The sequence below is a fragment of the Lissotriton vulgaris genome, chromosome 8, assembly GCF_964263255.1.
Source record: "Lissotriton vulgaris chromosome 8, aLisVul1.2, whole genome shotgun sequence".
Lineage (NCBI taxonomy): Eukaryota > Metazoa > Chordata > Amphibia > Caudata > Salamandridae > Lissotriton > Lissotriton vulgaris.
In genome coordinates this window covers 1079357934-1079430022 of record NC_141696.1, presented here as the reverse complement: position 1 = coordinate 1079430022, position 72089 = coordinate 1079357934, and positions in this window count along the sequence as shown.

Genomic DNA, 72089 nt, shown 5'->3' with positions numbered 1-72089 from the left:
GTTACAAAGTTGTTCTGTACAATCTGTGTCTTCCCTTTGTTTATTGAGTAGCCTGACACTCTACCAAAATTTGCTGCTTCCTGCTCTATTTCTAATATTGCTTTTCCTGGGTTCGGTGTAATGATCGCTACGTCTTCTGTGTACGAGAATATCTTATGCTCCTGCCCGTGAAGTTTGACGGGAAGGATATTGATATTTTCCTGCGGCCTTCGCAACAAGGGGTCCAGGTATAGCGCGAAGAGAAGCGGCGAGGCCGGACAGCCCTGCCGTGTACCACGCCTTATCCTCACTGTGGAGGTATATCCTTTATTAATCCTTACTCTTGCCGTTGGTTCCGCATATAAAGCCTGAATAAATCCTGCACCAAAACCAAACCATTCCAAAACTTTCCACAGATAGCCCCAGGAGACCCTGTCAAAGGCCTTCTCTGCATCCAAGAATACAGCAGCGACAGGGTCTCCTGCAGCTCCTGCGGCGTCCAAGATGGTAACCATTTGTCTTGTCTGCTGCGTGGTCCCTTTCCCTGGAATAAATCCGTGCTGTGCCGTATTCACTAGGCTCTCGATTATCTTACTTAACCTCTGTGCCAACGCTTTAGAGTAGATTTTTGTATCCGCGTTCATAAGTGTTATCGGTCTGTAAGATCCTGGCTCCAAGGGCGGCTTGTTCTTTTTAAGAATTACAATGATATCTGCCCCTGCCGATGTCTGCAGGATAGTTTCTCCCATCTGTGCTTGTCTTAATGTCTCCAGCATATCTATCCCCAAGATATCCCAGAAGGTTTTATAGAATTCAGCTGGGATTTGGTCAGGATCTGTTGCTTTCCCTGAGGGGAGCTGATGTACTGCATTTTGAATTTCCTGCATTGTCAGTGGCCTCTCTAATGCCTCCTTTCTTTCATCTTTTAGCTTTGCATGTAGAATTCCTGACAAATATTCCTCTATTTCAACATCTCTATTCCTAAAGTCACAATCATACAGCAATGCGTAGAATTCCCTGAAAATTTCTCGTACCACCTCTACCTTATTTACGACCCTTCCCCTTTCATCGTTAATTTCTTTTATTTCTCCGGCTGCCATGTTTTGTCGAGTTCGAACTGCTAGAAGATGGCCTACTCTCTTGTTGAATTCATAGCATTTTTTTTTTTTTTATATTTATTAAGCGCTACATTTACCCGTAGGCGTCTTGGCACTGAAAAACCAGTTATTTGAGACTGACTATAGGCGTTGAAGTGATTATTGAGTGAACAGCCAAGTTTTCCAAAGTTTACGGAATTGAAGAAGAGTGGGACTTTGTCTGATGTTGAGTGGCAGGGTGTTCCATAGCTTGGGGGCAGCCACCAAGAAACGCCGATCGCCCCAGGTGACAGTTTTAGTACGGGGAGTGACTAGTTGATTAAGAGTGGCCGACCTTAAGGCCCTGGAGGGTTTGTGTTGTTGTAATTGATCTTTTAGAAAGTGGGGTCCTTGATTATTGAGTGCTTTGAATACAATGCAGAGGGATTTGAATTGGATTCTTTTTTGCACAGTGAGCCAGTGAAAGTCCTTTATGTTATTGGAGATGGATTCAAATTTTGTTTTGCCAGCGAGCAGGCGAGCTGCCGCGTTTTGGATAGTCTGCAGTTTGGTGATAACTCTGGATTGAGCGTTAAGGAAAAGACCATTGCAATAATCCAGGGAGGACAGGACAAGAGAGGTGACAAGTGTCTTGATCGCTGAATCAGGAAGAAAAGGGCGTATTTTCCTGATCATCTTGAGTTTCAAGTGTGCTGTGGAGACTGTTTTGTTGGCATGGTCCATAAAATTTAGGCCATCATCAAAGATGATGCCAAGGTTCCTGACTTTGGCAGTAGGAGTAGGAGGGGTGCCGAAGGTCTCTGGCCACCAGCTTGAGGGCCAAGCTGGCAGGAGTGTTCCGAAAATGAGTACCTCGGTTTTTTCAGAATTCAACTTTAGACAGTTGGTGGACATCCAATCTCCTATGTCTAGGAGCCCTTTCTTGAATTTTTCGGCTTGATCTCCGTCCCCTTTGATTGCCAACACTAGTTGGGTATCATCGGCGTAGGAGGTTAGGCTCATCCCGTGTGCTTTGATGGTTTTAGCAAGGTCCGACACATAGATATTGAACAGTGTCGGACTCAGGGATGAGCCTTGAGGAACGCCACAGGGAGCAGCGAGTTGGGTCGATTGATAGGGTCCTAGGATGACAGCCTGCGTTCTTTTGGCAAGGAAGGACGCAATTAGGTTTTTGGCAGTGTGGCAGATGCCAAATCCCTCGACACGGTCGACCAAGATGGTGTGGTCGACCGTGTCGAATGCTGCTGATAAGTCTAGCAAAACTAGGATGGCTGTGCCTCCTTGGTCCCTAATTACCCTGATGTCATCGGCAGCCTTGATCAGTGCTGTCTCTGTCCCATGGAATTTCCTAAATCCGAATTGCGTGTTATCCAAGAGATGATGTTTTTCTATGAATTCGGAAATCTGGGAATTCATGGTTTTTTCAATCACCTTCGCCATAAAAGGGAGGCTCGCGATGGGACGATAGTTTTTTAGCTCACTTTTATGAAGGGATGGTTTTTTTAACAGGGGTTTTAGTAACGTATTTTTAAGGGGATCTGGGTAATTACCAGATAGGAGAATAGAATTGCAGACTTGGGTGAGTACTGGTATTATAGCATCCATTACCGGCAGGAGTACTGAGAGTGGGCAAGGGTCTAGAGGTGATCCTGATTTGATGGAGGACAATGTGGTTTTTATTTGGTCTGGGGTGACTGGTTGGAAGCTGGGAAATATGTTTGCTGGGGGTGGGGTGGGGAGATTGACTATACTCGAGAGTGAGTTGGCCGCAAAAGCCTGGTAGATATTGTCTACTTTGGTGTAAAAAAAGGAAGCAAGAGAATCACATAAAAGTTGCGATGGAGGGGGAGTAAGGTCGGGAGAGTTACCTGATAGTGCTTTAGTGATTTGGAACAGTTGTCTGCTGGAATTTTTGGCTTTCTCGATTTGATCACTGTAATAGTCTTTTTTTGCTTTCGTTATCATGGCTTTGTAAAGAGCCAGGGCTTCCTTATAAATTGTTTTATTGGCTGTGTCATAGCCTTTTCTCCATTGTCGTTCCTTGTTACGATTAATTTGTTTTTGTGCCCTTATTTTCTCATTGTACCAGGGGGCAGTTGGTTTAGATCTGTTTCTAGACAGTTCTTTGGTAGGAGCTGACTGGTTTTCCCTTTTGGCTAAATAGTTACCTGCAGCTTTCCTTGCAATGTTCTCGCTAGCCTCTGATCTCTTTAGCTCTATGCTTAGTAAAATATCCTCCAAGGGCTCTTGACTAATAATGGCACAAATAAGTTGGTCTTCCAACTCTGACAGATCTGAGCCTTCTGACTAATGCTAGTTTCTCATTTTTACCCCTATGAAGTGTATAGCTTAGTGTTTCTCCCCGCACCCCAGCTTTGAAGGCATCCCAAACCATCCCAGCTGCAGCTGTTCCTCTATTAATTTCCCAAAACTGCCTGATCCAAACCCTCATCTTATTAACATAATCTTCTTCCCTTAATAACCCTCTCTCAAACGTCCAGTTGTACTATTTTCTATCTCCCCTAGTAGTCTGTGGAATAGTTAGTACAAGAGGGTTATGATCTGAAAGTACGCGGGGAAGCCTTTCAATCTGGGCACCAGCGACCAAGGAACTGGAGATAAAGAAATAGTCTATTCTAGCGATCCCCCTGAACCCCCCCGCCCGTCATACCCAAACTTGTCAGTCCATTACATTGAAATCCCCGCACCATATCACAGGTTTCGGCCAAAGAGTTAATTCCATATCTAGGAAATCAAACACTTCAGGTTCATCCTCGTTCAAACCATACACAGAAGAAATTGTGTAGCAGCCAGCGCCTGTTTCTCCTTCAATCAGGACCCATCTCCCCCCTTGATCCTCCTTCTTCTTCTTCACCCTCATTACTCCCCTTTTCGCTATTATAGCCACCCCTCTTGTCTTAGAGTCCTGCTGTGTATGTGCCAGGACCTTAAACCCAAGTTGTTCCAGGAGGTATTTATTCTTGCCCTCAATGTGTGTTTCCTGGAAGCATATCACATCTAACTTCAGGAACCTTAACATTGCCGCTACTTTCTGTCTTTTCCTTCCCTCGTTTAGCCCGCATATGGAGGCAATCTTTAACGCCATCTGTCATTTCCCTTATACGATAACCATCCCTTCCGCCCTCTTCTAGTGTGACTAATGTCAACATATATCCATGTATCTTCTTCTTTCGTGCTCTAGTTACCCACCTTCCATCACCGTCCCCTCATGCACCCCCCTCCTCCCCCCCACTCCACCCTACCCCTGCCTTCCCCACCCCCCCTGCTAAGGGCAAATAGGTCAAACATGACCTATGTGTGACTGCTCTCTGTTGCAGTGTCGCCTCCCCCTCCTTTCCCATCTCCTTGTGTTACAACAACAATCTTCTTCAAGGGTCTAGCCATAGATCATGAATAATTAACCTACCCCGAGTAGGTCCCTATGTTACTATATTACTATGTTACCTTGGCTAGCTCAGTTCCTCTGTTATTTCTACCCCTACAATTCACCGTGATTTCCGCTAGGAATTCACCTGTCTTAATTTCTGAGAAGAACATTCTGGTTAAGCCCCCCGTAATGACTTTCAGTTTCGCAGGGAACATTAGATACGCCTCAGAACCCTGTTGCTGAAAAGGCGTAATCAGTTGACTAAGTTTCCACCTCCTTTCAACTGTCACATGACAGAAGTCAGGTCTTGCGAAGAAAGTGGAACCATCATATGTTTTCCTGTTATCAGGCCTGGCCTTTTCCATTATTTCTTGCCTCGCAAGAAAGTTTCCTAGAAAGACTAGCATAGCCCTGGCAGGGTATCCTGATTACCGCCTCTTCTCTTTTTCTGCATAAGTGGGAATCTGTGGGCTCTCTGAACCTCAGTCTCCCATTGCCACTGTGCCTCTTGGAATACACTTTTCAACAATTTGACCACATACCCTCTTGGATCCTGCCCTTCCACCCCCTCATCCAGTCCAAGAAGTCTCACATTGTTGCGTCTCTGATGATTCTCAAAATATTCTAGCTTCCATTTTAGATCTTCCACAACCTTTCCCTGCTCCATTTTATGTGTCCGCCAGTCTGTAAACTCGTCCTCAAGCCTGCTAGTCCTTTCCTCTACTTGAACCACTCTCTCCTCTACTTCCTCATATTTTTTATTCATTTTCCTAATGCTTGCTTGAATTTTCTTTGTGTCTTGTCTGGCCCTCCGACTCTCTGTCCTGGCCTCGGCGTGCCTCTTTTTCAGCATGTTAAACATTACATCTAATGTTACGTCTGGCGTTGGGCAGCCCTCTTCGAGATAGTTTTCTTTGTAGACTCTGGTGGTACCACTATAGTCCCACAGTAGTTTCTTATTAGCACTGGATGATGAACCGCCCCTGTCCCGTCTAATTACTGATCTTCTTTTCTTCTGCGTGCCTTTGCTCTTGGAAGTGCTGGTATGGGTTTCCTCTGAGTCTGTTGATATCTCTGTAGTACTGCCTTCTCCCTGTATACTCAATTGGGATGAGTCAGAGCCTTCATTTAGTGAGTAAAACTTGTCCCCCTTTGGGGAGCGACCTCTCCCACCCTTGGCTCCCCCTCGCTCCTGCTGCGAGTCGTGGCTTGCTAAGCTTTTCAGACGGCCCCAGGTTGCGTCTTGTAATTGCCTCTGCTTACCCTCAGTGGGAAGTCCTTCTTCAACCTGTAAGAGGGCAGCCATCATTTGTGAGTTGTTGTACTTCTCCATGTCGCCCAAGCCCTCCAGAGCCACCTCTGAGCCCCCCCTGCACACCGCCGTTGCTGTTACCATGCCTCTACCTTTGGGAGCCGCTTCCGCGGGAGGCGTGTGCTCCGAGAGCTCCTGTTGCTGGGCAACCTCAGCGCTTGCGTCCTCGAGGCCGTCGGGTGGAACGCCAGCGTTTGCCGAGACAGACAGGCTCTTGATCGATGCCATTGTACCCCTGGTTGTTGTTTTGCCCACAAATGCTTCGGACATGGTAGGCTGCCTAAGATCTTTAGCTGCAGGGGGGTTTGGTTGATGTGAGCCCCTGGCCTCTTTTGATTGTGCGCCGCCGCCACCCTGTTGTAATCACCGCTGCTGCTGAGTTCTGGTCCCGGGCGTGCTCATGGATTTCGCCGCTTTTGATTCAGTTATCTTTTCCTTCTCTTTGCCGGTTATGTCAGCATTGTCAGTTTTCTTAGATTTCTGAACTTTCGAGGCAGTGCTGTTTGTTGGGGGTTGGGGAGTTGATCGTTTAGTTGTGGTTGAAGTCGGCACCTTCGGAATTGTCCCACAACGATGTGCCATCTTCAGTGATTCACGTAGATCGATATAAAATCTCTGCCAGTGCCTTCCAAATATCGCTAATGCTGTAAAAACGGATTCCAGTATTGCCTTCGCTGCTCGGGGCTCAGCGTCAGTGTATATTCCTTCCAGGTTCTTGGCTAGTCCTTGAAGAAGCAGCATATCCATTAATCCGCTGTCAGCATTCTTGGGTCAGTAGAGGGAGTAGGTGTGACTACCCTCTACAACAGCTCAGCGGCCATCTTGCCTCTGCCCCTGCACGACTGTCTCTAAGATTTTTTAAATGTTAATTCCAAACTATAACGTCTGTAAAACCTATGTTTTTTTGAATGAATATATATATTTTTTTTTTCACTGAAAAAAACATAGGTTTCAGGGACGTTAAAGTTAATATTAGTATAGTTAATATTAGCATGTAAAACACCTTAAAACCACAGATTTCAGGGACATTGTAGTTAGGAATTAGCATTTAAAAACCTTTGATATTCACAAAAAAAACACAATTTTAAGAGGTGTTATAGTTAGGCTGATATTTCAATTGTAAAATGCTATTTTTTAACTATAACGTCCCTGAAACCTGTGATTTTCTCAGTGAATTTCTATGTTTTTTTAAATGATAATACTAACTATTACATCCCTGAAACCTATGTTTATTCAGTGAATTTCTAAGGTTTTTTAAATGCTAATTTCTACCTATGCCTACATAGGTAAGACATGTTCAGAAAGAGGAAGAAAGGCATAGAAAGAAGCAAGAGAAGTGCAGAAAGAGGCAACTGAAGTCCAGGAAGAGGAAAAAAAGTGCAAAATGAAGCAACAGAAGTGCAGAAAGAAGCAACAGAGGTGCAGAAAGAGGCCTACTTCGACAGTACCTTTCCACAGAATAGGTAGCCTAATCACTAATCCTTCTCCCAAGATGTCCACCTTGCTTTTCTCTTGAACGTTCACTATTCATCGACTTTTCAGAATGTTAGGCAGACTAAATGTAAAACAGCAATCCTAACCATATCTGACCAAGTTTGTGAAGGTATGAATGTGTGTGTCTCTGATGTTACCTAGTGACATGTTACATAAAAATAAAAATACAGATACTTGAATACCTATTTTTCAAACTGCGTACTCTGTAAATGTGTGTACAAAAAGGTAGAAGCAAGAGAAGTGCAGAAAGAAGCAACAGAGGTGCAGAACGAGGGAAGAGCAGTGCAGAACGAGCCAAGAAAAGTGCAGAAAGAATAAAGAGAAATGCAGAAAGAGGCAAGAGAAGTGTTAAAAAGAGGCAAGAGAGGTACAGGAACAGGCAGGAGAGGTGCAGAAAGAGGAAAGAGAGGTGTAGAAAGAGGCAACAGAGGTGCACAAAGAGGGGAGAAGTGTGCAGAAAGAGGCAAGAGGGGTATAGAAAGAAGCAAGAAAGGTACGTACAGAAAGAAGCAAGAGAAGTGCAGAAAGAAACAACAGAGGTGCTGAAAGAGGGAATAGAAGTGCAAAAAGAAGAATCAGAAGTGTTAAAAAAGAGAAGTGCAGAAAGAGGGAATAGCAGTGTAGAAATAGGCAAGAGAGGTACAGAAAGAGGGAAGAGGGCTACAGAAAGAAGCAAGTGAGGTGCAGAAAGAAGCAACAGTGGTTCAGAAAGAGGCATGACAGGTACAGAAACAGGAAATAGGGGTGCAGAAAAATGCAAGAGAAGTGCAGAAAGAAGCAACAGAGGTGCAGAAGGAGGCAATAGAACTGCAGAGAGACACAAGAGTGTTACATAAACAGGAAAAAGAGGTGCAGAAAGAGAGAATAGGGGTGCAGACAGAGGCAACAGAGGGCCGAAAGAGGGAAGAGGGATGCAGAAAGAGATGAGAGAGGTGCAGAAATTTGAAAGAGAGATATAGAAATAAGCAAGAGCATTGCAGAAAGAACCAGCAGAGTTGCAGAAAGAGGCGAGAGGGGTGCAGAAAGAGGCAACAGAAGTGCAGAAAGAAGCAAAAGAGGTGCAGAAAGAGGAAAGAGAACTGCAGAAATAAGAAAGACAAGTACAGAAAGAGGCAAGAGGTGTACAAAGAGGGAAGAAGGGTGCAGAAAGAGGCAAGAAGGATAACGAAAGAAGCAAGATTGTTACTGAAAGAAGCAAGAGAAGTACAGAAAGAAGCAACGGAGGTGCAGAAAGTAGGAAGAGGGATGCAGAAAGAGGCAAGAGAAGTACAGTAAGAAGCAACAGAGGTGCGGAAAGAGGCAAAATGAGTGCAGAAAGAGGCAACTGAGAGGCAGAAACAGGCAGGAGAGTTGCAGAAAGAGGGAACAAGTGTGCAGAAAGAGGCAAGAGAGGTACAGAAAAGGGAAGAGGGGTACAGAAAGATGCAAGAGGGGTATAGAAAGAGGCAAGTGTGGAGCAGAAAAAGACAACAGTGGTACAAAAAGAGACACGAGAGGTGCAGAAACAGGCAAGAGAAGTGCAGAAACAGGCAAGAGAAGTGCTGAAAGAAGCAACAGAGGGGTAGAAAGAAGCAAGAGAAGAGATGAAAAAGACAAGAGAATTGCAAAAAGAAGCAAGAGAAGTGCAGAAAGAGGCAAGTGAGGTTCAGAAGGAGGCAAGTGAAGTGCAGAAAGAGGAAAGCGGTGCAGAAAGAGGCAACTGCGGTATAGAATTAGGCAAGAGGGTACAGAAAGAGGCAAGAGAAGTACAGAAAGAAGCAACAGAGGTGTAGAAGGAGGAAAGAGAACTGCAGAAAGAGGCAAGATAGTTGTGGATACAGGCAAGAGATGTGTAGAAAGAAAAAAGAGGGGTACAGAAAGAAGCAAGAGAGATGTGGAAAAAAGCAAGAGAAGTGCAGAAAGAACAAATGGAGGTGCAGGAAGAGGCAAGAGAAGTGCAGAAAACAGCAATAGAGGTGCAGAAAGAGGCAAGAGTACTGCAGAATGAAGCAAGAAACCTGCAGAAAGATGCAAAAGAGTTGCAGAAACAGGCAAAAGAGATGCAGAAAGAGAGAACAGGGGTGCAGACAGAGGCAAGAGAGGTGATATATATATTATCGCTGCATTGAAAGAGGCTTTTGGAGGTCCATACCTGTTTGGTTCCGCCGATTATTGACGGAACAGGAGTGTTTTTTCATATATATATATATATATATATATATATATATATATATATATATATATATATATATATATATATATATATATATATATATATATATATATATATACCAATAACATAAAATCAATTAAAAGAAACCATTCTACCAGAAGATAAAATATTAAACTATTTAAAAACCTTTAAACTTAAATGTATCATTCCAGTCTGTGCAACAGTAGGGAAAGTGTTAGATAGAGGATGGATAAAAATCACTATTCCCACTCCAGTGAGTGCAACATTAGGGAACATGTTGGATAGCGAGAGGTAACTATTACTATTCCTACTCCAGTTAGTGCAACAGTAGAGAAAGTGTTGGATAACGGAGGGGTAAAACGTACTATTCCCACTCCAGAGGGTGTAACAGTATGGACAGTGTTGTATAACAGAAGGGTAAAACTTACTATTCACACTCCAGTCAGTGCAACTGTAGGAAAAGTGTTGGATTGCATTGGGGTAAAATGTACTATTCCCACTCCAATGAATGCAACAATAGGGAAAGTGTTTGATAGCGGAGAGGTAAAACTTACTATCCCCACTCCAGTTAGTGCAACAGTGGGGAAAGTGTTGGATTGCTTGGGGGTAAAAATGACTATTTCCACTACAATGAGTGCAGCAGTAGGGAAAGTGTTGGATAAGTGAGTGGTAAAACGTACTATTCCCACTCCAGTAAGTACAACAGTAGGGCAAGTGTTCGACAGCAGAGGAGTAAAACTTAATATTCCCACTCCAATGAGTGCAACAGTAGGGAAAGTATAGGATAGCGGAGAGGTAAAACGTGCTATTCCCACTCCTGTCAGTGCAACTGTAGGGAAAGTGTTGGATTGCATAGGGGTAAAAATCACTATTCCCACTCCAATGAATGCAACAGTAGGGAAAGTGTTGGATAGCGGAGAGGTAAAACTTACTATTCCCACTCCAGTGAGTGCAATAGTAGGGAAAGTGTTGGATTGCGAAGGGGTAAAAATTACTATTCCCACTACAATTAGTGCAACAGTAGTGAAAGTGTTGGATAATGGAGGGGTAAAACTTACTATTCCCACTCCAGTGAGTACAACAGTATGGAAAGTGTTTGACAGCAGAGGGGTAAAACTTAATATTCCCACTCCAGTGAGTGTAACAGTAGGAAAAGAGTTTGATAGCAGAGGGGTAAACATTACTATTCCCACTCCAATGAGTGCATCAGTAGGGAAAATATTGGATAGCAGAGAGGTAAAACGTACTATATCCACTCCAGTCAGTGCAACAGTAGGGAAAGTGTTGGATTGCGTAGGGGTACAAGTTACTAGTTCCACTCCAATGAGTGAAACAGTAGGGAAAGTGTTGGATAGCGGAGGGGTAAAACTTACTATTCTCACTGCAGTGAGTGGACAGTAGGGAATATGTTGGATAGTGTCAGGATCAAATTTACTATTCCCACTCCAATCAATGCAACAGTAGGGAAAATGTTGAATTGTAAAGGGGTAGCAATTATAATTCTCACTCCAGTAAAGTCAAAAGTAAAAAAAAAAACATTCACAACATAAATATTTGAAAAACAAAACACATTTGAAAAAATATGAATATATTAAAAATAAAAATAAAAATATATGTACTATTACAATTTTTAAAAAGCATATGGTTAAAGGCATATGACAAATACCTACAAAAAATATATTAAATAAAATAAAAAAGAATTAGCAAACACATAAATATTTTTATTTAGAAATAATTTAGGATCAAAAACATTAATTATTACATAATTTATTTTTATTTCCTTTCCTATAACACCACAGAATTAACAACACACAACAACATGTTATGCAAAAAATTACTTAAATAATTAACATAATTAATTACCAATTGAAGAAATATTATGAAATAAAAAACAAATTAAAACTCATACAAATTAATAAACTTCCCACACTTTAAACCTATGATCCCCACAAACAACTGGTTAAATTTAACTAAAACATTTCATTCAAACAATTAAATCCTATTTTCAATTAGAAAACTAATAGTATATAAATCCTAATTATAAAGTAAGTAACATTTATTCAGTCCCCACCCTTTACCCCTAAAAAGGTAAAACCCAAAAACAAATATAAATAACTACCCAAATAAATATCAATTGATTAAATAACATTGATGAGCAGCCATTAATTAATAAACATAAATTACTTCCTACACTTTACCCCTATCAACCCCAAACAAAAAATAAATTACACAATTTCCATAAATAATATAAATTAACAACTAATTATTAGTTAATCAAAAATAAATTGCTTTCCACCATTTACCCCTATATACCCCACAACCTGCACCTAACAAAATGACACACTTATCATAGTTAAATAATATTAATTAACAGCCAATTAATAATTAATTACAAATACATCACTTCCTACAGTTATCACTATAAAATCTTAATTAGCTAAATGAAAAATAATAATTAATTAATCATTAATTAATATACTTCCCACCCTATAAACTCACAACCCGCTATGGAACTAAAAATGCAAAATGTAATTACAATAAAATAGATAACTGCTAAAAATGTAACCCATATATTAAAAAACATAAAAAATACTTATACATAAAAACATTCATCACATACATTTAAACTAAAATACAGAACACTAATTAAAAAATCAATATTTCAAAAAACTACATTTTTGCAAACAATATTAATGACTTCTATATTGCCCCATGGACTGTCCAGACAAGCATACATTTGTATACTCTTTACATGTATTCCAAGGGCAGCAATGGTCTCTAGAAATCTTGTCTGTTGTGAATAGAAAATTCACTGTAAACATTAAGAGGGCAGGCTTTATTGAAAGCACCGCCATTGTGTGATTGAAACACTACTATACACAATAAACCATTAGGAACATATTTATGGCCAAATCAAGCAGGGCAGTGCATTAAGGCACTTGCTGCACTGCACTGCATGACAGGGGAAGGGTTGGAATGCATTTTTAATGCAATTGTGTGCACTCCTGACTGTTCCTCTGCACTGGCGCCCTTTTGGCTACCTCGTGCCAACGCAGGCACCCTTGCACCATGGTTCAAGGATGCCTGCATTGTAAGGTGGATTGTTCTTGTGCAGGAGTGTGCATCACCTGGGACAAAAACAATCCTCTAAGGCTTGAAAAATGCAATACACATAGAAAGAGGAAAAATGAAGTGAAATAGAGATATTTCTCCTTGTTACGCCTCACCTGGGAGGCATATCTTTTTGGCACATTCCCAGGTTAATCACTTCTGGTAAATCTGGGAATGTGCCAAAAACTATGAGAGTTGCTTAGGAACACCCATGCAACACCCATGGAAATACATCTCTGGTACAAAGTGATGCCACCTAGCGATTTGCGCTGCATTGCGTTCTTTGAGATTTATGAAGCCACTCAGGGCCTGGCAAGGTGGCCTTGCATGGCTTCATAAATCTCATTTTGAAGTTTTGTCACTCTTGTGCCTCATCGTGTGATGCAAGAGTGATGCAAATGTGCTTCTAAATAGACCCCTTAGTTTTTATGTTCACACAAATTTTCGATTTGAGCTACAAGAAGTTGCAAACAATCACATTATTTTTTGTCACATACTACTGTAATTAGATCCAAGGTAAAAATATAAACATTTTAAAATGGCAGTGAAAGAGCTGTACCTAATTTTGAGGCAGGATACAAGAGCATGTGGGCAATTAATATTAATGGTGTGTGAAATTGGGAAGCCTAATGACTATATGTAGTTGTGCAAGGTGCGTACCTCTTCGTATAGAAAATACCAACATTGGGGGTTTTGGTACCACTCGGCAGACATCCACCATGTTCACTGCTCTCAGTCCCCACCTCTAACAGACATTTGACCCCTGTATAGTCCATCCAAAGTGAGTCAGCTAACTGCCTTCATTTATCCCAGCTGAGTTACCCCTTGCGCTATCCTCCATGGCAACATCTCACAGTTTGACCCATCTACACTCCCCAGAACCTCCTGTTGTTCAGTCAAACAGTGCAGCACTTTCATCACCATTTAGTGCTCCAGAATATCTATCCCGGAAGAATATGGGAGAATGGAAGGGTCATGTTAGGCAGACAGATCTCTTTTGGAGAAAATAAGGGAGGTTCAGCTACTACATTTAAGTTACAGTTTTCCAATTTTCTCCGGGTGAGAGGAGGAGAGTGGTGTGTGTGTGTCTTTCAGTCTTAGAAAAAAGTGCCTTTCAATATATATCAGAATAGATTTTAAGGAAACATTAGAGCACATTAAATACACATTGGCTAAATATAATCCCGAAAGGTAGGCTTAAATTGCTAAATACTGACATTGATAAGTATGAACAGATATAGTCAGTAAGTTCAACAGAAGTCCCTGTCACCAAGGAATCAAGGTTCGGGTTCTCAATTTCTGTTTCAAAAATCATTATTTTTAGGCGTTTTAGTTAAAAAATGCAACTCTCAGAATAAACTAAGTTGTTAGGTGAAAATGCAGAACAGGAGCAGTGCATCTTTGATGGGCTGAATCTGTATGAGACACTTATTAAAGATAACCTATATTCCCCTATAAATAAATATTAGACCAGACAGCCTTTGGGTGGTCCACCCAACCTTTTACCTACCTGCTCCACTTATCTGACCTACTTTTGGCCAATTTTAAAACTTCGTCCACTTTACCACTGCTAACCAGAGCTAAAGTGCTTGTACTCTCTCCCCTAAACATGATAATATTGTCTCATCCCCAACTGGCATATTTAATGTACTTATAAGTCCCTAATAAAGTGCACTACATGTGCTTAGGGCCTGTAAATGAAATGCTACTAGTGGGCCTGCAACACTTATTGTGCCATCCTCTTATGTTACCCTCTTATCATGGCTAAGGCCTGCCATTGTAGAGCCTGTGTACAGTTTACACTGCCATTTTGACCTGGCAAGATAAACATTTTGCGAGGCTCCAAACATATGGGTCACCCCTAAAGTTGCCCCTGGAGAACGTACAGGGCAGAGTGCAATATATTTAAAAGGTATACCATGTACTTTTAAGATTTACATGTCCTGGTAGTTAAAAACTCTGACATTCATTTTTCACTACTGCAAGGCCTATCTATCCCTTAGGATAACATTCGGATTGCCTTATGAGACTTTTTAAGTGTAATTCCCAATTGCAAAGAGATAGACTTTTCAAGTTTGGCATCTCTGGAATCACTATTTAAAATGACAACTTATGATGAAGTCGGATTTTGAATAGGAATACTGAAAATGCCACTTTTAGAAAGTTGGCATTGTATTACTATATCAATTTTGTGCCTGCTTTCGTTACTGTCGCTTGTCTCTGAAACACATCTGGGAAGGGTAACAGCTGGGCTTTCTGCATTCCCTCTAAACAGCCACACACAATTGGAGCTTTGGTGGTGTTTGATCGGCCATCCTGCCAGGATGGGAAGGTAGAGCTGGACCCAACCTCACTTATACCTGAAAAGACTGTGTCCTGTCCCTATACAAAGGGCTATATACCCTCCTGCAGTGAATATGGAACCAGGGCAGGAAGGGAGGACCTCTGTGCATGTCAAATTCCTGTCTTTGATGTCTCCCCAAGTTAGAAGGAATAACTGGGTATAAGTACTGGGCCTCAGACAGCACCACTTCAGTACACTTCTGGATCTGTGATGACTTTGCCAGGAAGAAGGACTGCAGAGTGCTGAAGGACTGCCACTCTACAGGACTGCTGCTTTGTTGTCTTCCTGACTTGCTGTGCTGCTCTGCTGCCTGCTGTTCCCTGCCTGGGTGAGAAGGACTTAACCTGCATCACTTGAACCAGAATGACTCCAAGGGATAGTTGGCTGGCCTCTGGATCTGAACGGGGCATACATTACTTCCAATTTACTTGCTTCTGCACCTGGACTCCGCCACCTGTGAGTTCGCCCTGACAAGTGGTGCCACCCCAACCATGGACACTCGATTGGGAGGCCTAAGGTGCTTGCTTCTGCAAGACCAAGGCACCTGCTACCAAAATGGTGCATTGGCACAGTTGCATGGATCAGACCCGACACACATACCCTGTTGCGTGGATCAAAACTGGTGCTTTGCTCCTGTTGTGTGGATCAGAACCGGCACATCACCTCTTCTGCGTTGATAAGCAGAGCTTATTGCCTTCCGAACTGCCACTGCACAAGGCTTCCACATCTCCTTTGATGGCATCTTCGAGGGTGACCCTGCATCTCCACAACACAGCTCTGCGTTCGTCTGAGCCAATACATCATTGCTGCTGTGCAGATCAGGAAGGCACATCGCCACCACTGCATGAGTCAACACCAATGCATCACTTTAGCTGCAGACTGCTTCTTCGATGTTGAAGAAGACAGGATTACAGTGCTTTTGTTCAGTGGGCATCACTGGTTTCCTGTATCCGACCCACCTTCCATCGTGGTCAGCCTGATCTTTTGCCTTCGTCCGAGTCAGGTGCAAGCAGATATACCAAGTAAGCACCTATTGCTCCTCAGCGCTAGTTCACAGTTTATTCTTTAAAAATTCATGTCTCAAGTTCTACTTATTGAATTTTTGACATTTTGATCTTGTTGTGTTTATTAAATCAAGTTCTATTTCTTTAAACTCGTGTGGAATCTTTTGCTGTTAGAAGTGTTTCACAAATACCTTGAACATTGTCTCTAAGTTAAGCCTGACTGCTCTGGTTAATTTAGGGTTTGCCTGCTTCTTACCCTGACTAGGATTGTGGTTGCTGCTAGACCAGTCTTCAAACCCCTGTAAACCTACAGCCCAATTTCTAACAATAAAGCAATAACTTTCAAGAATACTGCTGACCTTAGCTTCTACTCTACTTCCTATCTCCCTTCTAAACAAAAGGCAAGCTGCAAACAAGAAGTATAGGCTTTTCTTCTACTCTTCACTCTACATTACTGGAAAATCAATTAGATATTGTGCAGGCGAGTATCCCTCAAAGTGAATGATCTAAAAACTATAAACAACTTCTTATCCTACAGAAAGGATGATCACCCTAGTAGGATGCCCCAGAGCCTACAGGCAATCCAAGAATGCATTTATCCCTGAGGACATCTGTTAGACCTGGCACCCTTGGCATGGTTTTCTTTCTAACATTTTGCCTTAAGACCTCATGTTTTGCTGACTTTGTTTTTGCTGGCCTTAGGAATCTGCAAATTTCATTACTGCTAACCAGTGCTAAAGTGCTTGTACTCTCTCCTTAAAACATGGTAAGACTGGCTTATACCCAATTGATATATTTAATTGTCTTGTAAGTCCCTTGTAAAAAGGCACTGCCTGTATCAAGGGCCTATGAATTAAATGCTATTAGTGGGCCTGCAACACTGATTATGCCACACATCTTACGTAGCACCTTAAACACATCTCAGGCCTGCCATTGCAGCCTGTGTGTGCAGTTTTAAACTCCCATTTTAAACTGGCAAAATAAATATTTTGCCAGTCCCAAACCTTCAATTTTAATACATATTAGTCACCTCAATGGTAGGCCCTGAGAGCAGGGTGCAGTGTATTTAAAATGTTAGATGTATTTAAAATATTAGGCATGTACTTTTAAGGTTTACATGTCCTGGTTTTCAAAACCTCTTAAGTTTGTTTTTTACCACAGCAAGGCCTACATCTCCCAATGGAGAGCATCGGAGTCAATTTATTAGATTTAATAAGATATAATTTAAAATGGGAGAAGGTTCCCATTTTATGTTTGGTGTCTGGAATTATAATGAGAAATTTTAACTGATGGTGAAGTCGGATTTGAAATTTTAATTTTAAAAATGCTATTTAGAACATTGCCATTTTCCTGTTGTAGCCATTTGGTGCCTGCAGTCTGCCTCTGGGTCACATGACTGGGTGTCGTTCCGATGAAAGTTGTATGCTTTGTGATTTCTTCCTAGACAGCAACACACAATAGGGAGCTTAGGTGTGCCTGGGTGGGCCATCACTGGGATGATGGGAGGACGGAGCTGGGCACAGCCTTGTGTACACTTGAATAGGCTTTGTCCGGTCTCCTCACAATGCCCTGCAGGCCCCATCTGTTAGTCTGGAGCCAGGACTGGGAAGGCAGGGGACCAGTGCCCTTCAAAGGCCTAACTCTAGAATGTTCTCACCACTTTAAAAGCAAAACTGGGTATACATATTAGACCTCAGACATCAACTCTTCAGTTCACTTCTGTATCTGTGAATACTCTGCCAGGAAGAAGGACTGCTGTGCTACTGAAAAATCTGCCACTTTGCTGGACTGCTTCTCTGCCGTTCTGACCTCCTGCCCTCTTGCCAGGGTGAGAAGGACTAGATCTGCATCTGTTGACCCAGCATCACCAGAATGACTCTAAGGGCTATTTGGCTGACCTCCTTACTTGAGCCTTGGGGACGTAAGGCTCCAACAACCTTGTCCTCAGCACCTAAAGTCTGACATTTGTGAGTCTAGTCTGCAACCCTGGTCCTTGACCCTTGGAAGTGGGTCTAAGGTGCTCTTCCAGTGGTACTGACGGATTTCCTCTGCTGGACGGTGCAATCCCAAGCAGAATTGACACCTTTCAGCTGCTCTGTGGATCAATACTGATGCAAAGACACACATCACATTGCAGCCCATGGCCCCTTCGGAACAGCCGCTGTACAATGCATCCTCGGTGGATGCCATTTCATCCCTCTTTGACGGCAGCCTCAATGATGATGATGGACTCTGTATCTCTGGCTCACAGCTCCTCTGAACCAACGCTTCACCCTGTCTGCACAAAACCGCCTCAATGCTGGACTTAGCATCATAAGCCTTTTTCAACGGGATCATCAACGATGATGCAGGACCTCGCAACGCAGCCTTGCTGCACCTTGGAACCAATGCATCACTTCGGCTGCGCACCGCATTATCAACACGGATTATTGCAATGCTGCACAAATTAGGGGTTGAGGGACTTTGTTCAGTGGGCTTGACTGGGTGCCTGCAGCCAGCCCATGCTTCATCGCTGTCAGTCTGAACTTGTGACTTTTTTCCCAGTCCCGCTTGACCATATAATCACAGTTGGTGCTTTGTGCCTCTTGGCACTTTTTCCACTAAAATATTTAAACCTGCATATCTCCAGCTCTACTTATTGTTTTTTTGTCATTTTGGTCTTGATCTATTCATTTAAAATGTACTATATTTCTCAAACTTGGTGGGGATCCTTTTTGTGTGGCGTTTTTCACTTTTTCAATGTTTGAGGTGTTGCACAAATACTTTACACGTTGCCTCTATGTTAAGCTTGACAGCCCTGTGCCCCACCCAAACAAGGATTGTGGTTGCTGCTTTACAAGGGCTCTAGCCCCAGTCAACAAACAACTCAATTTCTGCGCATGGCTAAGCCATGGATCGGGATGGCCGCACGGAGATGAAGCTCTCCCGGCCACCGTAACAGAGTGGCCTGTTCCCTGAATCCAATGCGGCCCAAAACTTCATAACAGCCCGAAGCACAGAGCGGAGAGCAATTGGATGAGGCTGCATGTAGCAAAACAGGCGACCCTAACATCGCACTCAGCCGAGTGGAGTATAAAATGGCGGTGAGGCGGTGATGTCCGGAATCGAGATCTGAGGCAGATTGAAGAGAGGAGGATAAGTCCGGGTGGGGGCGGCGCGGTGAGTTGCGGTGTGCGCTCCAGGGTGCCCGGGTAATGCGCAGCCTAAGGAGCGTCACGCTGTCCGGGTGTTCTTTAGGCCTCCCATGCGGTGTACGTGACATGCCCCTATGGACGCCAAAACCAGTGAGTGTAAGGAAGGAGCCTGCGCTCTCGTTAGTGTGCAGGCCTCAAACACTGCCTTTTGTGCTCCATCTGGGCCAGCGTTCTAGGGGGTGCATCCTTCGCTGTGTGCCAGTGCCTGAACACGATCTGTGCAGCACCCCCCCTCCATCCACCGGACTGCAAAACCCCAGTTTACTGCCTGTATGACCTCACCCCGCATGGAAAATGCTATGGGGGTAATACACATCTGGCACTATCCAACTGCTGCGCAATTGCAACACCTAGCCGCGCTGAGACCACCCTGGTGCAACCACATTCTACCACTGCAAAGTTGCGCTTCCCCTGCACAAACCTGGATAGACTTTTGTGTCTACATCCTCCTGCACTCTCTTCCAAAAACAGCCCTGTCTTGCATTGCGGACGGACACCTGCACAGCACTACACTAAGCCGTCCTGTTAGTTGCGGACCTCACAAGCGTACCACCTGTTGCACTCCTTCAGTATCCCAATAAAAGGACCTGATCCACAGACGCTGCTTGGAGCCTCCTGTGCTGTCATGGCATGGGCCGCAAGGACCCTAAACAGCACCTACTTCCCTTTGAAAAGATAGTTGAGTCTGCCTGTGACCAGCCTAGCGACATGGTGAAGGGTGGGCAGTTATCCTCTGTCCCAGAAGACAACATCAGCCAGTTAGGTCTCTGCTCCTTGAGATGAGGGCAGGATTCAAAGCGCTGGATGTGCGCTTCAACACATTGGACAAACACATGGTGGAGCTGGGATCAAAGGTCCAGGTGCATGACCAGTGCCTCGATGTGGTAGAATCCCACACATCGGATCTGGAGGATGGGATGGCGCAATCTTTGAAAAGTATCAACCGCATGTAGCGTATCCTCAAGGACGTCGTAATAAAGAATGAAGATTTGTAGGCACGTAGTCACCGTAACAACATTTGCCTTTTGGGCGTGCTCGAATCTACATCCACTGGAGGTATGGACACCATGGTGGAGACAATCCTGATTGATTTGTTTGGAAAAGAGGCATTCACTCCAGGCTTTGTGGTGGAGCGTGGTGCCCATAGATCGCTTGGCCCCGGGCCTAACCCAGGGTACCCACCCAGGCCCATCATTGACCGTATAATGACCTTCAGAGACAAAGATACAGCATTGCGACTGGCACATGAGCGCGGCAAAACTTCTTGATAGGGCTCCAAAGTGTCTCTATACCTGGACTTTACCTCAATGGTGCAGGATGCAAGGAGGAAATACCTCAGAGTCAAAGTGACGCTCAGGAACCTGGGGCTGAAGTACGGTATGTTGTATCCTGCTAAGCTGCGAGTGGAGGTCAATGGAGGGGCCCGGTTTTTCGAGAATCCTACAGAGGTGCAGGATTTTTTCCATACTCACAAACTCAATACCAAACGCTCCGCAGAGAAGGATACAACTTCTCCCCCACGTAGTGGCTCAGACGCCAGCATGGACCTGTTCTCTGGCCCCGGCTGACTGATTTATTCTTCCCTTTTTTTGTATAAGCCACGCATTTGATGGCTTGATGTAATATTGGGATAAGGCTTGCTATGTATAATATTCTGCTCATAGGCCTTAGGAAAGTGTACACCCCCCTTTTGGTGTACACCTAGCTATAGTTTTGTGATGACAAAATGTACCCTAATTGTTTGTTTTTCGCCATGTTGATGGGACTATTGGTGCCATGCTTTGTTTTGGAAATGTTGGTATTGCCTCTCCGGATGGGCATGAAGGCTGGGTGGGGGTGGCGGAAGGGGTTTGGTTAATGTTGCTTTGCACTGAGTCCAAAGCAAGTTTGTCCATAGGCACATCTGGCTGGTACAGTCTTTGATCTCCATATCATGCCAACACCATGGCGCAGTTAGGTCACAACCCTGGCCCTTCGAGCGTGACTTTCGCTACATGGAATGTCCGGGGTTTAAACAATTCACATAAAAGGAGGCAGGTCATCCATGACCTACTCCGGCATAGGGTCGATATAGCCTTCCTGCAGGAAACGCATCTCCCCACTAGTGATATGGCCCGGTTTGCTACTAACTGGGGCCTAAACAGATATTTTGCAAATTACAGTAATTATGCCAGGGGCGCAGTCATTCTCATACATAAGCGTATCCCCTTTAATTGCCACTCTGTAACATGTGATGACGAAGGTAGGTTTTTGATTGTTGTGGGCACACTGATGAGCCACAAGGTTGTGTTGATATGTGTCTACAGCCCCAACACAGATTCCCCTGAATGTTTTTATTCATTACTCTCTAGACTGATACAGTTTGGCCCTGTACTCATACTCTTGGGGGGGGGTAACATTGCCCTCAACCGCACTATAGATAGCACTTCAACTGTCCCAGACCCCAAACCACGGGCACGTAAAGCCTTAAAGTCCCTGTGTGAGCAACTTTCCTTGCTAGACTTGGGTCGCTCACGCGATCCAAGTCACTCAACTTGCACACATTATACCAGCTCCCACGACACATGAACAAGGATTGACTATTGGCTGGCATCCCCAGAGATTTCCCATTGGTTCGATGAGCTTCAGACACTTCCAAGGACATATTCTGACCACTCCCCCATTCTCCTGTCATTGAGGGTCCCTTGTCCTGAGGGTTTAGAAAGGCAGTAGAGGTTCCCCAGCCATGCGTTGGACGATGAGGTGTTCAGGCAGGAACTCCAGGAGGCAATCGAAGACTACTTTTCCATAAACACTGGTTCTGTGGGCTCAGAGGCAATGTTATGGGAGAGCTTTAATGCTTACATGAGAAGGGGGTGCATGTCTAATAGCTCAGGGGTGCTATGGGATCTGGGAGGTACGCTTGCCCATCTGGAAAGGGAACTTGGGTCCCTTGATACTGGGCAGCGAGCGGCTTTCCTCTTGAAATACAGAGACACTGAAATTGAACGGAGACAAGACAGAGGTGGTCATTCTGGGCAAGCATAAGCACCTCTGGAGTCCCCAACACTGGCCGTCGGAAATAGGTTCTCCACCCCTTCCAGTTACGCAGATACGCAATCTTGGCATTGTTCTGGATGACTCGCTCTCCATGCGGCAACAAGTGGTCAAGGTGGCAGCCACCTGCTTTTCCATCTTGGGGTGGCTCCGGAAAATCCTATGGATGCTCCCAGTCTCGACAAAGCGCACTGTGGGCCAGGCTTTGATTACTTCTCGCCTGGACTACGGTAATGTGCTTTATCTTGGAGTTACCTTGTAAATTGTAAATTGATACTTGTATAGCGCACTACTCACCCGCAAGGGTCTCACCGCGCTTGTACGTATACCGCTGTGGAACCCATCCTGGCTTTCCCTGTGAGGCATCTACTCCTGGGCACCCCCAAGGTTGAGGCCAGGCATCCTTAGCGTTGTGGGGGCCGTTGTGGAGATTAAGCAAGCTATTGCCCAGAGTTGCAGAGTGGGACTCCATGATTGGAATAGGCACCGAGGTGAGAATTATCAGGTCCGTGGAATTTTTGAGCCCAAGTCCCGCCAAGGCGGGGAATTGAACCCTGGTCCCGGGCTAGACCTCTGCATCAGGGTCTGCCGCTCTAACCATTGAGCCACACTTCTCCACCTTGAAGATTCAGAGGAAACTTCAACTTGTCCAGAACTCGGCTGCTCGCCTCCTCTGTAAGGTCCCGTGGAGATCCCCTATCTCCCCCTTTCTTAAGGACCTTCACTGGCTCCGTATTGAAAGCCGAGTCAAATGTAAAGCTCTTTGCTTTATGCATAAGATCAAGCAAGGGTTGGCCCCGGCCTACCTACAGTTTCTCGTCCAACAATATTCTCCATCTCGCCCTCTCAGATGTTCATCTCAAGGAAACTTTTTGATCCTGTGTTTCAAACTGATGAGAATGGGTCGACGCTCCTTCTCCTGTGTTGCTCCTAGGCTATGGGACTCTCTTCCGGTTACAATGAAACTTGAACCATCTCTGATGAAAGTTCGCAGAGACCTTAAAACCAGGCTCTTTCCTCAATAACAACGGTTATCTGTAGCACTATTTCAACCGGCGCCGGGAGACCCCTTGTGAGTAGCTGTGCGCCTTATAAATTCAACTACAAATACAAAGTACAAATACACTGCTGAGAGAGAAATCCTTTTTATGGGGAATTGTCATAACGCTAAAGTTTATGGGGAGGTAGACCGCCCTGGGTGAGTATTGGCGCAAATGATCTGACCCCCCCTACAACAAAGCATACAGTACCGAGCTCCGTTCAGCGTCAGGTCACCAAATCAAGGACCGCTGGACATCCAGAGAGAATTCCTTTCTTATTTTAAAGCATTGTACACGACTAAATTGGGGCACAGTCGAGCCGACCAAGAGTCTTACCTATCAGAGGTTGCATTGGTATACCTTGAGAAATTCATGCAGGAATTTTGGGCAGTGCCTATCACGGGAGAAAGCATTGATGAAGCTAACTCAGCCTTAAATTCTTCCTCTGCCCCTGGGCTTGACAGCTTCACGGGCAAATTTTACAAGTCATACAAAAACCTGTTGATCCCTCGCCTCTTGGAGGTGTATGCCGAAGCACTGGAGAGACAGGTTCTTTCACCCACTCCCTGAGAAGCTGTTATAATATTGCTCCCCAAACCCGGAAAGGACCCCCAATTGTGTGGCTTATATCGACCCCTATCGCTCCGAAACCTACATTAAAAAATCCTTGCTAAGGCCCTGGCAGGCCGTCTCTACCTCCTAATGGAATCAATCATCTCCCCGGCTCAGTCGGGTTTCGTCCCTCACTGTTCCACGGCCTTCAACCTCCGTACCTTATTTAATACCCTACATAGAATAAATCCGGACACTCCCGCAGCAGCGTTCATTCTAGACACTGAAAAAGCTTTTGACTCCCTTGAATGGCCCTTTTTTCTGTCCATAATGCAGTGCATGCGAATGTCGCAGAGATTCAGTGCCACTACAGCTCTGTTATACAGTCAGCCCACGGCTACACTCCGGCTCAATGGTACCTTATTCGCGCCCTTTCCCCTGTCACGTGGCACGAGACAGGGCTGTCCATTGCCACCTTTGTTATTTATTTTGGCAATGGACCCCTTGACAAGACATTTCAAAGAGAAACACCTACACAGGGATTTGCAGTTCAACACACGCCCACTACTAGTTTCCCTGATGATACGATACTATATGTCCGTGACCTAGACCCTCTTATCTGGAAGATACTCTGATTTGGTACCTTTTCTGGACTAGGGATCAATTGGCGTAAGTCGGTTATGTTTCCCCTCATGGCTGGCACAGCCCGAATGGACTTAGAGTTCCCACTAGAATGGTGTTCAGACTCAGTGAAATATTTGGGGGTGCACATACATCTTGAGACGGATCAGATTATTCGCCGTAATTATGGGGTGGCGATTACAAAACTTGAGGCACAAATAGATACATGGCTTAAGCTCCCACTCTCCATGGCAGGGGGAGTGGCCCTATCAAGATGATAGTACTTCCGAACTGTTTATATCTATTTCAGAACATCCCTGTTCCACTCACGAACAGGTTTTTAAGCACCCTTCGCTCCCACTTAATTAAACTAGTATGGGCCAACAGGAGTTCCAGAATACGATGGCAGATCACGTGGCTCCCCTGAGATAGAGGCGGGATGGAGTCCCTGATTTGCAGTTGTATTATTTGTGGCGCAATGCAGCTTCGCACAGGCGTGGTATCATCCGGATGCCAGGATCCCCTTTCTGGGTCAGGAATCAGATTGCGTTTTACCAGGCACCTTAGCAACTGTACTGCCCCTTAAAGTCCCTGGAGACCCCAAGTACATTTAGCCGGTTTCAACTACCAGCTGGGCATGGGCTAAGCTGGGGCGTATTACGAATTCCCAGTCAATGTTCTCCTCTGCTCTTCCACTCCCTAATGCCAAATGGTTACCTATAACGGGGCGAAAAGCTGGTGCAGAAGACTTGTACTAAATGTAACATTGCCAAAATGGGCGATTTGTTTCCGGAAGGCCACATTTTTAATCCAGATGATGAGTCCTCATTTCCAGTTATTACATTTATGACAGATTTGTCTTGGCGAGACTACGTTCAGCACTGCGAGCTAAGCTCCCAGATTATCTACTACTTGAGCCCACGTCTTTCCCCCCACTCACTTTGGTGATAGGTAGTAGCAAAGGGGTCCATTTTATATTCCAGCTCTACAAGGCATGCTCCGATCTTATTCCAGTTAACGATGACAGGGTACACAGCGCTTGGGAAACAGATTTGGGTAACCCAATAACTGACGAGCAATGGATGGCCTGCTGTGCGACGAAAACTGTATCCCTCAATAGTTGCCACAAACTGATTCATTTTCAGTTCCTACGCAGAATCTACGTCACCCCAGATAGAGCACAGAGGATAGATCCCACTAGAACACACCATTGCCAGCGTTGCAATTCCGTGCAAGCAGACTTTGCACACCTCGCTTGTACGTGTCCACGCATACACACTTTTTGGGTGGAAGTACACAAGGCAATCAGCAGCATGACTCAGGTGTCGATGAACCCCCTGCCAGAGATTGGTCTCTTAGGATACGTCATCCAATTCCCCCCTAACATTCACAGATTAACTGCCATCTGTCTACTATTGTCTAAAAGAGAAATCGCCATACACTGGGGGGCAAGCGGACACCAACGATTAAAGTATGGCTCCATAACTTGGCATCTTGCTCTATGAAGAGTGAGCTGTATGCCAGTACAATCCCTCCATCCTACCAGACCTAAAGACATCTGGGGCCCCTTCAGAGTCTTCCTATTTACGCAGCAACTGGATCCCTCCACTCAACAGGAGCAGGGTATAGTCCCAACGGGAGTGGGCTAGAGTGGATCAGGTTATGCATCAGTAATAAACGCACATGTGATATCCGGTCTCCAGAGCTAAGTTCCTATTCTATTTTTGAGGTGTAATAACGGGAGGTTTGTCATTGGTGTATTGAGGGACATGAAAAATGAGGGGGCCTTCGAAATGGGTCATGAAAGTATTATCTGTATTATATATCACATTTCACCTTACCGACTGTGCCTAGAAGAAAAGATATGTAACTAAAGCCTTGTATTCGGACTTGTGATGACATTTAACTGAACTCAGTGCCTTGCTTTGTCTTTAAGAAAATGCTAAATAACGTTTTTTTTTTTTTAACTCAATATCTTACAACATTCAACACATACCCCATGAAGATATGTCCGAAATAGAAATTGAACAAGAGAAAGCAGTGGTTAAGGGTTTCTGAAATTGAACAAATCCAGCTATTAAAAATTGTATTGGTAAAGCGGAAGTGTTTCGCCTGCACTGTGAGAAGAGCAGTATGGCTAGTTACTCGAAGAGAGACAACTTCAGTGGGTAAGGGATGATCAAGTGCAGCTAACTCGGCTGCAAGCTTCTGGTGTGAAGCCCCTGCAGGATCCGAAGGGCTGCTCTGCAAATGACAGATCTGTGCTGGCTGTGTATGCAACACAGAACTACTTTCCTCTCACACCATTAGTGACATACTGTAAAGTCAATGGCACAGCGAAATTATGTGGCCCTTTATTAGGCAAATACGCATGTGCAACAGAAAGCTCAGGCAGACCTTAAAATCCCATTTACAGACTTATATAAGACCAGTTTAACTACTTGCATCCACAGCCTCTGGTATAAGATATCATAGGAACCAGAGTCCTGTTGGACAGAAGGTACTTTATAACTCATATCTCGGAGTGACAGACTGGGGATAACAGATATGATTAACTACATCATTTGGGGTCTGTCTTCCTCCACCAAGTTTGCTGACTAAGTCGAATCCATGAGCATAGAGGAATTAAGTTGGATTAATCCATCACAAACGACTTCCTATGTCTGGAGGGAATAGTACACTTAATAAAGTATCTAAAACCGATCAAAATTCCAATATTTTCAATGAAAACGCCACACAATTTTCGAGTGTTTGAAAAAGTAATTCTGGAACTTAGAACAATGGCCTTTTGTGCAAGTGCAGCACTTCAAAATTACTCCTTAAAGTGCATGCCTAAACATTAACGTGCATGCCTAAACAATGTGAGTTCAGAAAAACAAAAGGGAAACATTTTTAAATGTAATACTCTGGGAGCTGAATTATCTTGGTGCTTGGCTTTTTTACAAGGAGCACAAAGTTAACGACAGAAGTAACGACTCCCTGTATGCCCCACATCGTTAAATATTAAGAACAATGAAATTACACTTTAATCAGAAGATATCTTATTTGAAAATAAAATGCTATGTTCTCGTTTAATGTGTTTGCTACACATATTAGCTATTAGACATAAACTGTAGAAAAACGTTCACACGCTCAGTGGAACAGATGCTTGGAAAAATACATGTCAGATAATCGAACAACTGCGAAAGATCACACAGCAACTACCGGCTGAGCTGTCTGAACTTCTAGCATGCTGAAACTTGCCCAATTTCAACCCAACGCCCTAATGAAGTCACGGGGGACAAATAACTTCAACACGGGCATGACTGTTGTTCCTTGTAAACAGGCCGTAATGATTGCTTTAATTGTCCTCTCCGTAGGAAAGAAATTGAGCAAAACAAAAACATGACAAAAAAGCCAACTGAAGGGTTGCATTTTCTGTTTCATAACATTGACATTTATTGCCTTTCTTAACTGTGATTTCTATTATAACTTATGACAAAAAAATAGCTGAAAGAACACGTTCGATGATAGTGGATGCAACCATAGTTTGTACTGTCAGTCCTATAATTTTTTTCCACAACCGGTTTTAAGGAGTTAGTGGTTCAAAACTAATGCACGCACGTTTTTATTAAATAATGTACACTGTATTTAAGACTTCGAGGTGACTCATCCGCTGCAGATTGCCCAGAGACAGCTAAATGCAGTTACATGCTTTTCCAATTTTTTTCCATTTTCAGCATTTGCTGGTTGTTCAATCACAGACTGTCCAATGAGAATGAACATTTTAGGAAATTATGCAGCTAATTCCTTAACAATCATTGTTCGTTTAAGTTTAGAGTCAATTGTTAAAGCCTAGGAAATATTCTTCGAAATTGACCACTTTGGTAGAGTTGATGAAGTAACCCTAACCTCAGACCAAGCAGATATTTGCCTGTTAGTAACGGGGATTACCGGTAGGCTAGGGCACGTGCCAGAGCCAGGCAGAAACCCCCGGGCTAGTCAGGGCGAGGGAAGTACACCCTGAGGATAATACCTGCTCACACCCTTGGTAGCTTGGCACGAGCAGTCAGGCCTATCCCAGAGGCAATGTGTTAAGCGTTTGCGCAACACACACACACACAGCAGTGACACACTAGGCACCCTACAAAAGAGACTCCACACAAGGTTATATAAAAATAGCCTTTGTATTATAAAAACACATTAGAATCACAGACATATAAACTGTGCCTACAGGCACCAGGTCATCATTTACAGGGGTTTATGGACAGAGCAGCGCCAATGGTGTCGCTGCCAGAACCATGACACAAGTACATGTAGTAAGTATAACACAACCACCAGTAATAACTGCCCATAGCCACTAGCCAAATAATGAACTTAGCATCCTTGTAATGAGCATAAACCACATTAGATCACGCATGAACCTAATGACCTGACGTCAGGCATCCCCCTAGCATAAATGCAACATTGTCAGGCATAAGCAAATACATCATGCAATAACCATAGGGCCTACATCACATTTGCCAGAGGCATCATCCTAAAACATCCTAGCATGACATTAGGCATAGAAACATTATGCACCTCCTTAGGCGTAAAAGCATTAGGCATAAACCTTAGGCCTAGAACCACGTTGTGCATCATATCAGCATACTTCACCTAGGGTATAAACACATGAGAATGAAGACATCAGTCACAAAATCAACCATGCAAACCTTAGGGAAAAGCTGAATAAATGTTATGTGTCCCCAATGTTGCAGATTAGCTTTTGGGTGCCACTACACCTGGAGAGCCCCACTCTGGGACTTTCTAAAAAGGAATGCCCACGAGGCAGCTGCCAGCTCCTGCGGCGCAGCTGAGGCAATGAAAACAATACGGTTCAAGTTGGAGCCCCCCCTCTAGGACTCTAAAAAGTAAACGGTGCCCACAAAGGTAAAAGCAACTCTGGTGCCACTGTCTGCACTGGAGCCCCACTCCGGGGCTCTGAAGTGAAAGAAGGCCTAATGTTGCAGCTGCCTGCTTCTGCGGCACAACTGCGGTACAGCTGTGACCGAGCTGTGACCCAGGTGAGCCCCCCTCTGGGACTCAAAAAACATGTGGCCCTCAAGGGGTGAAGTTGGAGCCCCTCTCTGGGACTCTGATACGAAGATGATGGCCACCAGAAGAGAAAACGTTGCAGTGGCCCGCAACTGCTGCGCCACTGAAAAGTCAACCAGGTCAGAGTGCTCTCTGAGCGCTCAGGGTAGCCCCCACACCGGGCTCCTTCATCCAAGTACTGCCCCAATGTTGGAGCAACCAGGCACCAGCAGTGTGCCTTACTCTCGCTCCCCCGGTCAGCCCCACTCACCGGCAGTACTTGGATCTCCTCCGGCCTCCAGCACACGCGGGGGAAGCTTGGTGGCCTCACTCTCCGCTCCCTCACTTCCTCCGGTGCCACTTCAGCTTGCGGGGCTCTCCCCAGTCACCCAGGAGCCCGAACAGGCCACCTCCAAGCCTCTCTACTTCACCGGGTCCCTACTTTGGTGTGCTTGAATCTCCAGACTGCTTCCCCCAAGCCAGGGGAGGTGGAAATGGAGCCCACAAGGTTCCATCCCAGCAGGCCCAGCTCACAACCAGGCACGGGCGCTAACTTCTGTCCCCGGTGTTTTCGGGCTGCGGGGGTGATTCTGGAGGCATCAGCGGTGCAATGCGGGGTGGGCTCCCGCTTAAAGTGAATTAGTTGCAAAGGCGTGAAACAAATGCTGGGTGGGCACCTGTTCCCAAAAATAGCATAAAGCGGGGTGGGCACCCTTGTCATGCTGCAAATATGTGGGGTAGGCTCCTGCAGTGTTTAAAAAGGCAAAAGTGTGCATAAATGTGGGGTGGGCACCCACTGGTCTCAGGAGCGCTGGGGGGAATCCCACGCACCAGGGTTTCCTCCCAGCATGGCGGCAACACAGCGCTGCAGGGTCCACGCTTGTCCTGGGTAAAATATAGAGCTCACGAGGCACTAGGGAAGAAAGCAGGGTTGGGCAAAGGTCAGCAGCCTACAGGGCAGCTCTTCCCCAGCAGAGTAGCAATCCCTTGGGACAGTCAAATGTAGCGAGGATGGCAATCCTGAAGGGCAGCAGCCTTTGCTCCTGCGCAGCTCCTTCCCAGTCCAGTAGAAGGTAGAGGGGCAAAATGGGGCACAGGGGCCAGCACACAGTGTCCCACGGCGGTTTCTCCTGGCATAGTATCCCCGCCAAGTCAGCACAAGCACACACAACATGGGCTCACAGCCCCTGTATTGATACACCTCCCTGCCCTGTTTCTGGAAGGGGGTAGAATCTTCTGGAAGGGTCTGGGGGTAGGGGTTTCTGGAAGTGTCTTAGAAGTTCTAGTCCCAACTGGCACTGGGAGGGATGTTCGTAGGGGGCGGAGCTAGCCTTGTACAGGGCAGGCATTGACCTAGTCAGGGACAGGAGATTCCTCTGCCCACTACTCTAGTTACAGACCTCCCACTCAGCCTGACCCTGCCTCCATGGAGCCACCCACTCCTCACCAGCCCTGGTCACTTCTAGAAACAGACATGCAAGCAGGCACACAGCACACAGAAATGCCCACTTCCAAAAGTGGCATTCCTAAAATAGTAAAAGTAAATCTGACCACACAATTGAGCAGCATTTATCATTTCCATTTCACACATACCAAACATGCCATACTTATTTTGTTTTAAAGTTGGAGTTCCCAATGTTAGCCTATGGAGGGCAGAGAGCGCACGCACTCTGCACTGCTAACGAATGCTAAAGTGCCCCGAGTCCTAAAACCACCAACACCATGTCAGCAAAAAGGCTAGGAGGAAAGCAAAAAGTTTAGGGATGACCATGCAAAAAGGGCCAAGTCCAACATTGCCCATGAACACTCCAACTGCTGTAAGTCAGGGCAGAAGCGATCGATGGTGCTTCTGGTGCCGTAGCACTGGGGACCGGATGTGGATTATTTATCAGGCCCACTCAGTATATTCATAAAAGTGTTTTACTGGCCCTACGTCTCCGTTTAGTATTTCCCAGGAAGTAAATGTTGATGGAGTGGGTGGGTGGTGAAGAAAAGTAAAGGGTGAGTAAGAGAAAGGATGGAAACAAATTAGAAATTGTCATAAAAACAAAAATAACAGAAATAAAGATAGGAGGCGAGAAGGAGGAAGGAGATGAGAAGCATTGGAGAGTAGAAAAAAGTGAGAAAAATCGAAAAGAGATGAAGTAGAGTTAGGAGACTGAAGAGAAAGACAGCAGAAGAATGTCTCAGGACAGTGACTGAAACAGGAAAGAGTGGGAGAGAGGGGTGAAGAAAGGGGAGCAGCCTTTACAAAGTTGCCATTACCACACAATGCATTTACCACCGTAGCTTTACCATGCATTGCATTTAAAGCGTAAAGCCGTTACCACACATGCATTTACCACACATATGCCTTTACCACAATAGATATGATACAAAAGATCTGTTTTTGGTTGAAAAAAACGTTAGAAGTTCAGTGAAAAAAGCAAAGGTTAAAGTAACGTTATAATTAAGTGAATTAGGGATAACATTAACGTTTTGAACTAAAAAAAGCCACAGAATGCACCTGTTATAGTTAGCATAGCTGACAATAACGTGTGCCCCTTCCATGGGGGTGCTTATCACCTCACATATTACATCACTCATGGCATGTTCTATGACATATTTTGTGGTATCACTGATATCTCAAATGACATCACCAAGGCCATCACTGATGACATCTTCCAAACTTCTTTTGTACACTTTTCTCTATAAACTGGTATAAATCTCTGACTTGCCAGGCCCTGTGGCCAACCCCTGCATGTAGCCAACCCCATGCTGTACACAGATTTCGGCCTTGCGCAGTGGGTTGTTGGACATTAGACCGTGAGGCCAACACTTGTGAAGGTAGCCAACCCCACATTTCACAGGGCCTTCGGTCATGCATGGCAGTGAGTTGGCCATAGGGCCTGGCCTCAGGCCAGGGCCAGTGGCCAGCTCTCTGTATGCAGCCAATCCCATGCTGCACATGATGTTTGGCAGTGCACAGTGGGGGATTGGCCACAAGGCCAGGCCCTGTGGCCAACCCCCCCAATAGCAGCCAACCCCACAATGCACACAGCCATGCATTGTAGGGGGTTGGCCATATGGCTGCACCCTGTGGACCCTATTCCTCAGAGCTTTTAGCCCCGGACTTCCAGCCTTTACTTTATGTGGGGTGGGGGCTGTGGGTCATCTGCCCTGAGCCTCCAGAGGCTCCAGGGAGCCCATCCACGGCTAAAATTTGTTTATATGAAGAGGCGGGCTCTATGCCCCCCTAAACCTCTAAAGGAGAGTTTATCACTGGGGGCAAAATTTAACAACATGGGGAGAGGGGTCCACAGGATCCCCTCCTTGAGCCTGTAAAGGTCCCAAGGAATCCACCCCTGTGTCTGAGATTACTTAAAAAAAGGAGGGGGCACCGTTCCCAGGTCCTACCTTTGTAAAAGGTGGGTGCCCTGGTGTCCACCCAGGGCATCCACCATACTCTAATTGGCAGTCCCAGTGACCCCAGTCACCTCCCCACAGACAGCGGGAGCCAGCATTACTCCCACCTGCAAGGAGCAGCTACTAATGCTGCTACCTGAGGGCATGTGCAATGTTTTAATCTGTTTCCCTGCCCGTATCACTACAGGCAGATCGGAAGCGGAAATAGAACAAAAAAAACAGCAACCTGAAGAATTTTTGTAGCTCCCACCAGCTTGAAGCAAACTTGGTGTTTGCTCCCTCTAGGCACAAAATTCAAGAATGCTCCCACCAAGCAAGAGCAAACAAAGGTTTCCCTGACCGCACCTGTGCGGACAGGGGACCCGTTGTGTAGTAGTAGTGGACTTCTCAGGAATTAGATACTAAGCCGACCCTGAGGTATGGGATCCCCATGGCCATTATTGGTTCAGGGATGGGGTGGCATGGCCCCCTCACCATTTTGTAAAATTTCAGTCAGGGAGGTGGGCTCCCTGGGGTCTTTGGAGATTTGGGGAGTGGTGCCACGCAGCCCCCTAGCCTTTATAAACACACAAATTTCTATCCAGCCGCCATTTAGTTTTTTGCTTTCCTTTATCTCGCAGGAGGCCTGTGGGATTGCAGCATTTTTTTCCAATTTTTTCTTTCTTTCTGGCCCTCTGGGTTCCCCCTCATGGGCCTAGATTATCATTGTATCCCTACCCTACCCACTTATATATTTTTTTAAAACCTCGAGTCCTGTAATAGTAGCCAGCAACATTTGTCTCATGTTGTTGCAACTAATCAGAGCTCTCGCTCCCAGTGGAGTGAGATGGCCCGAGGAAAAAAAGGTGCCGGGACCAATCAGAACACTCTATTTTTATTTAATATTTATTTTTAATTGACACAACTATCCAAATATAAAATAATTTTTCAACCTTAATTTCTCAAACACCACTGAACGGATTTACACCAAATCACAAAAAGCACAATCTGCATACAAAGAGCTAGCATCCTCCCAAATTTGGTGTAATTCTGTTCAGCAGTTAAAGAAGTCTATGGAAAATGCACAGGAATTTAGCATTTTGGGACCCCTCTTTTTTCTCAGCTCCCGCTTGACCCCGAAACTTTCCAGAATCACAATTAGACAGTACAAACTTCAATCATACATTGTCTGTCTATGTCTAAAATGACGAATGGCAGAAATTGGGAATATTTAAATGCAAGTTGAAAATCACGCAGCGATGCGTCACTTTTCATAAATGAGGCCCTATGTTTTTACAGTCTTCAGCAGAGAACTTACTTCAAGTAAAATAAATTCTATTTTCAGCAGGATATAAACAGGATTGTGTGTTATTGGATTGCGCAGGTTGTTTCTCAAATAGCACGAAGGTTACAGCTACAGATGTTGTGGTTGAGGGCCAGGGCTTAAGATACTATGCTGCTTCTGACACTAAATGTGATTTTGGTTGTGATTCATCTCTATTCTGAGGATTTGAAATCTAGGGCCAGATGTAGGTGGCCATTTACCGACCGGTAATGGCCGATTTTGGCCGTTACCGACCAGTAAATGGGTTATTGGGATGTAGGGGGCCAATTTTACCGAATCTGTAAATTTACCGAATCTGTAAATTTACCGATTCGGTAAAATACCGAATCAGTATTTTTACCGATTCGGTAACTTCAAGATTTAGGTGGGACTCTTCTGAGTCCCAAAGGCTTTTCAGAATCGGTATTTTACCACCCAATCCAATTGGGTGGTAAAATACCGAATCCAGGTGTGCATGCACATGTGTGCATGCACACCTATGCCATGTGACAGACAGACATGCCCTTAGGGCATGTCTGTGTGCCACATGGCACACATGCCTGTATTTGGGGTGCTAGAGGGTGTCAAAGTGACACCCCCTGCACCCTTGCTGGAATCGGTATTTACCGAATAGGTAAATACCGATTCGGTAATGCCCATTGATTCCTATGGGCTTTAATGCCCATAGGAATCAATGGGCATTACCGAATCGGTATTTACAGAATCGGTAAATACCGATTCCAGCAAGGGTGCAGGGGGTGTCACTTTGACACCCTCTAGCACCCCAAATACAGGCATGTGTGCCATGTGGCACACAGACATGCCCTAAGGGCATGTCTGTCTGTCACATGGCATAGGTTACCGATTCTGTAATACCTACACCCCTCCCCTCTATTTTACCACTTCTTAAATACCGAATCGGTAAAATTCAGAATTTAAGAAGTGGTAAAATAAAATTACCTACATCTAGGCCCTAGATTCTTCTATTCAGTGACCGAATGGCTTTTTGGAACAGAGGAAAAAACTGCATATCGACTTTGGAACATAAAGACATGCAATGGCATTCACACCTAAATGGTTTGAGAACTTTTTCAGTCAAACAGCTCTATGTGCAGTCATCACAAACTGGCAGATGCATCAGTTATGTTTTGCGAGTCCTTAATAGCGAATTTTAAGGAATCGCTATTAAAGACTCGCAAAACGGGATGCATGTAGGAATCGCAATGTTATTAGCGATTCCTACAGATTCCTTATTAGCGATTCGTTAATAGCTAATCGCTAATAAGGAATGGCTTTCCCATTCATTCCCATGGGCCTAAAGGCCCATAAGAATGAATGGGAAAGCCATTCCTTATTAGCGATTAGCTATTACCGAATCGCTAATGTTCCGCTATTTTAAGGGTGCCAGGGTGTCCAAAGGACACCCTGTTGCACCCCTGAAATGGACCTGTGCACAAATGTTACACACACATGCCCTAAGGGCATGTGTGTGCGCAACATGTAACTTTAAAAAACGCACAAAAGTGCATTTTTCAAAGTTTTAGCAAATTACCACGAAGTTCAACTTCATGGTAATTAGCTCCCCCTATTAGCGAAATCGCAATTTTTTTGGTTTTCATGCATTGCATTTAAGGAATCTCATTTTTGGATTCCTTAAATGCAAGGGCAATTTAAGGAATCACTATTTAGAGATTCCTTAAATTGCGATTTCTGCATTTGGGATGATGCATCCCAAATGCAAAAATACCAGGAGCAAACGGCCAGATTCTGAGAATCTGCCCGTTTGCTCCCGGTATTTTCTTTGAGGCATCTGCCTAATAGTGACTTAAAATGTTACAAGGGGCACATATATCGTTTTCTGAGCGGAGAGGTATTGCTCCTGTTTACTGTGTAAATCCTTTACGTTTTGTAATATTTCGTGAGTTTATCACCATCAGTGCAAATAGAAAATATAACATCCAAGCCAATACATTTTAAAATTGAACTGTAAAAACATATAAATAGCTATAGTTCCTTTTTTTAAACAAAATTATTTCCAGAGGGAGAAAAATCCTTCCCGGCTCGTCATGCACTGTTCGAGTTGTCACAGACCATAAACCACTTTCGAGGACTTATTTTAGCTCCTAGCAGAGCCACGTTTCTATCCCTTCAAATGTTTCACTGTATGGAATTGGTAACGGAGGTATGTTAGCTCACCTTGTCTTGTGGTGTTGTGATGTTTGAAGAATCTGGGAATTTTCATGGAGCATATGTATTTATTGGTATGATTACACAATTTGTCAAGGATATATAGCACACACTAAAGACATCTTGATGCTTTGTGATGTGCAATATACGTTTTTGTATGTCCTTGGAGACCCCCAAAAAATCGTATCTGACTAAATAAAGTGTTTCCAGTTCTATTATTACACAGTGCGTGTAAGGTCAGACAAGGGGTCGGGCAAACCAGCCCCTACACTCTATGTAGGGAGTGCGGTGAAGGAGCCTCAAAACTGCAAGTGGAATTTGGACGAGGTTCTACTGCTCAATATATTTTTTTTAAATGCAAATAAGACGCATTTTTCAATATAGAACCATGTCCATTCATTGAATGGAAGGATGGAGATTGAAGACAGTGGATGAATACCTTTCAAGTATAGATCACAATAAAGACTTTCATATGTGTGGAACAAATGGTGGTGTTTGGACGAAATAATGTTTAAGAATATTGGGATACAGAAATAACAAATTAATAGCGTGACACAAAAATATCCTTATGCACCAATATCGTTGACAAGAACATCGTTTTGTGAGGTAAGTAGTAACGTTGTAAATAAAACTGATGTTTTTATGTTGTTTTGAATCATAAACTGGTTAAAAACATCGTTTTAAAATAGTTTTCATTTACATGGTAACATTGCTTATATAAACATATTAATTTAAAATACAGCCTGCAATTTTAAGTGATTTAGAACTTTTTATTCATTTTTAGTAATTATTCCAATTGTCACAGTGGGTTGTTAACTTGGTAGCGGATAGGGTAGGAAGGTATTTAGGGAATAAATAATGAAGAATTATTTAAAATATTTTATTTAATTATATGATTCATATTTATTATTTAATGTACATAACTGGTTTTTCTCATGTTATGTTATTTGCAGGCTGTTAGGTTTGTAGTGGTATAGGGAGATAAGTTAATTAATGTTAATTAATTAATTAAACTAGTGATCAAGCCTTACTACAGGTCCCAAGAGCTAGAAAGACCAGGCAAGGTGGAAGGGCGCTATCCATAGCCGGACCAAGGTTGTGGAACAGCCTCCCTCTCTCCTTGAGACTCTGCCAGGACTATCTCCCGTTCAGAAAACAGTTAAAAACCTTCCTATTTTCCAACTAGTGATATCTGTGTACCTACTGCCACAAGCTGTAAAGGTTTTCAAGGCGCGGAGATACTCCTCCGGGAGGTGATCCTAGCGCGGTATAAACCCGTAAATAAATAAATAAATAAATAAATTAAGTAATAATTAATTAACAATTAACTATTAAATAATTATTTATTTGGTTTACAATCATATAATTTATGAAATACCTATTTATTTTAGTTGCAGACTGCTAGTTTTGTAGAGGTATAGGATGGAAAATTAAGAAAGTAATATTAATTAGTAATTCATTAATAATTGTTAATTAATTATTTAATTGATTTTAAATATGTAAGTTATGAAATTGTTATCTTTTTAGGTGCAAGCTGCTAGGGTTTTCATTGTACAGGATGGGAAGTTAATAATTATTAATTGAATAACAACAATTTATTCATTGATGATTTATTTTTTATTGAATAGTAATTATGTATATTGATTAAGTGTTGTTATATAAATGCAAAAGAAGATCCTACAGATTCAAGGTAAGAAAACAAGCCACTCCGGTTTGGGATGCAAAAGTAGTTAATTTATTGGCAAAGAAAGACACATTTCATATATATGTGTGTATTACCTACTGGCGGTCGCCAGTAGGTAGTTATAGTTAGGACCTATTATCCATTGGAAATCTGCAACATTCTATTTGAATTAACTTTGGCGCCGGTTGACTAATCTTCGCGAAATTTTCAAAAATGGTGGGGCGCTCCGGTCCGCTCCTATCCTAAAAGTCTCGGGGTGATTCGTTAAACGGGGGGGCCTAGAAAAAAGGGGGTCCCAAAACGTGTTTTCCCCATGCAATTTTCCATAGGAACCGTTCTTCGTGTCTACAGACCGATCTGCTGAACGGAATGACACCAAATTTGGCAAAGAGGTAGTCCTTGGTTCAGACTCATGCCTTTTTCTTAAATGGTGTAAATCCGTTCAGTAGTTCCTGAGAAAATCACAATTAAAAGTAGATATATATCTATGGCTGCACAAGATCCGTGCACCCTCCCGATCATGAGCTGCATGCTAACTGGCTGTCAACACTCTAGACCAGGAAGTGTTGGCAGCCATCTTGTGTCTCGGTAGAACCGAGGCACAAGAAACCTAAATAAAAAACATGAAAAACATGAAAAGGGGGCAGGGTAGAAACACCCTCACCCCCTAGGCCTACTTAAGGGCTTTTTAAAAAAATTGTCAAAATCCACGCAGGGTGCTTGGATCTTGGTGATCAAAAAAAATTAAACAAAGCTAATTAGCCCCCGGGGGTGGGGGGGCCAAATCCCGGGGGTGTTTTCATAAAAAAAAAGTGTGGGGGCCCAATCCCCCGCCACACTGCCATGGGGAGCGCCACCCCTGGGGCAAAAGCATGTATAATTGTGGGGGGCACACGGCCCCCCAGCCCCAGGGACCACCACCACCCAGGGATTAATGGTATAATTTCCACCCCCGGGGCTCAACGTAATTGATATTGCGGGGGAACTTATTGACCCCCATAGTCCCAGGGACCGCCACCCCCGGGGCTACAAAATGAAATGTGGAGGGGCTCAAAGGCCCCCTCGCAGCTCCGGGTACCGCCACCCCCTGGGGCTTGATTTTTTTTTTCTTAAACCTGTGTGTGGGGGGACTCAAACCCCCCCACACGCCCCTGGGACCGCCACCTCCCCGGGGTACTACATAGTAAAATTGTGGGGTCCGTGATAGACTCTCCAGCCCTGGGGACCACCACCCCTGGGGCTTTGTAAATTGTGGGGAGGGGCAGTGCAGCCTCCCTCCTGAAGCCCTCAATGACCGTGTGGACGCCACTCCCCCAGGGTCGGCTCCTGCAGTGTCCCGGGGTTCCCACCCTGGGACACTGCTGTTTCTCACGGCTCCCACCCTATCATTGCAAACTGCTTTGCTTCATTGAAGCGAGACAGGGAAACCTGCTCTTGTTTCAATGAATCAAAGCAGATTGCTTTTCACATGGGGAGCAGCATGTTAGCTGCACCCCCTGTGGAAAAGCAATGTTGTCTCCCGAAGGACGCGGCGAGCCGGCTAGAACCATAGGGGGATTGGTGACCCCCCCCATGGGCCCCAACGGAGAGGGCATTCCCTTGGAATGGAGTCCCCAGGGCTATTAGTGGCCCAGGAAAGGGGCCACGCGGCCCCCTCCTCAAATTGACAAAAAATATATACTTTTTTTTAAAAATCCGGCCCCGGGGATGGGGTCCCCGGGCCCATAAGTGGCCACAGGAGGGGGCAAGGAAGCCCCTCTCCCAAAAAATAATGATAAAAAAGGGCCATGTCCCGGGGATGGGGTCGCAAGGGCAGAGTATGGCCTGGTGAGGGGGGCCACGCAACCCCCTTTCCGATTTTTACATTTAAAAAGAAAAATTGGGGACAGGCCCTGGGGATGTGTTCCCCAGGGCTAATACATTGGAAAAAGAAGGGGGGCCACACAGCCCTCCTTCTTAAAAAAAACCGGGATCACGCAGGAGGCCACGCCTCTCCTTGCACCACTCTGCAAACGCACCGCCTGGCGCGTTTGCAGAGCGGGAATGAATTCCCCTTTGACACTGGGGGTCCCTTGGGGCCAACTAGCCCATCATGAACCTCCAGTATGAGCCGGGGGGCAGCGTTGCAGAGAGGTGTTCTGAGGCCATTCCCCTTTTTACACCTCTCTGCAACGCAGCTCTGTGGTGCCTACTAGAGGTAGCGGGTGGGCTAGTTGCACCCCAGGGACCCTCAGTATTCAAGAGGAGTTTAACCCCCAACTTAAAACATGCCACAGTGGTAAAGGGAGGGGGCGGGCCTGAGTTCACATGTGTGTAAACACACCCTGTGGCACGGTTTAAGTTGGGGAATTAATTCCTTGTCAATCCTGATGGTCCTTGGGGGCCAACTAGCCCACCAGGTACCTCCAGTAAGAGCCACAGAGCTGCGTTGCAGAGTGGTGTAAAAAGGGGCGTGGCCTCTGAACGACTCTCTGCAATGCAGCCCCCTGGCACATACTGGAGGTACCAGGTGGGCTAGTTCACCCCCAGGGACCCACAAGATTAAGGAGGAATTCATTCTCTAACTTAAAACACGCCACATGGCGTGTTTGCTGACATATCACCTCAGGCCACGCCCCCTTCCTTCACCACTGTGCAAACGCACCCCATGGTGCTTTTTAAGTTGGGAAATTAAGGAATTAATTTTCTTTCAATACTGAGGGTCCCTGAGGGTCAAATAGCCCAACAGGTATCTCCAGTATGCGCCAAGGAGCTGCATTGCAGACAGGTGTTCACAAGCCGTGCCCCTTTTTACACCTGTCTGCAACGCAGCTCTGTGGCACTTCTTGGAGGTACCAATTGGGTTAGTTTGACCCTAGGGACTCTCTGGATTCAAGGGGACTTAATCTCCCAACTTAGAATGGCCACAGGGTGTGCTTACACAGTGGTGAAGGGAGGGGACGGGGCCTGAGGTGACGTGTGCAAACACGCCCTGTGGCGCGTTTTAAGTTGGGGAAATAATTCGCCTTCAATTCCGATGGATCCTGGGTGCCAACTTGCCCATTAGATGCTTCCAGTAAGCGCCAATGCGCTGCGTTGCAGAGAGGTGGTCAAGGCCGTGCCCCTTTTTACATCTCTCTGCTACGCAGCACTGTGGCATTTACTGGATGCACCTAGTGGGCTAGTTGGACCCTAGGGACCCTCAGGATTGAAACTTAAAACTTGCCACAGGGCGTGTTTGCAGAGTGTTGAAGGGAGGGGATGATGTAAGAAAGTGGCTCTTTATATACTGCACGAAGTAAAATCAGTCGAACTACAAATTCTGATTTACTCACCTGTTATCAGGAGAGACCTCAGTGCTGCATCTGGGGGTGAGTGTTTGATTTGCTCAAACGCTCCGTCAATCGTCCCCTTTGGTACCGTTTGGTTCGCCCTGAGTTGGCGGGGTATGCCCAGACGTGGGTCCCTTGCTCTCTCTGCCAAAGGATTCAAGATAGCCTGGCTGATGAGGGTTATGAAGCCGAAACCGGTCCCAGGATGCTTGTTTCAGGTCCAGGGAAGACATGGCTTGGCAGTTCGGGCTGGACAGTTGCCATGAGGCACAGGGTCAGATTGATTTGCATATGGCCATGTCTGAACTGGGGTGGTGGAGTGAGCTAAAGAATTGTGATGGATTAAACCCAGATCAGTTGACTGGGGGTGAGTGTTTGATTTGCTCAAACGCTCCGTCCATCATCCCCTTTGGTATCGCTTTCTTCACCCTAAGTTGGCGGGGTATGCACCAGACGTGGGTCCCTTGATCACTCTGCCACTGGATTTAAGATAGCCTGGCTGATAGGGGTTATGAACCCGAAGCCGGTCCCAGGAAGCTTGTTTCCGGTCCAGGGAAGACATGGCTTGGCAGTTCGGGCTAGACTGTTCCCATGAGGCCCAGGGTCAGACTGATTTGCAAATGTCCATGTCTGAACTGGGGTGGTGGAGTGAGCTAAAGAATTGTAATGGATTAAACCCAGATCAGTTGACTGGGGGGGTGAGTGTTTGATTTGCTCAAACGCTCCGTCCATCATCCCCTTTGGCATCTTTCAGCCCAGCACTGACCCTGAAAAGTAATTCTAACCGTACTTATCAGTAACATTTATTTCCTTCCATAGTAATCCATTGTCTGGTTTTCACCAGAAAAGTTTCTAAGTGTGTATTTTCACAAACTACAAATATTCCTTAAAAATAGTCTGTATGACTTAAACACTTTCTTTCAACTGTTTACAGGAGATGCACAAGTGCTGAATCCAGGATCCACCACTGAGTAAGAAAAAGTAACAATAACACTACTTACCTGCTAAGTGAATTTCCTCCTATATGATAACCCTGGCGATTCTATGTGAAAAAGTGTCAACTTTTAAAATACAATAATATTCCTTAAAAATCACTACTGTAACCAAAACGCTTTTACTCAACTGTTTCCAGGAGATATCCCAGTACTGAATCCAGGATCCAGTACTGTGGTTAGAAAAGTAATCCATAAAGTACCTAATTGCATTTAACTAGAAATTCCCATTGAGCACAATGTTGCATTGTGTTTGAAATTGTGTTGCCCATTACAACAACTGTAACTACTGTACTTACAAGTCTATTGCCTATTTACAAAGTATTTAAACTAAAGTAATTCATTCTGTGAAAGTATATTTTGTAATGTAATGTATAAAGTAATTATAATGTCATTTAAAAAATAAAATATCTAAAAATAAATAGTTTAAAAAAAAATTGTAAATCAGTATCAAAAAAATAAATATAACAATTAATACATTTAAAAATTGTCATTTAAAAAACCTTTGAAATTCACTGAAAAAAACATAGGTTTCAGACATGTTATAGTTAGGAATTAGCATTTAAAAACATTTGACATTCAATGAAAAAAACATAGGTTTTAGGGGTGTTATAGTTAGCTGGACATTTCACTCGTGCAAAACCATTGAAATTCCTCTGTTATAGTTAGTTATACTAAGTATAACTCGCGTGCCAGCAATCCACTGCTGATGATGTCACATATTACATCATTCATGACATGGTCAGTGACATCACTGATGACATCACTGATGACATATCAAATGACATCAATGATGACATCATCCACGTGACAATCTGATACATCTCATCATAAACTAGAATAACCTTTCAACACTCATTATAAAATATGGAGTACCATATTTGAAACCATTGACACACCAATACAAGTTTCTAAAAACCCACTCAGTGATCCCTACATCTGCACACACATCTAAACACTTACCTATAGATTCACTCATCCATGCTAACAAAGATCAATAGAACACTATTAAATATGCTTATACACCTACATCGAAATTACACACCAGCACACATGCTATTCACTTATGCAGTCAACCTACTCACTTATGCAAACAATGGACCATACTTACATTTACTAATTTACACACTTATACAAACACCACTTTATTTATTTATATAGATAGTAACTCATACTTAGTGTGTTATAAAATCTCTATTACAAGTAAACAGTTTTCGATAGTCACTCATACAATGACTGAGTCTTATGTATACTTATTTATATACAACTGTCACATACACTTCCTTTAATATTTCTAGTTTGTTGAATATGTATCATTGATAAATATATTTACTCATCACCACACCCCTAAAGAGATTCACTCACCCAAACAACTGTTTCCACATACTGTCTTAACCTCATATACCTACTAAATCAACTATTCACAAATCTTTGGACAGTCACACACCTTCCACACAACCACACACACATTCACTATCCCATACAAAAACTCACTTAACTAATTAATAACTAATATAGACTTTCACATAGCTAGTAACCAACGTATTTAGTAGTTTACACAACAAGAGATAGAGTGATACAGGTATTCACACAGTTTAATCACTATCCCATATATTTAGTGAGACACTTTAAATAAGTCACTTAGACAGTCAATCACATTGCTACTAAATCCTCCATCAGACGCTTATACAACCTCTCAGTCTTCAATGTAGATTGCTATATATATAATACATATTTAAATATCGAACCAAACCAAATTCACTGGATGATGTCATCAGTGATGTCATTTGAGATGTCATTAGTGATGTCACTGACCATGTCATAAATTATGTAATATGTGACATCATCAACAGTGGATTGCGGGCGCCAAGTTATACTTAGTACAACTAACTATAACGGAGGAATTTAAATGGTTTTGTACGAGTGAAATGTCCATCTAACTATAACACTCCTAAAACCTATGGTTTTTTCAGTGAATTTCTAAGGTTTTTTAAATGCTAATTCCTAACTTTAACATGTCTGAAACCTATGGTTTTTTCAGCGAATATATATAGATATATATTTTTATATATATATATCTATATCTATATATATATATATATTTATATATATATATATATATATATATATATATATATATCTATATATATATATATATATTCACTGAAAAAACCATAGGTTATAGACCATATATAGCTAGGAATTCGCATTTACAAAACCTTATTTAACTCACACAAAACCATTGAAATTCCATATATAGTTAGTTGCACTAACTATATATCGCGCACCCGCAATCCACTGCTGATGATGTCACATATTACATCATTCATGACATGGTCAGTGACATCACTGATGACATCACTGATGACATCTCAAATGACATCACTGATGACATCTCAAATGACATCACTGATGACATCACTGATGACATCTCATTTGACATTACTGATCACATCACTGATGATATCATTCATGTGATAATACGATGAACCTCTTCAGACTCTAATATAACCTTAGATACAATCAGTGTAAACAGACACTCACAGACTGTCACTCATCCATGGAGTTACTCACACACCTAGTCAGTCATGTAAAGAAAATCATCACACCTCCATTTCCTCAACTAAGCAGTTATACAAACTTTACTTTTTCAAACATATACTAACACATATTTACTCTCTTATACAATCCCTGATGCAAGTTCACAATGATCCATACAGCCACTCACACATTCACTGGCTCTTATGCACAGTTATTTATATATGTCAACTCTCACATGTACTGTGTTTTACATATGTACTTACTTTGAAATGTAGCACTGAGATCCATTCACTCACCAATACACTCATGCACACAGTCAACCGCCCATACAGCTGTTTCCACATGCACTTTTGAAACCATACATCTAGTGAATCAACTGCTCACACATCTATGCACAGAGTCATACACCTCCCAGCCACCCACACACACACTCAGTCTCCCATACAAATACTTGGGCAACCAATCAATAACCCATATAGTTACTCATATAGCTACTTATCAACACATGCAACAGTTTACAGAACAACAGACATAATGATGCACAAATTAAGACAGTTTAGTCACTAACCCATGCACTCAGTGAGACACATTTAATCACTCACTCATACAGTCAGTCATGCACCTACTAAATCCTTCATCCAGACACTTATACATCCACTCATTCTTCAATATGTAAGACATATTTTAACTTTACAGAAACATACAGTCACTGGATGTTGTCATCAGTGATGTCATCAGTGATGTCATTTGAGATGTCATCAGTGATGTCATCAGTGATGTCACTGACCATGTCATGAATGATGTAATATGTGACATCATCAGCAGTGGATTGCGGGTGCGTGATATATAGTTAGTGCAACTAACTATATATGGAATTTCAATGGTTTTGTGTGAGTAAAATAAGGTTTTGTAAATGCGAATTCCTAGCTATATATGGTCTATAACCTATGGTTTTTTCAGTGAATTTTCAAGGTTTTGTAAATGCTAATTCCTAACTATATATGGTCTATAACCTATGGTTTTTTCAGTGAATTTTCAAGGTTTTGTATATGCTAATTCCTAACTATATATGGTCTATAGCCTATGGTTTTTTCAGTGAATATATATATATATATACTTACATATATAAACATATATCATCTGTATATCTATATAAATACAAACATAAATGCATGCATACATATACTTATATGCATACAGATGCATGTTATTTACATGAAAGTTGAAAAAACACTAATAAAAGCAAAGCTAAAAAGCCACCTCATTACAAACAGAATGGCTTTAACTTAAACGAGGGCGAGATCTATTGCATTTTCAATGCTTGTTTACTTTGGTTCCATCAAGAAGGCATTCAGATGTGTCACACATTTGCCATAAATTCTGAATGTTAGCACTCTAGTTGCACATTAGATCACTGTAGTAAAGCTACTGCTCACCAGGGACGTCTGCTGCTGGTATTCAAAGTGCATGTTTCAGTCTGCATGTCAGAATTTTTTTAATGAAATAGAAGAGGATTTGAGAAGTCACTCAAAATGATCCCTAATTTTTCTTTCTGAAGCACTAATCACACTTTCTATGGCAAAATTAACCCCCTCATGTTGTTCCTTTTTAAACTGAGTGTTTTCAGACTTACCTCTTCATTCCAATCAAGATGGCTTCTGGTGTGCCATACTTTTGTCATAAGTAAGACTGTTAGCGCTCTAGTTGTTCTTTAGAACACTCTGGGAAATTCTGTCAATGGGCTATACTTGGGGTACATCTGGGTGATATTTCGGCTACATTTAGGCTCTTTTGTCTCTGATGGCCATCTTGGGAGACTGTATGTCAGAATTTTTTAATGAAATTGAAGAGGGTTTGAGAAGTCACTCAAAATGTGCCCTAATTTTTCTTTCTGCAGCACTAATCATAATTCATATGGCAAAATATACCCCCTCATTTTCTTCCTTTTTAAATTAAATGTTTTAAGAGTTACCACTTTATTCCAATCAAGATGGCTTCAGGTGTGCCATACCTTTGTAATAAGTAGGACTGTTAGCGCTCTAGTTGTTCTTTAGAACACTCTGGGACATTCTGTCATTGGGCTATACTTGGGCTACATCTGGGTGATATTTGGGCTACATTTGGGCTCTTTTGTCTCTGGTGGCCATTTTGGGAGACTGCATGTCAGAATTTTTTAATGAAATAGAAGAGGATTTGAAAAGTCACTCAAAATGTGCCCTAATTTTTCTTTCTGCAGCACTAATAATACCTTCTATTGCATAATATACCCCCTCATTTTGTTCCTTTTTAAATTAAATGTTTTAAGAGTTACCACTTTATTCCCATCACGTTGGCTCCAGGTGTGCTATACCTTTGTAATAAGTAGGACTGTTAGCACTCTAGTTGTTCTTTAGAACACTCTGGGACATTCTGTCATTGGGCTATACTTGGGCTACATCTGGGTGATATTTGGGCTACATTTGGGCTCTTTTGTCTCTGGTGGCCATTTTGGGAGACTGCATGTCAGAATGTTTTAATGAAATAGAAAAGGATTTGAGAAGTCACTCAAAATGTGCCCTAATTTTTCATTCTGCAGCACTAATCATACTTTCTATGGCAAAATATACCCCCTCATGTTGTTTCTTTTTAAATTAAATGTGTTAAGAGTTACCACTTTATTCCAATCAAGATGGCTTCAGGTGTGCCATACCTTTGTAATAAGTAGGACTGTTAGCGCTCTAGTTGTTCTTTAGAACACTCTGGGACATTCTGTCATTGGGCTATACTTGGGCTACATCTGGGTGATATTTGGGCTACATTTGGGCTCTTTTGTCTCTGGTGGCCATTTTGGGAGACTGCATGTCAGAATGTTTTAATGAAATAGAAAAGGATTTGAGAAGTCACTCAAAATGTGCCCTAATTTTTCATTCTGCAGCACTAATCATACTTTCTATGGCAAAATATACCCCCTCATGTTGTTTCTTTTTAAATTAAATGTTTTAAGAGTTACCACTTTATTCCAATCAAGATGGCTTCAGGTGTGCCATACCTTTGTAATAAGTAGGACTGTTAGCGCTCTAGTTGTTCTTTAGAACACTCTAGGAGGCTGCAGTAGAACACAAAGGAATCAACTGACAGTCTCTGTCCTTGTTGGATGTACATGTTTTACTCAGAATGTCAGACTTCATTTTCACATGACTGAGAAAGATAATGTGAATTTACAGAAAATATGCTTTCAGTTTAGCTTATAGATCCCCTTCCAAACCACTGTGGGAAAATCATGAGATATTAGTTTTCTTTCAAACAATATTTATGATATCACAGCAGAAGGTTTTTTCACATGGTAAAATCACCTTAGAACCCACCACAATTCCTAAAACGCGTATGGTACCATCAACAAATGATTTATAATGTAACTAAAGTCCTAAAACCCTCTATTAACTACAATGCTTTTTAATGAGGTGCTATCATGTATATTGGTCCCAAGATGGCTGCCAACACTTCTTGGATGAAGTGCTGACAGCCAATCAGATCAGATGTGTGGTTAGGCTCCGCCCAGATATATATCTTTTTTTGAACCTAAATTACTCAAAATCCACTGGAGCACATATATTGAGACCTAGCAAAGGCACATCGGGCTAACAGTCCCTACAATTTTGCCAAGTTTCTTGCAAATCCATTCAGCCGTTCGAGCTAAAAGTGAGGCCAACCGCCCTATGGAAATTAACATGGGAAAAACGCGTTTTGGGACCCCCCTTTTTTCTCGGCCCCCCCTTGATGAAACCCCCCCCAATTGTCAGGGGCTGCTCAGAAACAAAATGTTCCATTTTCCTGAAAATTTCAGCCAATTCTGTCCACAAACGCCAAAGTTATTAGACATAGAATTTTCAAAAATCCCATAGAGAAAAAATCCTAACTATATATACCTACTGGCGATATATATATATATCTATCTATCTATATATATATATTGATATATTCAATTAGAAAACATAGGTTTCAGGGACGTTATAGTTAGTTGAACACTTGACTCATATAAAACAGAGAAATTCACCTGTTATAGTTAGTTGAGCTAACTATAACTCGCGTGCCCGCAATGCACTGGTGATAACGTTATATATTCCCTCACTCATGACATGGTCAAGGACATCACTGATGACATCTCAAATGACATCACTGATGACATCACTGATGACACCACCCAGTGAATGTGTGTTTCTGGAAAGTTTAAATATTTTTATATATATCTATGCCAAGGTGTATTGAAGAATGAGTAGATTTACAAGTGCCTGAATGGATTATTTAGTAGGAGCTTGACTGACTGTATAAGTGTAATGTGTCCTACTGAATGCATGGGTTTGTAGTGTGGGCTGTTCTTTGTTGCGAACAATTTTAAGTTAGCATAGGCTTATTAGAAGTTTAAACTCTATTTTACCTTTTTGCCGCTTTTGCACATGACACTGCATATAACTCTTGTTGTAAGTTAGGCTGCGTGAAATGCTTCCCATGAGAATGGCTTGTTTTCAGCATCACTAGACTTACATTGTGACTCTAGTCTGCACACTGAGTGCTAAAGCCTCCAAGGTTATCAGAACAAAGTAGCTGTTGTCCGGGCTGATCGCCTCACCTTCTAGCCATAACATATATGCAGCTTCAAGCCAATGTGATTCTGGCGCCTTTAATATCACACTGTAAGCATGATTTCAGACACTTGGAAGAAGCCCGTTTTTCCAGAGAGACAGAGAGCTTTTGCAGATTCTGATGTGATTCACACCTGCTTGGAGGTATCGGGTCCCCCAAACAAGCCTAAGAAACCTTCTACATTTTATAAAACATAGTTCCTACCTAGGGAGGGTGAATTACTCGGCGCTATAGGACCTATTTTCACCAAACTCCCTGCGACATGGTGCACCTAACGTTGTGGTCTTATTGTGAGACTCTTGAGTAGTGCTTGTATCAGCCCATAACCACCTCACTATTATTTCCGGTTGACAGTGGTGATTGATAAGCCTACCTATAGTTTTTTCAAGCTTGATATTCTAAAACGGTTTCTATTGGGTTAATACCCAGTTGTGCTCTATTACTTTGTATTGTGCTAATATCTTTCTGTGTCCTTATGGCGGCCGTTGAAATCCAACAGCACAGTCGATTGGCTGTTCGCAATCATTTGCAGGGTAATAACGTCACCTTGGTAGGCATGGAAGTCGTTTTTGTTGTCAGTGCTGATGCAGCTTACCCTTTTGAGCTTTTCGACTCATGGGTTACGTTTCTGGCAGTTAATGCGGATACTAATATGTTTCATACATCCACTCCCACTGCCATGCCTGTGGAGTATACTCCTAATAGGACACAGGAGATTCTGATTTCTGCTTGGCAGCATCTCATTTGGTTTGATGTCGCCCTTTCCAACACTCTAACGGCAGTTAGATTAGGTCCTTTGTCCATTCCAGGTGCTTCTTGGCCTGTTTTGGCTGGATTTACTCCGCACCCGCGTGCAGTGGAATGTCCCTTACTTGAATTGAGGCCCCTTTATGCCTCTGCAGTAGCAGTTATTAGAGCTTTGGTCCATTACATTTGTCCTAATTTGCCAGGTGGGGGCCCTGGTGCTGCGGCGCATCCAGTTGGGCCGAACGGGTTAAAGCTTAGTCCCATTATGGTTAATGCGGTTATGAGCAAGCATACCTAAGATAAGGATGAAATGCCTTTTTGGCTTGCCGAGAAATTTGACCAACTGGAGGTAGTATTTCCTAATACGACTCCTGTGGAGAAACACAGGATTCTTACCACAGGTTTGCAGACAGGCTTAGTACCTGTAGTTACTGTCCGTACCACTTGGGGTATGATTTTTGCGACATACTATTCGAGATGCTTCGGCATCCCGTCAATGTCTGTCCTTCCCGCCGTCATTAATCGTGATAAGGATGAGCACGGGCCGGAGGCAGCTGTTGAATTGGGAATTAGACTTGTTGGAGTGTTTGACATAGTTTCCGATCTTGTTCTAACGTTAAGAGAGTTGCGGTAAACTTTCAGGTGTCTAATGATTTGCGCTATGTCCCCGATGCAGAGAAACTCCGTCAGTTAAAGAGAATTATCACAGCAGCTTATAAGACCGTTGGCCATAATAGTTTAGGCATTAAGCATTTTGCCAAGGCAGTGCAAAAGCAAACACAGGCGGTGAAGTCTGATAAAGATGATTGCCAATCAGGTCCAAAACAGAATTGGACTAAAAATAAAAAACAGGGGAAAAAACAACAGAAACAGGGGTCACCCCGCCTCGCCAATACCTGAGTCTACTGAGCGAACTTATGAATTGCATGACCGCGCTACGATTAAGTCGACTGATCGTTTTTGTGTTCCTGATCAACGTTGTTCTCGCTCTTTGCAGGATTCATAGGTCTCACCCACTGGTGGACGAGACGGAGGATGGGGGAGGGGTACGAAGCAAGACCCACCCCGCAAGGCTGACAGTAAAGGCAAGAAGGATTACTCTTCACGTCAGAGACCTCAGTTTCAGAAGAAGAAAGTTGCTGCTGTAACAGTGAGATATGCCACAGATAGTGAGAACGCAGCTTCGGAATCTGACATGGGTGCGGCGGAGATTACCACAGCACAAGAGGCACTGCGTCCACTACTGAAGGTGACAGCGAATGACAAATTTGTTGTAGTTGAGACAGCGGATGCTAGAGTGGTACCCCCTGAAAGACTATTTGAAATTCTCCTTTTAATTGAAGGTGATATAAAACATACCATAAAAGGGTTTTTTGGGGAAAATCTATCTAATACCTATGACATTTTGTGGGCGGAGGTCGACTGGCTCCCACCTTTTCTTTTAGCGGCTCCACAAGTGGAGGAGGTAATCCTCCCTAGTTTTGCGCATACAATGCCGAAGGAGCAAGCCATGCATTTTGCCAAAGATTGGGGTAAGGCGCTTGTGCCGACTTTGTACCAAACTCCCTGTGGGTGGGACAAATTTTCCCCCAGACATGAGATTCCCTTACGATCTATGCCACAGCCTCAACCCTAATACCCAATGCGACGTGAAGCGAAAGATCCTGTGGCAGAAATCCTTGAGCAATTGGAATATCAAGGTGTAATTGAAACATGTGTGTCTCCGATGAATAACCCTCTTTTTACTGTGACCGAGCCGGATGGCTCGTACCATTTGGTACTGGATTACCGCCACTTAAACTCCCATTGTTGTACGTGTGTGTTGCAGAATACTCGCAGTTCTGCTCTAGTGGATAGTCTCATGCACAAAAGGTTTAAAACCACACTTGACATATCGAATGGCTTCTTTACCCACATTCTGTCCTCTTTTACACCAATTCCGTTGTTTTGCTATGGGCTACAAAAACAGTCTAGGCGTCTTTGCCGCCCGCACAGTCTCTCTTTTAGAGGGGCTCGATGCAGATGCATTTCGTATGTGGATGACATTTATCTCACAGACGACGAATTATGGGCGCATCTGTGTTGAGTTGACCGCATAATTTGCAATTTTGCAGATTTTGGCAATAAATTCAACTTTGCAAAGTCACACATTGCAGAGTACACAGTGTTGTTCCTGGGCTACGAGCTCAACAATGAAGGTAGAGGTTTGGCTCCTCACTTCCTGGAGAAGTGCGCACAGTTGCGCGCTCCCTAAACCCTGAAACAACTACAATCCTTACTGGGCTTTTTAAATTTTGGGCGTATTTACATTCCCGATTATGCCTAGCGTATCAAGCCTCTTGACGCTTTGGTACAACCTACTTTCTCCAAATCTGGCTGGCTGTCTGCACATTCAGCCATCTTGCAAAATTGGCTGGCTGATCTACTTGATCTACTTCAATCTAAATTCTTGTTGACTCATGATAACCACACCAACCTGGTGATAAGAATCGTACCGGGTCGGTGGGTTTCATGTATCTGATTTTTAATGAGGATGACACAGTCCCTATTGCTTACAAGTCACACTTGTACACTTCGGATGAATTGAGGTTTTCCACTGTGGAAAAAATTTGGACAGCAGTGCAATTGGCGATTCTCAAGGAACGTGCACTGTCGCAGGGAAAACGCATTTTGGTTGTTACTCCGTATCCTGCCTTGGAGGCAGTGACGAAAGCCAGTGTACCGAAATTCGAAGGATTTGCATCCGAGGTGGATACAAGGGGCCACGTCCTTTACATTTCCAGATATCACGTTCATTTTTGATTCCTCTCCGCAGACTCAGGAGTTTTTACAGTATGAATTTGTTCATCCTGCTCCTTGACCACGCGGCCATTAGTTGATTTCCATTGTATCATTTACACTGACGGTTTAGCGCAAGTGGCTACAGATTCAAAGCATGCATATTCTTCGGCCTGCGCAATAGTGGTTGGTACTATGGTGGATGGTGAATTCAAGTCCGATGTCATACATACACAGACATTAGGGGACTGTACTGCCCAATTGGCAGAGCTTCATGCTTTGATGCTTGCATTGGGGCACGCAGATCCCAGTGTGACTACTCTTATCGTAAGTGACTCTTACTACTGTGTTCAATCATACAATGACAATTTATACTTTTGGACTCAAAATTACTATTGTGACTCCAAAGGTCGCACAATAAAACATAAGATGATCTGGGTTCCAGTGGCTGAAATTAAAGAACAGCTCCCATTCATGTGTGTAATTCATACTCTTGGTCAGCAGCGTGTAGGAATTCACACTGTTGACAACAGTCTTGCCGATGAAGCAGCCATAACAGCAGTTGCAGCATATTCAGTAGCAGCAGTTACATGTTCCAAAAGTAAGATTGATGATGACATCTTGGTAGCTATTGCCGCAAAAGAGAAGGGAGGTAATTAACCTAAAGTTTTCCCTTCTAAATATTTTTATTATTTAAGTCCTGATAAAGTTCCTTATGTGAGAATTAACGACCTTGGTGACAGGTTAATTTCCAACGCGGACCGCAGGCAGACTTTGATTACAGCAGCTCACGAGGGCATGGCCTCAGCGCATGCCGGCGTGTCAGCTACTGTATCTCTGCTACAGCAACATTGCTGGTGGCGGGGATTGTACAAACAGATGCATGATTATGTCCTTCATTGTGACATTTGCCAGCAGATTAAACCTTCTACTGCTGCACGCCCGCCCCAGACACAGTTGTACATATCTAATAAACCACTTGCGTGTGTTTATTTAGATCACTGCGGCCCTTTCTCCTCTGATACTGTGTATACGTACATCTTAGTTGCAGTTGATTCATGCACACGCTTTGTGTGGTTGTTGCCTCAAAGGAGTGCTGATTCTCGAACAGTCGTAAGGGATTTGCATGTCTTTGTGGGATTTTTTAATTCAGAACAGGGTCCAGCTTTTGCCTCTAAGGCATAAAAGGACCCCATGCGTTCATTGGGGGTCCAGGTCAAATTTTCGTCTCCATATCGGCCTGAGGGCAATAGTTTTGTGGAGCGGATGAACCATGACTTAAAGCAATCCTTGACAGCTAGAGTATTAGGTACAGGCCGGAACTGGCTGTCCCACATCAATAGCGTTCAGCGTGCACTTAATAATCTCCCTAGGTTGTCTCTGGCTGGGCGGATCCTATACGAAATGCTCTTTAGCATCAAAATGTTCGTTCCGGACCTTGAGGATGTGGACTTGGCGGCATTTCTATCCTTAATATACAGGTAAATAGAAAACATATCGTCCATCTTGTAGTGTATAGTTCATGTTATTGTATATCTAGGACATGAATGATAATCACAGTCACCTGTAGACATACATGTAAAAGTATAACATTTGACAACGCTAAAATAGCTGAATTACTAGAAAACATGTGTGTAAATTAAATACATTTGCCAGCGTACAATACAATTCATTGAATATGAACTCATATATTTATGTAATAGGTGCCTGAAGAAATGTGTACAGCCTTACAATACCAGATTGTTAATCAATGGGATTAAATAAGTACCTCTATAAAAATTTCTACAAAGACGTGCCAGATATTCTGTACGTTACAATGGACCTGGAGAAAGAGCTATGTCCAGATAACGGGTCACGTGATCGGCAGTGGATGTGTCTGAGCACGATGGTTAATCAAGTTAGATGCTGCAAGCCAAAGTGCATTCTACCTCAATCTCATGGGAATGTATAAAGGTATTGGGAGTAAACCCGGGATTCAATCTAAGGCAAATGTTAAATCCCCCAGAGTCTAGTATATAAAAAAGTTAAGTCAAATAAAAATGCGAAAATATATATAAAATATGCAATATATATATATAAAGCGTCAGTGGGCTAGCGGGGAATATCCAAGTATAAGGTATGAGCTGGGTATCCCAGCATTCAGAATGAAGCAACGTGACACTGCACAATTCATGATGCTATATAGGGCAAGTGCCCCCAATTACAAAGAACTACAATATATTTAGTGCAGCATGTCAAGAATATAACCAATTGTAATCATGCCTGTACATAAAACAACAAAAGTTTCTTATCTGTGATCGGTGCCCAAATATGTGCTGCTGAAGAAAAAGGTTAGGTGGTGTGTTATCGTGATAAAAAGTGCTGGGTGGGCCCCTTCCTTTCCACATGTAAAAAAGAAAAGAAAAGAATGAACAAAATGAGTAAATAGACAATGATGTTGTTAGTACTCAGCAGTGTATATACAATAAAAACATGATAGAAACATTCATTATGGAAGCAGCAGACGCGAGGGGACTTTACTGAAGAAAGGGGGATAACTGAACTCACATAACATATAAATGAACGCCTAGTTCCTCATCACTGTTAAGACCCCCTGGGTGTTTGGTCTGGAGGTCAATGATGTATTTGGATTCAGTTTGTCTCAGTTTTAAAACTCTGTTACCCTCTCTATGCAGCTGGGCATCTTGTTCAATTGCTGAAAAGGTAAGGAGAGAGCTATTGGAAAAGTGATGTTTTGGGAATGGCCAGCTACAGGATACTGATGGTCATTATTAGTTATAGCTCGCATATTGTCTAAAACCCATTTTTTTACCATCTGGGTGGTACTGCCCACATATTTAAGTTCACAGGGACATTTAAGTATATATACAACGAATGTTGTACTACATGTCAAAAATTGAGCTATGGGTCTCTCAGCTCCATTGTGTAACTTGAGATGTTTTTCCATAAAGCTGTGTTTGCAGGCCTTACAATGGCCATATGGAAAGAAGCCTGTAAGCCCATGTTCCTTGTCTTAGTTTTTGCTTGTAATGACACTGCGGACCAAGTTATCCCTCAGACTACGACCTTTTCTGTAAGTAATGAGAGGTCTTTCCTGAATGAGATGGCCGTTTGTGGGATCAACAGTTAACATATCCCAGCTTATCCTAACAATACGTCTGATATCTTGTGATCTCTAATTGTATGTGAGAATGATGCGATTCCCACTCTCTTCTTCCCCTTTGTTTTCTACGGTGGGGGCAAACAGTAAGTCTTTGCTGACTTTTACCTAGAATATTTTGACTGCTTGGTTGAGGACCCGTTGTGGGTAGCCTCTTAAACAAAATCTGAGTATCATAATCTGCATCTCTGCCTCAAAGCCTGTCTCATTATAGCAGTTCCTTTTTGCCCAGAGCAGTTCCACATATGGTATACTCCATTTAAGGGTTTTGGGATGACTACTGAGGGCATGAAAAAGGCTATTCCCCACTGTGTCTTTGCAAAATAGCTTGGTTTGTACATTTCCTTCCACAATCTCAATTTTAGTATCAAGAAACTCATCTGTGGTCCCACTTATATTACTCGTGAATGTGATGTTTTTGGTGTTGGTGTTCAGTTTGTCTACAAAGTTGTTGGCTTTCTCATATGAACCTTTCCAGATAATGAACAGGTCGTCAATGTAACGCAGCCACAAGACGACCTGTTCAATCTCTGGAAAGCTCACCTTGTCTTTCCATATTTCCTCTTCCCACTGCCCCAAGAATAAGTTAGCAAAACCTGGGGCAAAACAATTTCCCATTGCTGTACTGAGGACCTGCTTGTAGAGAGTGTCACTGAAGATAAATATGTTGTTGGTTAAACAGAAGTTGATCATTTCTAAGATCATCTCTGTGTGGGCCTTGTATCTTATATCCCTTGTACGTAAGAAATGTTTGCATGCTGCTATTGCCTGTTCATGTCCAATATTAGTGTAACGTGAGCTCAGGTCAACGGTCATGAGCAAAAAGTCATCCTCCCAGGTAACATGTTCTAACTTCCCCAGGAAGTCCTTAGTGTCTCTAACGTGGCATTTGAGATTTTTGACCAGGTCTCTCAAGAAGTAGTCGACATACTTGGAGACATTCTCTGTAGCGCTACATTTCGAGGATACAATAGTTCTCTCTGGGGGAATAGAGGGATTTTGTGTATCTTAGGGAGGAGGTACAGGGTAAGTGTGAGTGCAAAATCTGTTCCGCTCGCGGATTTTGCGGATTTTCGGTAAATCTGCAATCCGCGTACTCCCGCAAATTTACCGAAAATCCGCAAATTCGCGAGCGGCGGATCCAGGGGGCAAAAGTTCAAGCCTTCAAGCTTGAAGTTGTTGTAACTATTTTAGGATGGCACCGGCAAGCTGCCAGCGCCATCCTAAAATAGTTACAGGATGATGGACAGCTCACTCAAGGGACCCCTGCGCTCATCGGTGCGATGGCATAGTAACACACACGTGGTCACTGGAGACAAAGCAGGGGCTCAAGTTGCACCTCAAATTTAGTAACGCATTCATCAGCCCAAAAACAATAGTGAGCTTTGTCGTGGCTGGGCAGGTGTGCTTTCTCCCTACATATACCGTCGAAAATTAGCTGTGATGCTGGACAGAGACACTTGCATTCTTGACTTTCACCAGAGCAATTTCCATGCAGTTCCTATGACCAGGAGCTTCTTTATCCTCATCTGCTGCTCTGATCAGCCTCTGACCATTTATACACACAAGTGGCACTTGAACTCGCACAGAAGACCCCCCATTTAAAAAATCCGCAAAATCCGCAAATCCGCAAATTCGTGGATTTTGAGAATCCGCGAATATGCAAATCCGCAAATTCGCGGATCGCGATTCCGCGAAATCTGCCCATGCTTAGTACAGGGTAGGCAGTATAGGATCATTTTTATTCAAGAAGCAGTACTCCTCCCACTCCAATAACCCCTTGTCTCTCCAATTCCCAAGTTTTTCCCAGATATTTTCCACACTGTCAGAGTAAATTTGTCTGGATACTTCAATGCAAAATCTATTATTCCTGAACTGGTTGTATGCCTCATTATTGTACATCTCCTTGTCTAGCACCACAATATTTCCGCCCTTATCTGATGGCCGTATCACAATATCTATACCCTCGGACAGTGTTTTGATAGCTTGTCTTTGTAAGGGTGTGGAATTTTGTGTATCCAGATTTCTAAACCATCTCTTTGTTTTGAATTTTAATAGCTCGTTGGTAACAACCTCTTGAAATGTGTCAACATTGTCATGTGCCATAATAGGGTAAAATGTGGAACGTGGTTTAAAGGGCGTTCTGGCAATCATATCATGACTCATTTCTAGGTTGTCAAGGATTTTATCCCCCTCAATGCCCCCACTGTTATCGTCTATTTCATTTTGAAGTTGGTGCAAGTCTGTGAATACCAAAATGTGTAAGTGCCTTCTGTGAATACCAAAAGGGTAGTAAGTTTAGGATGTTTTCTTAAGTTAGTTCTGTGAATCGGGCCCATTGTTGTTTCACAAAGGAATAACTCCGTCCTAACAAGGAAGGATAGTAGACCCACCACCCCTCCCCTGTTGGTACTGAGATTCGATGTGCCGCTTCTGCCACTCAGCGACACCCCAAAACAGGCTACGGCTTATGGCGCTTACCTTCAGGACATTCGGTTAAGCCTCTCACTAAAATAGCTGGTCTTGTATTCCTTGAAATAGAACACCCAGTCCTACAAAGGTCTGTCAAACAGATACAGGTCCACACACTTCTTCCCAGACCACGGACCCTTAGAAGGTGGTGCGTACGCAGATGAAGCCATTCGGCCACTTAATAACCAACAAGGTAAATCCCGCCACAGGAATACATGCACTCTCAGGACAAATCCACATGGCACTGGAAATAATGCTCAGGAAAGTTTACTTGGCTTCCACACAATGCGTTTCAGCAGACCTGCATCCTTGTTCACACGTAAACAAGCCGTGTTTCCATAGGGTAATATGTACAGGCAAACAAAGGTAAACATAAACAAGGGACTCAAGTTTCTATCCTTAAAATATAGGTAAATAGAAAACATATCAGCCAGCTTATTGTGTATGGTTCATGTTATTGTATATCTTGGACATGAATGATAATCACAGTCACCTGTATACATATACGTAAAAGTATAACAATTGACAACGCTAAAATAGCTGAATTACTGGAAAATGTGTGTGTAAATGAAATACATTTGCCAGTGTACAATACAACTCATAGAATATGAACTCATATATTTATGTAATAGGTGCGCAAAAAAAGGTGTACAGCCTTACAATGTCAGATTGTGAAGCAATGGGACTGAATAAGTACCTCTATAAAAATCTCTACAAAAATGTGCCAAATATTCTGTGCGTTACGATGGACCTGGAGAAAGAGTTACGGCCAGATGATGGGTCACGTGATCGGCAGTGAATGGTTCGATGGTTAATAAAGTTAGATGCTTCAAGCCAATGTGCATTCTACCTCAATCTCAAAATTGTTCGAATTTTTAACTGTGCAATTTTAAAAAACGTTTATTGCTGTGATTCACTTGTCTCCCAGCACTGACCTGCCTTATCTCGACAGCTTATTGTGTACAGTTCATGTTATTGTATATCTTGGACATGAATGATAATCACAGTCACCTGTATACATATACGTAAAAGTATAACAATTGACAACGCTAAAATAGCTGAATTACTGGAAAATGTGTGTGTAAATGAAATACATTTGCCAGTGTACAATACAACTCATAGAATATGAACTCATATATTTATGTAATAGGTGCGCAAAAAAAGGTGTACAGCCTTACAATGTCAGATTGTGAAGCAATGGGACTGAATAAGTACCTCTATAAAAATCTCTACAAAAACGTGCCAGATATTCTGTGCGTTACGATGGAACTGGAGAAAGAGTTACGGCCAGATGATGGGTCACGTGATCGGCAGTGAATGGTTCGATGGTTAATAAAGTTAGATGCTTCAAGCCAATGTGCATTCTACCTCAATCTCAAAATTGTTCGAATTTTTAACTGTGCAATTTTAAAAAACGTTTATTGCTGTGATTCACTTGTCTTCCAGCACTGACCTGCCTTATCTCGACCTCGTAGCCGGTCTCTGCCCCCCACCCCCACCGCAGCCGATTAGGGGCTGCCTGGGCTCGTGACATATTGCGGCCACCATCTTGGGTGAGGATCAGGCGAGCTGTGCAGTGCTTGGCCCCTCCCGCCAATGGAGGCATTAAAGATCCTCATTGGCGCCAACCATGATTGACAGTGTGTCTGTGTGTGAGTCCTGAGGCGGATGCCGGGACTGGTGTGTGCGCACAGCCTGAATATTTAATTTTAAAAATTACTTGCACTTTGCTCACTTGTTCGAATTTTTAACTGTGCGATTTTAAAAACACGTTTATTGCTGTGATTCCCTTGTCTCCCAGCACTAACCTGCCTTATCTCGACCTCGTAGCCGGTATTTTACACCCCAGCCCCACCGCAGCCGATTAGGCGCTGCCTCGGCTCGTGACATATTGCGGCCACCATCTTGGGTGAGGAGCAGGCGAGCGGTGCAGTGCTCGGCCCCTCCCGCCCTTGGAGGCATAAAATGGTCCCCTCACATAGGAAGCGCAGCGGACTAGCGCAGCGGGCGCACCGGAAGCGCGCCAAAGTTGCGCCTAAGTTAAGCCCGTCTGCACCCGTCCGCCACGGGCCGGGACCAGGGGCCACAACCCCTGTCCAATTGACTAGCGATATCCCAGGAGAGACGTGCAGTATTATCTCTTACTCTAGCACTCTAGCAGTGAGCTTAGGAATCTCAATTGCACAAGGGTAAGTAAGTCTGCATTATGTGCACGAATGGGACCACAAAATACCATGGGCCCTTTCGGCTGTCATAACTGCAGATGGGAGAGTGACCCCTGGCATGGTCCCAATCCGGTAAACACCCCTAATCTTGCCCTCAAATGTATTTACCTTAATGCTAGATCCCTACCCAAACACGCAACGGAAATATGGGACATACTGACCAATCTTCAACCGGATTTGGCCTTTATAACCGAGACTTGGCTTGACCACCATAGCACTCCCGATGTCGCAATAGCCCTTCCAGCTGGATACAAAATACTCAATTTAAAGAGTGAAAAAAAGGGGTGGAGGGGTAGCCCTGTTATTCAAGGACTCCCTCACCTGTAGACAAGAGGTGATCACACGGGCCAATAGCCATAAGGCAATGGCATTTTCGGTGTCTATAAACACCAACATTTTATTTGGTGGAGTGATAATTTATAATCCTCCGGGCAGCACTTTAGATTCTAGTGCCAAGCTTCTCGCACAAATCATGCCGTTCTGTCTTCAAAACAAAAACATCCTGATTTTAGGGGATTTCAATATACACTATGAAAATAGTAATAATCCCCTAACTAAACAGCTAGTGGAGGATATGGAAATTCTACAGTTGACTCAAAGAATTGATCAGCCAACACACATGGCAGGACACATATTGGATCTGATGTTCTCTAACATAGGAACCATTGACATCAATGAGTTAAAGCCAATGATATGGACAGATCACTCTATGATTGTGTTTTCTCTTAAACTAATTACTAAACACTCCAAACTACCAACCTCTGCAGCAGTTAAAATGAGGAGCTGGAAAACTTCTCTGTAGAAAAATTTCAGCAACATTTTAAACATGCAAACACAGGAGTCACTAATACCAACGACGAAATAGAGCTACTCCAGAACAACATTAGGAGGGCACTGGAACATTGCTCAGCATCACACTCCAAACACAAACGTAGACCTACAATATCAGAGAAATGGTACAGACCAGAATTAAAATCATTGAAAAGAAAGTGCACATCATGTGAACATAAATGGAGACTCAATAAAACCCAAGGAACTAGAGCTGCATACAAAAGAGAACTTACACTCTACAACAAAGCTGTTAGGAAAGAGAAGAAAGAATATTTCTCACGTAGAATAACAGAAAACAAAAATTAATCGAAAGAACTATTTAGAATAGTCAAAGAATTATGTAGCCCTGTGAGTCTTTCATTAGATCTTACTCCCTCACAAGAAAATTGCAACAAAATAAATGATTACTTTTGCGATAAAATTGATACCATTTATGCTTCTTTCTCTAATATCGAACCAGAACAATTAGAACCCCACGTGTCATCTTTAACCCAGGCTAGCTGTCCTAGATTCGGCCCATTCTCAGAAGAGGAGGTGGGCAAAGTAATGCTAGAAGTAAAATCAGGTTCGCCATTGGACCCATGCCCATATCATATTTTCTCACAACTAACTCCAATAATTTGCCCGGTCGTAACAAAAGCATTTAACCGTTCTCTAATCTCGGCAGAATTTCCAAAAATCTGGAAAAATGCCACAGTCACTCCATTATTAAAAAAAGCAGGCTCTGACATCAATAATCCGGCAAACTATAGGCCTATTTCACAGTTACCCTATTTATCAAAAGTATTAGAAAATCTAGTCAATAGGCAACTATCCAATTTCCTGGAAACCAGCGATTTACTAGACATCTCTCAAACAGGGTTCCGGGCTAATAACTGCACAGAGGCAACACTCTTGGCAGTGACGGATAATATCAGAACCCAGGTAGATCAGGGAAAGACGGTCGCCCTGATACTATTGGACCTCTCGGCAGCATTTGATACCGTACCACACAATCGGTTATTGGAAATTCTTGCTGCAAAAAGGTATCCGGGAAAATGCATTAGGTGGCTGCGATCCTTTATGCAAGATAGAACACAATCAGTACGGATGGGTGACTTTTCATCCCCTCCCTGGAACATCAAGTATGGGGTCATTGTTCAATGTGTTTGTCTCCTCGTTGGCTGAAATAGGAAGAAAATGGGGTGTCGTTATCTGTTCTTATGCAGACGACACCCAGCTGATGATCACATTAGATGAGGAAAATGACCCAAAGGACAGGTTACTAAATTGCCTCACCGAATTAGCCAACTGGATGCATAGCCATGGCCTTAAGTTAAATGCAGATAAGTCCGAAATACTATTGTTCGGCAGACATACACAGTTATGGGATAGCAGTTGGTGGCCCATAACCTTGGGCACCCCCCCCCAGCCCGACAATAACGGCAAAGAATTTAGGTGTGACATTGGACAACACTCTGAGCATGAAAATCCATGTATCAACAATCTGTGGTAAAGGCTTTGCATTATTGAAAATGCTCAGAAGAGTCTTTCCATGGATTCCTACTGAGTATAAAAAGATCCTGGTCCAGTCCCTACTGATGAGTAGGCTGGACTATGGAAATTCCCTGTTTGTGGGAATGGCTGATTATCTCTTTTCCAAATTACAGGTCATGCAGAATGCTGCGGAAAAAGCAATCTGCAACAAAAGGAAATACGATCCAGCCAAGAGTTGCATAAGAGAGCTCCATTGGTTGCCAATGAGGCAAAGAGCTACTTTTAAACTACTGTGCATAACGCATAGAGCATTGCACAATACAGGCCCATGTATTTTAAAAAACAAAATCAAATTCTATGCGCCATCCAGGAATTTGCGCTCCCAAACAACAGCAAGAGCAAGAACTACCCATGTAAAAACAACAAGGATGGGCAGACGGACCTTCTCCCTCCTGGCAGCGACCAGCTGGAATGAGCTGCCCGTGAATCTTAGACTGACGGACTGCTACCTGTCCTTCAGGAAGCAATTAAAAACATTTCTCTTCCCCAAGCCTGATTAAAACAAGGATTCTATTATCTGCCTATCATTGCCATTGACTACTGCCATTATAGCGCCGTGATATCCTACTCAGGATGATTGTTAGCGCTTTACAGCACCATTAACATTAACATTAACAATAATGTATTAAGGTATTGGGAGTAAACCCGGGAGTCAATCTAAAGCAAATGTAAACTCCCCCGGAGCCTAGTATTTAAAAAAAGTTAAGTCAAATATAAATGCAAAAATATATATAAAATATACTATATATATAAAGCCCCAGTGGCCTAGCAGGAATATCCAAATATAAATTATAACTTGGGTACCCCAGCAACCAGAATGAAGCAAAATGACACTGCACAATTCATGATGCTATATAGGGCAAGTGCCCCCAAGTACAGAGAACTACTTTATATATATAGTGCAGTATGTCAAGAACATAACAAATTGTAATTATGCCTGTACATAAAACTCAAAAAGAATCTTATCTGTGATCAGTGCCCAATTATGTGCTGCTAAAGAAAAGGTTAGGTGGCCCGTGAACGTGTATACATACATATATCTTATTATAAAAAGATTCCCAAGTACTCCAAATAAAATATATAATATTTTGGCAGAATCAGGGTTTTGTTGCTAAAATTTGTATCCCAGTAGTATCTCACACAACAACTATCATTTTTGTATTTTTATTTATTATTATTTTATTATTTTATTTTGTCTCAACAGTGTTTCTAAAATAGTTTTACTAAATTTCCCTGTCCAGATAATTCACCTTGATTTCTATCTCATTTCATCTATTTGACAGTTGTTATTATTATTAATCATTGCATTAATATGTTTTTTCATCAAGACGATTTTCTGCAGCAGTTTACATTTTTATTTTTTTATGTTTTATGCAACCAGAAAAGTACAGTCAAAAACAAAGAATTATTAATTGTATACGCTTTGTCACTAATACTTCGGAACACAATGAAATGTGTGCACATGCTAGATTTTTTGGCATATTTCACTTTCATTAATCTTGCTCCTCTGGACTGTGAGCCTGAGGACAAACCAGAAGATTATATGTGGGTTATTTATGCAGTACTGTAGCACATATGATGTTTCTCAATGTGGACCAAATATCGCCCTGTGGAAAAATCTATTCCAAAAAACACACAGTTGATGGACAGAATGCAGAACAATGTCTTACATTCACCCCAGTACAAAGATCTGGGCCTAAATCCATCGTTTTCTTGCACTCCACACCACCCTAGGTCAGACACTGGCTATATGCAAATCAGCCTTGACCCTGTGCCTCATGGGAACAGTCCAGCCCGAACTACCAAGCCATGTCTTTCCTTGACCGGAATCAAGCATCCAAGGACCGGTTTCTGGCTATCAGCCTTCTTCAGCCTGGATAGCTTGACTCCAGTGATGTGGAGAGCCTGGGACTCACGTCTGAGCATACCCAGCCCACTCGGGGTGAAAATTGCATAAAACACACAGTTGATGGACAGAATGCAGAACAATGTCTTACATTCACCACAGTACAAAGATCTGGGCCTAAATCCATCGTTTTTTTGCACTCCACACCGCCCTAGGTCAGACATTGGCTATATGCAAATCAGCCTTGACCCTGTGCCTCATGGGAACAGTCCAGCCCGAACCACCAAGCCATGTCTTTCCTAGACCGGAATCAAGCATCCAAGGACCGGTTCCTGGCTATCAGCCTTCTTCAGCCTGGATAGCTTGACTCCAGTGATGTAGAGAGCCTGGGACTCACGTCTGAGCATACCCAGCCCACTCGGGGTGAAAATTGCAAAATCTATTCCTCCAGATGCCAATGAAAGGCTGGCCTATTTTACAATTTCAGACCTCAAAAGCCCACTACCCCATTTTCTCTGTGGCAATATATGAGTCTATTAATGTTCCATTCAATTGTTAAATGTTTCGTTGTTTATCTCCTGTTAGTTAATTTGGTAATTGAATAAAATTACTGTAGATAGCCACACGTGTATTTTCATAATAAACATACGCATTGGTTAGGCAGAGGGCAGTTTCATGACTATTTATCAACTACACATGCCATGCTTTTGTGTATTTCAGTGTCTTTCGGCCATCAAATCTGTCTTGTGATCTCTGAAATAGAATGATAGAGGGGTAATTCAATTACTTGACAACTTTTAGTTTGATGTGTCAGTAAACATGTGCACACAATTTAGTATGAAACATCTAAATAAATATTGGACATAAGCATTGAGTGACTGCGTTGCATGTCATAAACTATTGCCTAACTACACCTAATACCATGCAATAATCATGAAATGGATACCACTAGCCACAGTGGCGAGGCTACGTTCAGACTTATAAAACGGCAAACTCTTCACTAAGGTTGCTAAAAGAGGATCATCATTGAGTACATCACTGATACCATTCAAGCACCTATCCCGCTGGATACTGTTGTTTCTATTGTTTAAGTGACTAAAAAAGAATCTAATTTGAGGATATCGAAATGGTTTCCATTACCCAACGCCCTGAAAACATGTTCTCTTGCGATTTGACTCTAGCATCAACCCTAGTAACCATTCATATAAACTTCTATTCATCCAACTGCTTCTGAACTTCACAATCTCCAATGTCCACATCCTCTATTCTATCTATCAACTCAATGAGGCCATCGCCCTTCCCCATCTGACATATCCCTTTACTGTATGTTAATCATTGCTTCCTTGACTGCTGACTAAACCTTCATTTATCCCCTCAGTTCCACAAGCCCCATATCACCTTATAACACAAATCCCATCTATCCACTCTCAAGGGCTGTATATAAGAAGAAACAAATACATGTCCACTTTAAAGGGTTCATCTAATGGAAAGAAAAAGGCAGCGTGTGTTCTCACCCAGTCTTACATCATCAATGAGTTGTTGTTTGTCAGAATGTTCTGGACAGAAGTATGGTCTGACATAAATATCATGACCTAATTATCGTTTATAACATTTTGTTCATCGTGCGTGTCTTGTGTGTCATTTCTTTATTATTGACTCCAGTGAGTTAATATTTTGTAAATCATATTTAGAAAGCAATATTTATGTCAGATGATATTCTGCCAACAATATTCTGGATTTTTACCAATCAATCAATAACCATAAGTATTTTGGAATGACCCTTTATTTGAATGTGTATGGCTCAGTTGTAACAGCAATTATAAAACCATTCATCGTAGAACAAATCACCCAAAAGGTTCCTGATTTTCCTGGTGGATGCTAAACATAACCTGTTACTATCTTGCTTTCCATTGGCAGCATTCTTAACAACATCAGTTTCATTGTTTTTTCCAAATGTAGCCCATGTTCAATATAGCCTTCTTAATATAGCCTCATAGTCCGCCGTAGCTGGCTATACTGGGTTTTGGAGGCACGCTCCAGCACTAAAATCAAGAGCCAAAAACGAGGGCCTTTAACATGTGAGCAGAAATTTAATGCATGTATAGTCCAACTAAGGAGGGCTATAAGGATATTAGAACATTCCACCACTAGAGGGTAGAATTTTCTAACAAATAAAAGAAAGGCCTCATGGTGCTTGAGGGTTTTGAAATCTCCCTAGGCACCGTGAGGCCTTTGTTCACAGTAAAAGCTGTGAACAACACTTTGGAATGTTGGAGCTCCGGGCTTCTACCGGCCATTGGAAGCCCATAGCACTCAATGGTTTTAAACTGAGCTTCCAGCATTCCAATATTCTAATTGAGCAATGTTAAGTCTCTGTCATGACTTTTCATTTAGGAAATAACTTAAGTGAATCCTATATGATTCACAAGCAATAACAATTTTCAAATATGCAAACACTCTTAGAAATAGGCATGAATATAGGAGTTAACAGGAACCCATTCACACTCTAATTGATAAACAAAAGTGTCAGTGCAGACATGTTGAGACAATTGGACACAAAGCGTTTAAATTGCAAACAAGTAATTGATTGTCTTGGAATCAGTCGTTAGAAAGGGTGTCTTTAATGTTCGAGAGAACCAGCCGACACGTGTTTCGTCGCATCTGGGACAATCTTCCCGCGACTCCTCAGGGCTAAAACAAAATGTAGTGTCGTAGGGAGAGTCGCTCCGTCGGTGATACCTCAACCCGAAAGGTGCATTGTCTCATGTCTCAACCCCCCCTCACACAACTACACCTCCCCGCCCAACGGGTCCCCCACCCTTCCGACTAACTCTCTCACTCAACTCTCCCCCAACCTGAACTCACTCCCAGCTAGCAATCGCAACAACCGCCCCCGTCGCACCCACAACTCTACTTCTGACCGTGACACTCTCACCCTTCTACGCTCCTACGACCCAGCCCCCCAAAATCACATAACCACCCCACACCTCAACATTCCCACGATACACTCAAATCCCCTTAGACCCCCCACACTAAACAGCAGATTCTTCATCCCCAATAACCTCAGAAAAGTCCCTCTCTCGCTAGAACAATCTACCACCCGCATCACACCTCGTCTCAAATGCACCCTCCTCAACTGTAGATCGGCCTCGAAACACTCTGCCACAATTGCTGATCTACTCTTATTAACGGACCTTGACCTAATCATCCTGACCGAAACATGGCTAACTGAATCCTCGACACCTATAATGGACATTCTGGTCCCTCCCAACTACCACATTATCAGGCTAGACAGAACAGGCAAATTAGGTGGTGGAATCGCATGCATCTACAGGAATAACCTCTCTGTTCAGAAAGTCAATTCTACTTCCCTACCATCCCCAACAACCTGGGAATACATCTGCCTTGACATTATCAGTGAGGGCAAACCGATATGTTCTCTTCACAGCATCTACCGCCCACCCAGGGACAACTCCAACTCCACCTTTTCCCAACAAATCATGGATATGATCTCAAACAATTCTGGACGGCAGCTCACCCAAATATACCTTGGTGACTTCAACCTCCACTGGAATGATGGCAAGGACGCGGTGGTAAATAGTCTTAAAAACTTCCTCGATGCCCTCAACCTCACCCAAATATGTAACAGCCCGACCCACGAGAAAGGTTCTATCCTCGACCTGGTCATCTCCAAAGAGGAATCCATCCAACTCGACTCCATCCAACCCTGTGACTGGTCAGATCATCATACTGTCACATTCTTCATCAATGAAAAAGTTAAAGTTAACCCGGCTCAAGTATCCAAGCCAAAAGTCTGGAAAAGAGACATGAAAAAACTCAACCCAGACTCTCTGCCCCCTAACAGGTGCAATCTCCTACTGCCACCGACAGGCGATTCGAACGTTCAAACACTGACTGACCAGTATCTCAACGCTATGACCTCCATAATTAATGAGGCTGCACCTTTGCAGCTAAAAAGAACCTCTACTAAAATCTCCAAACCATGGTACGACGGGAGACTCAATGAAGATAGACGAGACATGCGAATGGCAGAGCGTACCTGGAGATCAGCTCCATCGGCAATGCACCTAAAAGACCTAAAGGAAAAGAGAAACACCTACTTCAGGAAAATAAAACGCTCAAAATCAGACTTCTTCAGCCTCCAGCTCGACCAAGCAAAAAACCGTCCGAGAAAACTGTTTGAGCTAATCAGATCACAATCCAAGGATCAACCCCAACCACTCATCACTGCGCGTGAGGCGCCTTCCTGTGAAGACTTCGCTGCTTTCTTTTCCCAAAAAACTGACAACATAAAGAGCGACCTCCTTATTGACGCAAGCCTCTACTCCAAACCACAGTGCCTAGCAGCCACTGAACCAAAAAACAATGCCACATGGTCAACCTTTGGCACATACTCCGAAGAAGAAATTGGCAAACTGCTCAGCACCCTGAAACCATCCAATCACCTCACGGACCCCCTTCCTGCTGCAGCAGTAAAAGACTTTACCCCCTTGCTTATCCCTCTCTGGACTAAAATTATCAACAGCTCTCTCCAACAGGGAAGCATACCTGACTCACTAAAAGTTGGTCAGGTCACACCTCTCCTAAAGAAACCTACAGCCGACCCCTCTGATCTCAACAACTACCGTCCCATTACCAACATTCCCACCCTCGCCAAACTGCTGGAAAAATGTGCACAACTACAATTGGCCAAACACATTGATCAATTTGATCTTCTCAACCCGCATCAGTCAGGCTTCCGAGCAGGGCACAGTACAGAAACGGCTATGACTCACATAATTGACGACGCACTTCAAATGCTAGACCGGAACGACACCTGCCTCCTCATCCTCCTTGATCTCTCCTCAGCATTTGATACTGTTAAACATGAGAATCTACTAGAGCTCCTAAACACAAGAATGGGCTTATCTGGAACTGTTCTCAAGTGGTTCACCTCCTTTCTTCACAACAGGTCGCAGAAATTCAAGAGCAACAACAGGATGTCCTCGCCAATACCCGTAACGCTAGGTGTCCCCCAAGGATCCTCGCTATCCCCAACTCTATTCAACCTAGTCATGGAACCACTCACCACCTTGCTACAAGCATCCAATGTACACTTTCACATGTACGCAGATGACACCCAACTCTATCTCAAATTACAGTCCCCCAAGGACATCTTGCTCCTGAACTCAACGATCAGATGCACCCAATCCTGGCTGGCCGATAATCATCTCAAACTCAATGCCCTGAAAACAGAATTCCTTCTGATCTCACCTCCAGCGAAGGCCTCCACCACTCAAATTTGGCTTAAAGACCTAACTGCACTCAATGTCCAACCCACCATCGTGGACTCAGCAAAATCCCTAGGCATAACACTCAACACCAATTTGAGCATGCAGCAACATATCAGCAAGGCAACAAAGGGAGCAAACTTCCAGATCAACACTCTGAGGAAACTTAAACCCTTCCTCCCAGCCAAAGACTTCCAAACCGCAATACAAGCACTAGTCATCCCTCGAATTGAATACGGCAGCATCGCCCTCTGTGGACTCCCCCTAACTACAACCGCACCCCTAAGAGCTTCTCTAAACGCTGCAGCGAGACTCATCACTGGGTCAAAAAAACACTCCCATATTACCCCGGACTTGAGATCCCTGAACTGGCTGCCATTTGAAGCTAGAATACATCTGAAAATCGCCTGCCTGACACACAAGGCGGTACATCTAAACTCACCCAGATACCTTGCTCAGAAACTGACAATCTCTGGAGGAGCTAGAAATACCAGAGGCTCAAACAATCTTCTGTTGAAACCTCGAAGATTCCGGAAGGAAAAAACATATAAGCGCTCCTTCTCGGGAATGGCGCCCAGGATCTGGAACTCTCTCCCGCCCGAAACAAGACTTATCTCTTCCACCACACTCTTTAAAAATGAAGTAAAAGCTATCCTCATGGCGAAATACACCTGAACTACTATCTGTTAGTACTCTGCACCGATCTATACTACTTGTTTGACCCTTTTGATTTTGTATTAACTGCTCTATTACTCACATGTGTGGCCTTGTAGCCACCTATTTGGGCTTAGTTGCTACCTACTTGTATTATTTGACCTATTGATTTATCTGTTTAACCATGCCCATGTACTTCTCTGTGTAAAGCGCTCTGATATCTGCAAGGATCTTGTCCGCGCTATATAAAACTTTCAAATAAAATAATGTCTACACTGACACTTTTGTTTATCAATTAGAGTTTGCATGGGTTCTTGATAGTTACTGTAGGCAGTGTCAGCTCAGACTGACACTACACTGAGGGGTTATAGGGCTTATCCCCTCACCCATTTTGCACCTCACAATCTACTCAGATCTACGAATTAGCATTGCGTTAATTCCCAGCTGTGCGCTCTTTTCTAGAACTTTACATGAATATAGGGGTTTCACATGTTACCAAAAAAAAGGAAAAAGCTACTTTGATGGGTTTTATGAATTAATCTACAATAATCACTTTGTGTACCATTTCTTTTGTAGACACCCATAAATAAATGAGTATAACTAGTTACCAAAAATAGAAAACAAGTACTCTCTAAATACACTTACATTACAGAAGTCGTATGTAGTTCCAGATCAGTGAGCAAGAGTAAAAGCACATTCTGAAATATATTTATCCATGGAGTTATGATGAGGTAACTCACTTACCTTTCCTACTTTCTTATGAAGACATAAGTAATGAGACGGAGACCTCTACAAGAGAGTGTCAATAATCCCTGGTTCAAAACCAGAAGATGCCAACAACTCAAACAATGCAGAAGTGTAGTTCAAGAGGAGGAGATGGGTCCAAAGAAAACATGCGTACCTAATAATAGAGGCAAGGTCCGATCAAGAGAAAAAGCAGGCAGCCGTAACCACTGCTGCAAGTGTACCATCAATGGAGGAAACCAACCAGAGCCACTGCAACATTGATGCCGATAGTACCAAAAGTCACAAGAGCTCCAAACACAGTGGAAAATCAAACCAAAGCTGTAGCTCTAGCTCCATTTTTTAGAAATTGGCTGACAGAGCCA